The 69,084-nt window shown below is 37.4% G+C and overlaps 3 protein-coding genes and 1 pseudogene across 4 annotated transcripts; 1 reads left to right on the top strand and 3 right to left on the bottom strand.

The window, feature by feature from the left end:
- Nucleotides 1-21,513: 21,513 nt before the first annotated feature.
- LOC149193944 (UDP-glycosyltransferase 86A1-like) lies at nucleotides 21,514-24,514 on the bottom strand. Of its 2 annotated transcripts, none has more exons than XM_089407082.1 (2): nucleotides 23,990-24,514; nucleotides 21,514-22,633 (listed from the first exon to the last, which is right to left on the bottom strand). In XM_089407082.1, the coding sequence occupies exons 1-2, from the start codon at nucleotides 24,480-24,482 to the stop codon at nucleotides 21,717-21,719; spliced, it is 1,410 nt and encodes a 469-aa protein (XP_089263208.1). In that variant the 5' UTR covers nucleotides 24,483-24,514; the 3' UTR covers nucleotides 21,514-21,716. The 2 variants fall into 2 exon arrangements, with proteins under 2 accessions (XP_089263208.1, XP_089263207.1); XM_089407081.1 differs by having other exon boundaries at nucleotides 21,514-22,642.
- Nucleotides 24,515-33,822: 9,308 nt separating this feature from the next.
- LOC149193945 (uncharacterized) lies at nucleotides 33,823-38,307 on the top strand. The gene is made up of 5 exons (XM_089407486.1): nucleotides 33,823-34,128; nucleotides 34,547-35,788; nucleotides 36,251-37,253; nucleotides 37,410-37,749; nucleotides 38,283-38,307. Exons 1-5 carry the CDS (start codon nucleotides 33,823-33,825, stop codon nucleotides 38,305-38,307), a joined length of 2,916 nt encoding a protein of 971 aa, XP_089263612.1.
- A 1,911-nt stretch (nucleotides 38,308-40,218) lies between these two features.
- On the bottom strand, nucleotides 40,219-40,916 carry LOC149193946 (uncharacterized). The gene is made up of 2 exons (XM_089407083.1): nucleotides 40,574-40,916; nucleotides 40,219-40,468 (listed from the first exon to the last, which is right to left on the bottom strand). Exons 1-2 carry the CDS (start codon nucleotides 40,888-40,890, stop codon nucleotides 40,354-40,356), a joined length of 432 nt encoding a protein of 143 aa, XP_089263209.1. The 5' UTR covers nucleotides 40,891-40,916; the 3' UTR covers nucleotides 40,219-40,353.
- Nucleotides 40,917-66,096: 25,180 nt separating this feature from the next.
- Nucleotides 66,097-69,081, bottom strand: LOC149193947 (UDP-glycosyltransferase 86A1 pseudogene; annotated as a pseudogene).
- Between the last annotated feature and the right edge of the window lie 3 nt (nucleotides 69,082-69,084).

Here is a 69,084-nt window from a genome sequence, read left to right on the forward strand (position 1 = left end):
ACTTTGCTGGCAGATTAATCCTAACTAAGGCTGTGTTACAGGCTATACCACAGTACTTACTATCTATGCTACCAGCACCCAAGGGGATTCTACAGCAAATTAGAACCATACAGAGATCCTTCCTATGGAATGGTAATGGGGATAAGAAAAAATGGGCGCTGGTAGCTTGGAATAAGTTATGCAAGCCGAAATCTATGGGGGGACTAAATCTTGTGGATCCTTCAATCGTCAACATGACCTGTGGTGCAAAATTATGGTGGAGATGGATTAAAGAGCCCAATTTGCCGTGGGCTAGACATTGGAAAGAAAAATACATTCCCGACTGCAACAATCAGGATCTTGTAAGACTGCAAGAGGTCCCGGAGGGCTCACCCATTTGGAACCTCGCGAGAAAAAACCGGAGCTTAGTGCAAGAGAATAGCTTTTGGGAAATACGCAATGGAAGGCTCGCCCTGTTTTGGGAAGATGCCTGGCAGCAACTCCCAAAACTGGGTACCCCAGAACTATCCTCTCTCAAACTATTCAGCCAGAATGAAGGCAGGTACAGAGTCCACCATTACTGGAATCAGAACAGCAGGGATCCAAACTGGAGGGAATGGATAAAACTCAATTGCGGCAACAACATTGAAAGAAATGAAAGCATACAACAAGTCAATGATCAGTTACTAAAAAGAAAGATTCGGAAGACAGAAGAAGAAGATCAGCTGAGATGGGGTATGAAAGGGAGTGGTAACTTCACATTAAAAGAAGCAAGGGACATAATAGAAAAGGCTGAACAGGAGGAGGCAGTGCCCTGGTGCAACAAGGTATGGGACAACCTATTTTGGCCGAAAATTAAGACTTTCCTCTGGCTTCTGATGCGAAACAAAACCCTAACTTGGGATAACTTACGCAAAAAAGGATTCAATGGACCTTCCAGATGCCCAATGTGCTTAGTCGAAGAAGAAACAATAAACCACTTGTTTAATTCTTGTGAGTGGGCGAATCACCTATGGAATTGGATGGAGGGAATTCTCAGAGATTCCAACAGAGACAGAGGATCAATACATAATACCATCCTGAATTGGCAAAGTAACTTCTCCAATAACCAAAGAGTCAACAGCATCTGGAAAACTTTGCCAGGCTTCTTATTGTGGACAATATGGAAAGAACGCAATAGAAGAATATTCCAGGATGAATACAGAAATGCGGAGCATTCCAAAGAAACTATATTAACAAACATCAAACAGTTAATTCAGACAAAATGTAAAGTGGATCCTAAAGAAAAGCCATCAGATCGAGACTTACTTATCCTGAAGAGCTTTCAATTGGAAGCTATCCACAGCATTACGATGCCGAGACACCAGCAGCAACCAAATCCGGAGGCCAATAGATGGAATTGCCCGCCGGAGGGAGGTTTGAAGCTGAATTTTGATGGTGCGTCCAGAGGAAACCCCGGGCTGGCAGGTATAGGAGGTGTTATAAGGAACCAGGTTGGCGAAATTCTTCATATCTATTGCAGAGAGCTGGGAGAAAGCACGAACAACGAGATGGAGTTCGCGGCGCTAGAGCAGGGGCTAAGAATCCTAAAGAATCTACAGACAAGCAAGGCGATAGTGGAAGGCGATTCGTCTCTGGTTATCTCAGTCGCAAAGAAAATCTATGGAGGTACTAAGGCAAGCAGAGCCACGAAACACTGGAGGCTAGCCAAGGTGACGGAGAATATTGCAGAGTTGATTGCTGGAATGAACGGGTTAGTCTTTCAGGCGGTCAGACGTAAAGCTAATGGGCTGGCGGATTACTTGGCAAACTTTGGTATTGATAACCAAGAAGGGGAATGGGACAGCTGTTGGCAACAGGTGGACTGTCCGAGCCTTAAGGAAAAGTGCTTACAGCTGGCCCAGCAGGACCTAGGCAACACAGACCGGGCGTGACCGGTAAAGGGCAGGGATTCACGACAACGCATGATGGGACTGGCCGGAAATGTGATGAGTTTTGATCGTTGGCGCTGGACGAAAGGACAGGCGCAGCGGAAACATTTATGGCAACAAAAGGCGGAGATAGAATGGTTTTATGACAGGTTATGCCGCAGAGTCCATCGCCGCCGCATCTCAAGAAGGAGGGACACTTGGCACGAACGCACTCAGGAAGAAAACAACAACATTCATTTTAAAATCTGGAGGCATCACTTGGGATTCACGGCTCTCCTCAAAATTTATGGTGATAGTACTACCACTTCGCTTCGAAAGGACAAGCGTATCATGAGCAACCTAATGGAGAAAGGTTATTTATTAGCCAGCCAAGGCACTGGATCCATTACATTTTCTCCGGGCATCTCTCTGGGTTGCTGTATTTCTTGGTTGCGATCTGGTCATCAAGAGAAGGACAGTGGGAGCATTATGGAGACGGGAAGCTGCAGAAGTTTAACTGCAAACCGGGAGCTTCAAACAGCGAAGAAGATGTATGAGACCCGAACTGCGGCGAAGAATAAGCGAAAGATTGCTGATATGGAAGCTTCGGTTAAGGAGGAGGAATTGCCGCGCACAGAGGAAGACATTGCAGGGGAGGTCGACTGGCTGAAGGACCCGGGCACAGCCTCCAAGCGAGCAACACAGTTCGTGCGTACGCAGGCGGAAAGCTGGAGGATTAAAACCCTGCTAGCGAGAGCCTTAGACTCTAGGGAAGAAAAGAAGCAGCATTCTAAAAGGGAGGACTCCCTCTCTGAGGCTCAACTGAATAGTCTGTACGAGATCTATAAGACATTGGATCTCAAAATCTCGGCAGTGCATGAGGTGGCGGAGTCTGTAAACAAAAAGCTGACTCTGCTCATTAAACTTCTAAGGCAGACGCTAAGCCCGGATCCTCCGCTCTATGATGGTCAGCAGCAGGCAACTTCGAAGGAAGTTCATGACTATCATTCCATGCAGGCAAGAGTAGATAAGCATGTCTTGGAGCAGGGTCTGGACACTGTCAGCCGGTTTGGGATGCCACCGCAGTAATTTGCCACTGTTTAATCTACCGCATTCAGTCAAATGCAGTATTTTTCTGAAATCTTTTTTAATGTAACTATGTCGCAGTCTAAGTTTTTGTTGGTGTCTTTGTAATATGTAATCGCTATTTAGTTTGGCCACCCTGCGTGGTGTGCGGGTAGTTTTTGTTGTCTGAACGGTCAGGGCCTGCATCTTGGGTCTGTGAACTTGTCTTTCTCAAGCCTCGATCTGCAATGGCAGATTTTTTGTAACATATTTTGTATTAAAATATATACTTCTGACTTGAAAAAAAAAATTATAATATTGAAGTTCAAAAAAAATAATTTATTTAACACTCAGATGAATAAAACTGTGTTTTATTTTTATAAATTTAATAATATTTTTTGAAACATGGTTTAAGATGGTATCTTTTATAAAATTTATGTTATTTAATTTTTAAACAAGTAATGGTATACAACCTTATTTATATCAAAATTTTCCATAAAGCAAACATTTAAGTTTTACTAGCATAGATAAAAAGCGAATTCGAATTTTGAATGGTTAAACCAATTTTGAATTAAAATAAATCTAAAATATTATATACAACATTATATATTTATATCCAAATTCTCATAAAGCAAAACTTGACCGTATTTTAATATGTATATGTATAAACATTAAAATATGTGTCTACATATGGCAGTGGTGACGACACTCGACTGCGTGGAAATTTTCAGATTGCGGATAGAGTAAATTTAATACGAATATATGGGTGTAATTTAAAGGCAAATGAGTGTATGTATATAGGAGTAGTCTTTAACGCGACTTTTTGAAAGTCTTTCTGGCGATTTTTTCCGGTGAAAATCCGGCAGTAATTTATTGGAATCCAAGTTTGATAGCTAATTTCTGCACAATGAAACCGTCCCAGGGGTTTTTCAGGGTGCTGAATCCGAATATGCAATTAAAAAACCATTTTAACTGCAACAAATCATGATTTCATCTCAATTTCTTCCGCCGGATTCCGTCACCGGAATCTCAAAAAGTCGCATTATAGACAACTCCTATGTATATATATATAAAGTGGGAAAAGGTAATTAATTTTACATAAATTTTAGATTGCGCTTATAACAAATTTAATAGGGATAAAGGAAATCATTATGAGTTAGTTATATATATATTATTTTTATATGTTTTCAAAATTTTAATTTTACAAGGATGGAAACTTTGATCATTATATAAATATTAATTAATGTATTTTTAATTTATATATTTATTTTATAATAGTTTTTTTTTCAAATTATTAGATATGTGTATTTATTTGAAAATATTTTTTTTTAAATTTTAATTTAATTATCAGGTGGACAGTAGACATTTAACCTCCATAGAATATGTCAAAATATTCATAATAGTATGCACAAATCAAGTCTTAGGATTTATCTCCAAGTTAGCTGTATTATTTGAATTAATTTATCTCAAATTAATGCATTAACTAGTTAATTTGTCTAAAATTCCCTAGGAATTAATTGAAATCACATGTTTGATTCATGAACTTTGCATAATCAAAGTGCCCCACGGATTTTACAAAGTGCTAAATCCATATATGCTGTCAAAAAACTAGTTTAAATAACAGAAATCAAGATTTCACCACAAATTTTTCCACTGAATTCCTATAAAATTGGATTTATATAAATGAGAATAAGCCCATAAAACCTATATTACAAATGTGATAAGTCTCTTATATTAACATAAATTTATTGACCATTAATTTCAATTTATATAAATTAGAATAAATGGATGAAACCTATAATGCCAATGTGATGAGTCTGTTATATATTTTGAAACAATGACTATTTTTTGGAAGTGAAATGCAAATTCCATCATTGCACTATGTTTCTTGTACACCAAAAGGATGCTCTATCTTTAAACTCAAATAATGTGGAATCAAGACATTTTGAACATGTCCACTAAGGTAAAAAGAAAACTAGTGCAGCAAAGGAAAAAATCCTTGGAAATTGAATAGCCAAATCCTCCCTTCCCCACTTTGAAAGTCATATATTCATATATATATATGAAATGTGTCAATTATATATAAAAAAATATAATACAATAATTATTTCAATTAAAAAAACTAAAAAAATAATTTAATTTCGTTTATAATAACACTGATTTATGTGAAATTATGTCTTGATTTACAACTAAGCTTTTATGACATATAAACAAATAGTTTTTAAATATAACTTTTAATTAAAAACCAAATTATCTAATTGTACACCTAATAAACCATGTAAAATAATTCACAAAATATTAAATATACATTAAATTATTATAAGCTATCACATTCATAATTTTTTTTTTTTTATCAAAATCTTAAAATTAAGGAATATTATTTAAAAGAACTTAAATAAAATAAAATAAATCTTTTGAACGCATTTAAATTCAAAAAACGTTGTATCAAAATCTTAAAATTAAGTAATATTATTTTAAAAAACTTACACAAAATAAAATAAAGCTTTTGAACGCATTTAAAATTTAAAACGTTGTATAGAATTTTGACTAGCAAAACTAAAGAGAAAGCCAATTGATTCGTTGGTTGCCATGTAAGCCAAGCGAAGCCAAACGCATCCTTCCTTAAGAGATCATCAGGTCCAAAGCATCTTTGGTCAAGTTTGGTCAAATAGTATCAGACGAAAACCAAAAAGAGAAACTTAAATCTTATAGAGAAATCCTAAGGAGAATTTAACGTAAAAATGATCAAAGAAATGGGAAAGAGCGCCGCTGAACTCGGTGAAACTGTCCATTTCATTGGAAAATGTAACATAAAAATATTGATGAATCCATTAATTTGTCATTCGAGATCAAGTTATTCTTATGAATCCTTTAATGTCTCAATGAAAATTAACTTACTCTTATGATGAGAATTTTTTTTAACTATAGAAGACAATAAGTTTGGAATTATGTAGGAAAATCCAAAGACATTGAAAGCTATTAAGATAAAGTTTGAAATATTAAAATATTTATTATTATTTTTGATATTCACAATCTATTTTCTTTTTTTAAGGAATGTTTTCTTACCGTTTGGAAAATAACTTTACTGTTTTTAGTTTTAAAGATAGTGAAAGAGGTAATATTTCAAAGAATAATACCATTATGATAAGTATTTCTTTGCCAAGGTGTATCAATTACTTATGTATTAGGGGTTTAGGGGCGTGTTCAATGGTGGGGAGAGAATGTACTTAACTAAATGCTTTATAAGGAGAGGTGATATACCAATGGCTTGTACCATGAGTTGACATGTAGTTATTTTTTATCCACTTGAGAATTTATACTATGACACGCGTTCTCAATGTTGAAGAAATGGGTTATATGTTTGAGGTGATCTATACATGAACCAAATTGAGGCTATTTGCAAAATGCTCATAGCCATCATGGTGTTTAGTCCCTCGGGTATAGCATAGCAACATGCAATCTCAGAGTGTGGCTAAAAGTTCGTCTTCAAATGTGGTTACGTCGACATGGACCATCTATTCCTTATGTTTTTTCTCATCATCTGTTGGTTTATTTCTCAATGGAAAGAGATCTATGTTTACATATTTCCATCCTCTTTCTTGGTCTTTTCATTACTTTCTATGTTCCTAGTTTACTTCCTCAATCTTCTTCCCCTCCATGCCCTATGTTATCTTCTTGTTGTGTGTGTGTTTCTCGGTGGCACATGGGTTTTGCTCATGAGCTTCCAAACTGTTCTTTAGCCTTTTCAATTCGTGAATCCGCGTTTAATTTTCTTCCTCTCTCCTCATCTTTGGTTTTGTTTCCTCTATTATTTGCATAGTTCTTCTTTGTACTTTTCCAGTCTCAGGACAATGTTTTTGAGTTCTAGAGATAATTTGGTAGCAAAGTTGTTGTTTCCAAGGTAATGTTAGTTGTGGCTTATTAGTTTTTTAGTTCTAGAGATAATTTGGTAGCAAAGTTGTTGTTTCTAGGGTAATGGTGGCTGTGGCTTATTAGGGGTTGCTCAACCTAGCATGGGGTGGAGATCTCATTTGACATCTACAAAGATACAATTTCTTAGCTCGTTTCCAGGGTAATGTTGGTTGTCGCTTATTAGTTTTTTAGTGCTAGAGATAATTTGGTAGCAAAGTTGTTGTTTGTAGGGTAATGGTGGTTTTGGCTTATTAGGGGTTTCTCAACCTAGCATGGGGTGGAGATCTCATTGGACATCTACAAAGATACAATTCCTTAGCTCGTTTGGACGAAGTAGAATTAGATTTGATGAAGGAAAATTTTCAGCATGGAATCTTATTTTGAAAATTATGGAAACGTTAGAAAATATTACTAATCCTTCATATGAAAAATGTAGGATGTTTGGCTACATTTTTGTGAAAATATTTGAATTTCCAAGGATCTTATACAGTCTATATCATATTTTTGGTGCATTTTAAGGTAAAATAATAAATAATTTTATCCTGTAGAATTCGGGGAAACGAGTTCTAGGAAAATTGAAATTAGTGAATATTTTTTTGGGGAAAAGCATAGAAAATTAGTCAATGAGTGAGATTTAGCCATTAAAATTTTAATTGGATTTGATGGGTGAACATAATTTCCTATAAAACTCTGAAGTTATGGATGTTGTGGCTATGTGGGATTCAAAAGTAGGGTAACACTTGTGGCTAGTAAAATCAATGCATGTACACTATGGATCTCTAATATGGTATGAAGGCTCTCCTTTATGAAGTCCTTCCTGACAAAAATGATGTTAAAGATGAAATTCTCCTAGCTCTATATGATATCATGTTAAAATTTTGATTGGATTTTATGGGTGAACCTAATTTCCTATAAAAGTTATGGATGTTGTGGTTATGTGGGATTCAAAAGTAGGATAACACTTGTGCCTAGTAAACTCAATGCATGTACACTATCGATCTCTAATTGGATATGAAGGCTCTCATTTATGAAGTCCTTCTTGACAAGAACTATGTTAAAGACGAAATTCTCCTAGCTTTATATGATATGTTGTAGTTGAAATAAATAAGTACCAAAGTGAATTAGATTGAAGAGGTCATCACTCCAAGCCCTAGAGTAAGTGGATCTAGTGTTGAAGCTTTCCTGCTAATTGAGGTGGATGCCTCCAATTCTTGCTAGTTTTTTCATGAGTTTCCATTGGATGTCTGTAACATCCCTCGTGAAAAGTTAATGTTGGTAAATAGTAAAAGTAATTTTGAACAAAGACCTTATTTGAAATATATATAACTCTGTTGCTAGTGTTTGATAATTAAAGAATTGTGTTAACATTATTTGATTTGAAATATGATTAATCATGACCAATAACTGTGGAGGCAGTTAAAAATAAAACCCTAACTACCTTCAGGAGGTAGTTGAGTCCCCAGAGGAAAAGGGGAAGGATTTTCCAAGTCTGGTAAGGATCAGATGGCAGGAATGAGGTTATGCTATGTCTGGTTATGATCAGATGGCATAGGAAAAAGGAAGGATTTTCTTGTATGCGCTATGTCTGGTTAGGACCAGATAGCGAGATCTGGTAAAAAAAAAAGCCAGAGAATCTGCAGCCAAGAGGGCCTGCAAGTGCTTGAGGGTGGAAGATAGTGAAGAGTCTTCCTACGGACGGGTGGATTGACAAGCATTACAAGTAGGTTTGCAAAGAAGCAGGTATGGCCTACTATGTATATATTTATTTACTGAGATGTCTCTTGTATTGTCTTGTGCGAAGAAGATATATTGTTCTGTGCTAAGAAGATATATTGTTCTGTGCTAAGAAGATAGATACAATGGAAAACATTTGACTGTTATTCTTTAATAGAAAATGAGAAAAGAACATTAGCTGCTGTAGTATAGACAGAGACCGAACACACTTGCATTCTGAAGAAACGAACATTAAACCCTTGCATTCCTCATTTGGAAATAACAATAGAAAAACAGAATAATCAGGTCATTGCTACTTCAGCGATAGCAAGAAATACGAACAGAGGTAATGCTGTAAACCCTCTACTTACTGTACATGTCGAAGAAAAGAATTGGAATTCTATACGAACAGAAAGAATCGAAAAAGAAATGAACAGACATTCTTTGCAAAAAATTGTATTAGGCACCTAAAGGCATAACATATATTCATAAGGTGGGACTGGTATGTTCCGCAAACCAAATGTATATAGATAAACTGTTTCATTATTCGAATAAAGTAAAGAAACATATATATATGTTAAACCCCGGTCAGGAGGACCGTGAGAATCTCAGAGAGTGAGAACAGAACCACACTGTAACATTCGCATGCGCGGATTAAATACACAGATATACGCATTCACGATTAATAACTCAAACAAAAAGTAGGCATGCCGAGGAATGCATGGTAACCGTGGTTACATGCATTCTCAGCCAAGCTTTCTAGTAAACCCTCACACAGAATAAGTTATTCTAGCTGGGCTGAAGCTTGTGCTAGCCAGCAAGGGCGCCATAGTCGAAACATAACAATAAGAATTCATCATTAAACGGAAATACAATAACATAAAATTTTACTCAGCGGAAAAATAATATTGTAAGACAAACTTGAAACTGTAAATAAAATCCATCTGAGGAGACGGTTAATCAAATAGAAACATTATGAACAAAATCGAACTTACGGGGTTACCCGCATCTTATATATATAATATCTTAACAAGTTTAAGCCAGAATCAAACTATAGTTCAGTCCACGACCACAGTCTGCAAAGAGAATAAGCCTCATGGCTAAAGACTAGATATACATGCTAAATAACTCAAGATTAAATAATCGAAGCTCAGCACGCAGTGCTTCCCGACAGTGGTGTTCCGCCTAAGCAGGGCAAGAAACCTGACTGTTGTCCAGAAAGAGCCCTGGACTTGTGCAGGGACCGAACCTGAATAGATAATGACTGTTATCCCTGCTCAAGGGAGGAAGGGTTCAGTCATTGCTTCGAATGAAGTGAATGTAGGAATTCACGACAGTATTTAACATACCTGGTAATGGGCTGTCGGCAAAGTGTAGAAACCCCGTGCCTTCAATGTTCGGCGATGAGCCATTTACCTGAAAACACCATTCTTTAATAGATTTAGAACCTGTGAAAGATATGAAAGGTCTGTAACAAATAAAAAGGGAAAATTATTACAGCATATTACCAGATTGGAATCGCTGAAGCGATGTAAACCGTAACTGTAAGCGGGGAAAAAGACCCATCGAACACCATAGCCGCATACCTGAATCGAAGCACGGTATTGACGGCAGCTGAAAGGTTTGCGAAATACACCCAATGTTACAGAGCTGCAGCGACACAACTCATGCACAAATGAAAATTAGAATCCGACAGAAGGGGAGACCTGTCATTAAATATCCTATTTCCTTTTACCGTTTCGTGGCATTCTCCCATCCATCGATTTGCCATGAGCCCTGATCGCCGTTCGATAGCCGGTGGGCATCGAAAACCTTTGGGCGCGAAAACAACATTACCCGAGGTGTCAGGCCGTAAACACTTGGAGCACTGGGTGCACATGGCCGAATGCCATCGAGCCGATTATCCTCCCAGATGGACGACGCTGGTTTGGACAACTGGTTCCCGATGCCGAGGCCGGACAAGTATAATAAAACTCAGAAACTTCGGGATATGAAATCCGAGTGGTGTAGCTGTTGCCATTAATACGTTATCGCAATCTGTGCAATGAATATGAATCGAAACATACATGGTAGCGGAACCTTTACAATGGTTTATGTAAAATGAACGTGAATATATGGCTTTATAACCTTTATGCAAATGAAAAATATATGTACAGGTTATCATTAAATGCATACGAGTATATGTATATCCACATATGTGTAGAGATTAAACTTTAAATCATGCCGCAGTATTGTATTTACATGAATATTAACGTGGAGAGATTGCATAGTCATCACAAGGTAATTAATACCGTGAACCATTTAATTTTTTTTTTTTTTACTTAGTATGAGAGTGTGACAAATTGGTATCAAAGCCCAGGTTTACAACTCTGTGACCTTTGGGAAAATTTCGAGTTATGCAGCAATATAAATATACAGTGTCATGACAAAAGTTGAGTGTGCTAAAAACAAATTATATCTGTTTAATGAGTTATTCTTAAGCAGGTAGCAGCAGAATGAGGAGAGCAAGTAGCGCTCCCCATGGAAATTTGGATCAACCTGATAACATGAGACAACCTCAGGGAAATCCTGAGCTTTGGGTGCAACTGGGAGCAGAAGGCTGCAATGTTGATTCGACATTAATGAGGATAGTTCAGGAACTAAAGGATGAAATGGCCCGGTTGCGTGCAGATAACGCAAGATTAAATGTGGAACAGGAGAGGATTTTGAAAAGTTTATCCGATAAGCAACATCAACAACAGTCACATCCGAGGCCTGAACAGCCACGAATAACAGATGAACACAGCTATCACACTGAACAAGAGGAAGCAGAGGACAGAGCAGAGACGCGAGGAGAGAAGTCTGTCAATGCTTCTGAATATCAGACTCCAAAAAGACCACGGATGGAACTACAAGGGGAGTTTCGGAAGATTAAACCACCTCAATTCGATGGGGAATCAGAAGAAGCTACAGAGGCATGGCTAATTAATATGAATAAGTATTTTCAAGTATACGAATATGATCATCATCTTAAAGCAAGATTGGCTATATTCCAGCTACAGGCCAAAGCCACACTATGGTGGGAGGAGGTCAAGATGGTGTGGGGAGTGAATGAGCAGGATGTGACCTGGGAAATGTTTTAAAGACATTTCAAGGAGAAGTACCTGACATAACGCTTTTACGATGAAAAAGCGCGAGAATTCCATGATCTGCGGCTTGGACAGCAGACCATTGACGAGTTCGTAACTAAATTCACATCCCTGCTTCGTTACGTGCCATATATTCGTGAGGAGAAGGCTAAGGTACAAAGGTTTGTTAGTAGCCTACCTCTGGCAATGCGAGAAAGAATAGAGTTTGATAATCCGAAGACGATGGATTAAGCCATTCGGAAGGCAAGGCTATGTTATCAGCAAAACAAATCAAAAGGAGAAAATTCTGGGAAGCGTTGGACAGATAAGCGGGGCAGCAGAATGCCTATGGGAAGTAAGGGAGCTCGCAGCAGCTTTCAAAAAGGATTTTCGAAAGGAGCCAATACTAGAAATCCAACCAAAAATCAGAACAGATTCAAGCCTCCTGCAGAATCCAAATATAATGAACAACAAGTTAGATTGGACAATGAAGGCTCAGCTAGACCACCTGTTCAGTGTTGGGGTTGTGGCGGACCCCATTATATTAAAAATTGCCCTCATCGGAAGGACAGCGATCAGTTGTCCCAGATCTATGAAGCTTCAACAGTAGGAGATGTGGCTCGATCTATGCCCAGAATAAATGCAGCACTGGAGGATCGACAAGCTGATTACCAGCCAACGATGATAGAGTTTGAAGGTAAGATCTTTGATCGAACTGTTTCTATTTTAGTAGATCCAGGAGCTACTTTAAGCTATGTAAGTCCCAAAGTTGTGGAAAGCTATGGTTTGCAAACCACTAAATTTAAAAGCCCTTGGCTAGTACAGCTGGCCACTGGGGCCAAAAGACGAGTACTAACTAAAGTCAGCAACTGTCCATTAAGGTTAGCTGGCCAAACAATAACAACTGAATTAAACGTACTCCCTCTTGGTTCCTATGATGTGCTAATAGGAATGGATTGGTTGGAACGGCGATGGTCTGTAATTAATTGTAAAACGAAAACAGTCTCTTACCGAGATGAACTGGGTATGGGAAAAGAGATTCAAGGCATCCAGAAACCAGTACAGATCCGGCCGATCACGGCCTCACAGCTGGTTAAATGTATCCGAAAGAAATGCCAGATTTATGCAGTACAAGTGGGGTATGCAGATTCTGTGGATAAGATTGCAACTGTTGAGAATATACCGGTAGTGCAGGATTTTGCAGATGTATTTCCTGAAGAAATTCCAGGGCTGCCGCCCAAAAGGGATTTAGACTTCACCATTGAGCTAATACCCGGAGCAGCCCCAGTGTCCCGGGCACCCTATCGGATGAGTGTGCCGGAGTTAACTGAGTTAAAAATGCAACTGCAAGAGCTGCTGGAAAAGAAGTATATCCGTCCCAGTGTCTCTCCTTGGGGAGCTCCTGTGCTATTTGTGAGGAAAAAAGATGGGACTCTGCGGATGTGCATAGACTATAGACAGCTGAACAAACTGACAGTTAAAAACAAATATCCACTACCCCGCATTGATGAGCTGTTTGATCAGGTAAAGGGGGCGACAATCTTCTCAAAGATCGATTTAAGATCGGGTTACCATCAAATCCGAATTAAAGATGACGACATAGCCAAGACAACTTTTCGTACTCGTTATGGACACTACGAGTTTGTGGTACTGCCTTTTGGACTAACTAATGCACCCGCGACATTCATGTGTTTGATGAATAGTGTATTTCATCAATACCTAGATAAATTGTATTGATCTTCATTGATGACATACTTATATACTCCCGGAATATCAAGGAGCATGAGGAACATCTGAGGATAGTGTTACAAACATTACGGGAGCGTCAGTTATATGGTAAATTTAGCAAATGTGATTTTTACAAAGAACAGATCCAGTATTTGGGCCACATTATTACGAAGGAGGGTATAGCTGTAGACCCCGAAAAGATCAAAACTATAATGGAATGGCCAACACCCAAAGATGTAGCAGATATTCGATCCTTCATGGGGCTAGCTGGATATTATCGACGGTTTGTAGAAGGTTTTTCCAGAGTTGCCTACCCTATCACCTCCTTGCAAAATAAGGGAAAAATATTTAAATGGACAGCAGACTGTCAACGGAGTTTTGAACAGCTCAAACATTTACTCACCACTGCACCTGTGTTGTGTGTGGCAGATCCCGAAAAGGAGTATGTAGTCTGCACAGATGCTAGTAAGGAGGGCGTGGGTGGAGTGCTAATGCAGGAAGGTAAAGTAATTGCATATGAATCCAGAAAGTTAAAAGAACATGAGCAGAAATATTCTGCCTATGATCTGGAATTAACCGCGGTAATTCATGCATTAAAGATGTGGCGCCATTATTTAGTGGGGAGAAAATTTTTACTGATGACGGATCACCACAGCTTGACTAGTTACTTTAGTCAACCAACTTTAAACGCAAGACAAGCAAGATGGGTGGACTTTTTGGGAAATTTCGATTTTGAAATTAAACACTTAAAGGGAAAAGAAAACAGAGTAGCGGATGCACTGAGCCGAAAGGTGCACTGCATCTATGAAATTGGTATTAGTCAAGGATGGTCCACCCTTGACAAGGAAATTGACGAGGCTGCTGCACAAGATCAGAATTACTTGCAAAAGAAGCAGTTGGTACAGAATTCAGATACCCGCTTAATTCAACAAGGGTACACCTTGAATGCAGCCGGAATTTTGTGCTATCAGAAGAAGATTTATGTACCCAATCAGAGCGGTATTAAAGAAAAGATTCTGGATGAATATCATAAGAGTCCTTATGCAGGACATCCTGGTTACCAGAAATTAATCACCTCGCTAAGGAAGGAGTACTGCTGGCCAGGCATGAAAAAGGATGTGATAGAATACCTGGCACGCTGTTTAGAGTGTCAACAGGTGAAGGCTGAACACCAGCACCCTGCAGGATTACTACAGCCATTGCCCATACCAGAATGGAAATGGGAGACCATAACCATGGACTTTATTACCGGGTTGCCGAAATCCAAAAAGAACAATGATTCTATAATGGTGGTAGTGGATAAACTCAGCAAGTCAGCTCACTTCATACCAGTTCAATCCACTTATCGTGCAGCTCAAATCGCAAACATTTTCATGCAGAATATATTTAAACTTCATGGGCTGCCGAAAGTAATAATATCTGACCGTGATGTTAAGTTTACCTCAGTTTTTTGGAGGACCTTATTTGAAGGTCTAGGAACTCAATTGAACTTCAGCACCGCATATCATCCGCAAACTGACGGACAGACTGAGCGGGTGAATCAAGTAGTGGAAGACATGCTGAGGTCTTATGTGATGCAGCAACCTACACGATGGGAGGAGTATTTACACCTAGTGGAATTCGCTTATAACAATGGTTATCATGCATCTTTGAGGATGAGCCCATTCGAAGTGCTTTACGGCCGGAAATGCCGCACACCCTCCAGTTGGGGTGGACCGGAGGACAAATTTTTGCTGGGCCCTGAGATGTTGGAAGAAATGGAAGTCATGGTGAAAAAAGTTCGAGCTAATCTAAAGATGGCTCAGGACAGGCAGAAGAGTTTTGCAGACCGGAAGAGAACATTTAAAGAGTACCAAGTGGGTGAGCATGTGTACATCAGGATACGAGCGAGAAAAAGTACCCTTCAATGGAATGGTTGTGCCAAATTGGCACCGCGTTTTTGTGGACCATTCCAAATTCTGGCACGGGTAGGGCCGGTAGCTTACTAGCTCGCCCTGCCCAGCCATATTCGGGTTCATAATGTCTTCCATGTATCAGTTTTAAAGAGATATGTTTATGACCCTAGGCATATAATAAGTTGGCAGGACATTCAGGTAAGGGAAGACTGTTAATTATGTAAACTAAAATAGAATACTAGTAAGCAGCTAATCTGATTATTATGTGTTTCAGGTGGAACCGGAAGGAGAGTTCCTGGTCGAACCAGTGAACATATTAGATCGGAGAAGAGTCGAGCTGCGGAGAAAGGTCATCAGCCAGGTTAAAGTGCAGTGGCAGCACTTCGGGCCTGATGAGGCCACCTGGGAGAATGAACAGGTTATGAGGGATACTTATCCCAGATTGTTTTTGAATGAGCAACAACATCGGGACGATGTAGGCTTTCAGGAGGGGGAGATGTAACATCCCTCGTGAAAAGTTAATGTTGGTAAATAGTAAAAGTAATTTTGAACAAAGACCTTATTTGAAATATATATAACTCTGTTGCTAGTGTTTGATAATTAAAGAATTGTGTTAACATTATTTGATTTGAAATATGATTAATCATGACCAATAACTGTGGAGGCAGTTAAAAATAAAACCCTAACTACCTTCAGGAGGTAGTTGAGTCCCCAGAGGAAAAGGGGAAGGATTTGCCAAGTCTGGTAAGGATCAGATGGCAGGAATGAGGTTATGCTATGTCTGGTTATGATCAGATGGCATAGGAAAAAGGAAGGATTTTCCTGTATGCGCTATGTCTGGTTAGGACCAGATAGCGAGATCTGGTAAAAAAAAAAACCAGAGAATCTGCAGCCAAGAGGGCCTGCAAGTGCTTGGGGGTGGAAGATAGTGAAGAGTCTTCCTACGGACGGGTGGATTGACAAGCATTACAAGTAGGTTTGCAAAGAAGCAGGTATGGCCTACTATGTATATATTTATTTACTGAGATGTCTCTTGTATTGTCTTGTGCGAAGAAGATATATTGTTCTGTGCTAAGAAGATATATTGTTCTGTGCTAAGAAGATAGATACAGTGGAAAACATTTGACTGTTATTCTTTAATAGAAAATGAGAAAAGAACATTAGCTGCTGTAGTATAGACAGAGACCGAACACACTTGCATTCTGAAGAAACGAACATTAAACCCTTGCATTCCTCATTTGGAAATAACAATAGAAAAACAGAATAATCAGGTCATTGCTACTTCAGCGATAGCAAGAAATACGAACAGAGGTAATGCTGTAAACCCTCTACTTACTGTACATGTCGAAGAAAAGAATTGGAATTCTATACGAACAGAAAGAATCGAAAAAGAAATGAACAGACATTCTTTGCAGAAAATTGTATTAGGCACCTAAAGGCATAACATATATTCATAAGGTGGGACTGGTATGTTCCGCAAACCAAATGTATATAGATAAACTGTTTCATTATTCGAACAAAGTAAAGAAACATATATATATGTTAAACCCCGGTCAGGAGGACCATGAGAATCTCAGAGAGTGAGAACAGAACCACACTGTAACATTCGCATGCGCGGATTAAATACACAGATATACGCATTCACGATTAATAACTCAAACAAAAAGTAGGCATGCCGAGGAATGCATGGTAACCGTGGTTACATGCATTCTCAGCCGAGCTTTCTAGTAAACCCTCACACAGAATAAGTTATTCTAGCTGGGCTGAAGCTTGTGCTAGCCAGCAAGGGCGCCATAGTCGAAACATAACAATAAGAATTCATCATTAAACGGAAATACAATAACAGAAAATTTTACTAAGCGGAAAATTAATATTGTAAGACAAACTTGAAACTGTAAATAAAACCCATCTGAGGAGACGGTTAATCAAAGAGAAATATTATGAACAAAATCGAGCTTACGGGGTTACTCGCATCTTATACATGTGATATCTCAACAAGTTTAATCCAGAATCAAAACCATAGTTCAGTCAACGACCACTGTCTGCAAAGAGAACAAGCCTCATGGCTAAAAACTAGATTTACATGCTAAATAACTCAAGATTAAATAATCAAAGTTCAGCACGCAGTGCTTCCCGACAGAGGTGTTCCGCCTAAGCAGGGCAAGAAACCTGACTGTTGTCCAGAAAGAGCCCTGGACTTGTGCAGGGACCGAACCTGAATAGATAATGACTGTTATCCCTGCTCAAGGGAGGAAGGGTTCAGTCATTGCTTCGAATGAAGTGAATGTAGGAATTCACGACAGTATTTAACATACCTGGTAATGGGCTGTCGGCAAAGTGTAGAAACCCCGTGCCTTCAATGTTCGGCGATGAGCCATTTACCTGAAAACACCATTCTTTAATAGATTTAGAACCTGTGAAAGATATGAAAGGTCTGTAACAAATAAAAAGGGAAAATTATTACAGCATATTACCAGATTGGAATCGCTGAAGCGATGTAAACCGTAACTGTAAGCGGGGAAAAAGACCCATCGAACACCATAGCCGCATACCTGAATCGAAGCACGGTATTGACGGCAGCTGAAAGGTTTGCGAAATACACCCAATGTTACAGAGCTGCAGCGACACAACTCATGCACAAATGAAAATTAGAATCCGACAGAAGGGGAGACCTGTCATTAAATATCCTATTTCCTTTTACCGTTTCGTGGCATTCTCCCATCCATCGATTTGCCATGAGCCCTGATCGCCGTTCGATAGCCGGTGGGCATCGAAAGCCTTTGGGCGCGAAAACAACATTACCCGAGGTGTCAGGCCGTAAACACTTGGAGCACCGGGCGCACATGGCCGAATGCCATCGAGCCGATTATCCTCCCAGATGGACGACGCTGGTTTGGACAACTGGTTCCCGATGCCGAGGCCGGACAAGTATAATAAAACTCAGAAACTTCGGGATATGAAATCCGAGTGGTGTAGCTGTTGCCATTAATACGTTATCGCAATCTGTGCAATGAATATGAATCGAAACATACATGGTAGCGGAACCTTTACAATGGTTTATGTAAAATGAACGTGAATATATGGCTTTATAACCTTTATGCAAATGAGAAATATATGTACAGGTTATTATTAAATGCATACGAGTATATGTATATCCACATATGTGTAGAGATTAAACTTTAAATCATGCCGCAGTATTGTATTTACATGAATATTAACGTGGAGAGATTGCATAGTCTTCACAAGGTAATTAATACCGTGAACCATTTAAAAAAAAAAAATTTTACTTAGTATGAGAGTGTGACAATGTCAATTTGGGTGTATGTAAATATTTTTAATAAGCATTTTTGGGTTTTTTGTTTTGTCTCAGGGCTCTTACTACTACCATAGGCATTTACAGTTTATTATATCTAGTTTCCCATGTGGAAGCCGATTAAAAGACAACCAGTAATGACTTAAGTAATTTTTTTGTTACTAATAGAATTTCTTAACTTATAAGAAAATTTGTATAAAAATTAATATTGGAAAAGAATATTAACTTATGAATTGAAAATCACGAAAAAGAAGTAAAAAACTAACTTCAAACTTTTCTTTTCACTTGAGGCAACTTAATTACTTCTATGATTATAGATAAAAATTATAATATCAAAAAGATAAATTTCCTTTTTGTTTTACCATATAAAAGATTTGTACGCCATTCAAAATAACTTATCAAAAAAATAGGAAATATTAAATTTTTTAGATTAAATGCTAAAGTAATAAAGATTTATAATAAAATAATTTCGATATTTAAAAATAATAAATATTATTAAAAAAAAACTAATTCTAATAATTGTTGTCCTATATCATCAATTTTTAGTATTTCTATGGCCATGGTAGAAAATTTCTTGAAGAAAGTAGGTTAGGCAAACGTGATATTGGCGAGTGATCACCCTATTTTTTTTTTTTATCTAAATGATATTACCCATTTATGTAGATATCCTCTAACCTAGAAATCAAATACCTGGTATCTTTTTGATATGACAATAGCGATATGGAAGAAATTCATTGTTATAAATATATGGGAATTAATACTAACCCAAATTAAAAACAAGGTCTTTTTTGGATTCCTATTACCTTAAAGATCGTGATAGTTAGCGTGTAATATCTTTATTAAAAGCTCAAATTATATACTATTTTATGGAAATTAAATTTAAATAAAAAATTAAGAATCGCTTCTTTCAACGGTCTACATTTGAAAAAATCTACTTAAAATGTTTATGTCCTACATTTTTATTATTGAAAAGAATGAAAATTGAATTTGCTAACTCTCATAACATTTGAAACACATTCTCAAGAAAAAGTATTTTTAATTCTGCTGGTCACAATTACGTCATATATTATTTTCTCACGCGATGTTTTAGGGTTTGTTCAATTCCCAAATCTACTATATAATTAGTAAAAATTATTTTCATTTTAATAATATAAACGGTTGGAGTTTAATTTAATTTTTTATTTTTTATTTTTAATATAGAAATTTTGGCTATATTTTGAAAAAATGTGGCATGGATTTTTGTAGATGCAAATAAAAGTTGTCAAACTTCATAATTTTAGGTGTCTTGGAAGTTTTTTATGGCGTTGAATCTATTTCCACTATAAAAAACGTGATTTTTTGAATTATTTGATATTTTGAAAATTTTTTGCCTGGATTCCAGCCACTTTTGGCTGTCCAGACAATTCCTTTACCTCGGTAAATGACTCGATATAAATTTGATTATATTTTTAAAATATTTATAATTCTAAAATATTTTTTATTAAAAATAAATATTTTTTTTGTAGAAATGAATTAAGATAATTAGAAAAAATGTTTATAAACATTTTCATATATAAATGATTCATCATGTATTATATATTATTAAATAATATTGTTATATTTTTTCATTTTTTTAAAAGGAAAAGCATATTTTTGATATTCTATATAAAATAAAAAATATAGTAAAATTTAAATATATTATAGATGTTAAATGTATCTTAAAACTTAACTAAATCATATTTGAATAAGATCAAACAAATTCAAGGATAAAATTCACAATACAATACCATTAGACACTTGTAAGATGGAAAGTAACCCAACATGTAATAGCAAAGGTTCTTTGTCTACATATCTCTATGGCATTATTTTCCTTATATGTATAAAGAACTTGTACATCATCATATTGCCTTTGTCGCTGAGAGATTTTCCTTTCCCTGAATTCTATATAAAAAATCTTTAAGTCAACTCTTCCATTAAACCCATCCATAAAGACATCTGAATCCTTGTACAATTTAAATACTTGTACCAATTTCCAAAAAAAATCCTCATATCATACCACACGCCAAGAAATTTAGGTATAAAATTTATGCTTTAAAAATGAGTTTTAGGTTACTTAAATTTAACCATATATAAAAATGGGGGAGGTTACTTAAATTTAACCATATATAAAAATGGTGGTGGTTTTCTTTTTATGTAATTAACCTTATTTTTAAACTTCGAAAATTATAGAATAGAGTAAATAATTTATTAAATTGTGAAGATCATAGATAAGAATCTATATATATTTAGTTATATAATGATTGTTTTATTTATCCCCGATTAACCTTCAACGCTTCAAGATACATTTATAGTTAAGGTATTTTATAATTTAATTTTAATTATTTAAAATAATAGTTTTTATAGTTTAATATATATATATATATATAAATTTTTTAATATGGATTTTTAAATTATATAATATATATATATATATTTTTAATTTATTTGATAAATTTATTTTTTTGATATTATCACAAAAGTATACATATATAATTATTTATTCAAAATTATATATAATAAATTAATGTATAACATTTAAAAATTTAGAAAAGTACAATTAAAATATTTTAATATTTAATATTTATTTTAAAGAGAAAAACTAAAAATAAAATTTATAGAGTATGATGTATTCATTTGATTCCGCTTTTCCATTTAGTTTATATATAAACATATATAAATATTCAATATGCGATTTCATACAGCTCTACATTTAATATATATGTACAGAATATATAAGTAATCTAAAAAAAGAGAAATTTGCCCAATAGAGAAAGAAAAAATTAACAAATGATGCGTGCTAATGACACGATCTCAGAAACTTTAGGGGCCAAATTTATATCAAAACATTATTCAGACAAAGGTTAGATCAAAAGTAATGATATGGCAAAATCTTAATATCCAAATTTACATAAAAACTTTATCGCAAGAAAGGTTACATTTTCTGAAACACGGTCAACCACATACCACATTTTACATAAAAACTTTATCGCAAGAAAGGTTACATTTTCTGAAACACAGTCAACCACATACCACATTTTAGCATCAGCCCCTGAATACATCTATAGCCTATTTCACACTAGGCGAGCATAATTTTGTCAACCAATTCCTCCACAAAATTGTCCAAGTTTCCAGCAGAGGATCCGCCTTCAATGGTTGCCTTCGTAGCTACACGCTTGAATCGCTTCATATTCTTCCTAACCTTCTTACCTTCTCCTCCCCGCATCAAGGCTTCCACGTTCCTCGCAATTTCTTTGCGCCCAATTGTTTCTCCTTGGATTCCGGAATGCCGTACCTTCATGGCGATTCCCATCTCGTCCGATACGAGCTTGCAGTTGGTGTACTGATCGGCATGAAGCGGAAAGCCCAACAGCGGAACGCCATTGCAGAGACCTTGCAAGATCGAATTCCAGTCACAGGGCGTGAAGAACCCCCCGACGGAACGATGCGATAGCAATGCCAGATGATGATGACGAGACCAGTTAGAAGCGACGACACCCTTATCTTTGATCTGATCAAGAAAACCAGCTGGCAAAATCTCTGATAACGACGCATCAGAATTGAGAGTCTCAGGAGGCAGTACCCAGAAGAAGGGAATTCTACTTTCAAGCAAGCCGACGGCTATTTCTTCGATTTGGCTTTCGGAAACACGGGCACGTTCACCTAACGAAACGTAGATGACTGAGTGTCGCGGTTTCGAATCCAACCACCTTTCCATATCGGAGTCCAGAGCTTCATGGCTATCAAAATACCCAGATGGCAACAGCGGACCCACAGAGCAGAGAGGCGTAGTAGTCTGCATCGAATATTGTATTTCTTCTCTTTCCAGTTCATAGACTGAATTTGTGAGGACCCAGTCTGCTTCGCGAACGCATTGGAAAGACAAAAATATAATATGGAGCATCAAGTCTGACATCTCTGTTGCCTGGAGAAAAGATGGGAGATCAGTTGGACTCATCGCTGGGACTCCCGGAATGTAATCGATGCAGTTATCATCTGCTTCAACTGTACAGAAAAAGAATTCACCATAAACGGAAAAAAGCTGAAAAGAAAAGTGACTAAACCCTTGGCTCCATCAATATTTTAACAGTGGCAAAAAATCTGACCGCTTACTATTCCAAAATAGATTGTTTCAGTCTGTCTCACAGTATTTATTGCATCTAGACTTGTAAATGAAATGAAAAAGGGTGCAGCTGATAAACTGAAAAATTGAATTTAAATAAAAGGAAAAGCTTTCACTGTATAGAAAAAGAAATCACAATAAACTGAATAAAGCTTGGAAAAAGAAAAAAGTGAGTGAACCCTTGGATCAATATCATGAAAAGTGCCCTCAAAAACCTGATTGATTAGTTTTATAATAACTTGTAAGAATAGATTTGTTTCAGAGTTTATCTCACCGTCCTTATTGATAAATAGAAAAATTAAATTGATAAAACGAAAAATTGAAGTTCAATTTTACAAAAGAGAAAATCAACCATAGCAATAAATTAATATAGGTTTCCACAGAGTTTAAAATGAATATAGATTCATAGGTTCCCACGGATTTTGAAATTAATATAGATTCGAAGATAAATCTAGTTAAAATTGGAAACTTCAAATTTTCTAACAAAATAAACACTGAAATTTTCCGAAAACTTAGATATTCTAAACATAACTAACAACAAAATGATATGATTAATCGAAAACTTACAATCTATTAACCCTTATCATAAAAATCTTAAATCTATTAATATAAATCTATTTAAACTTGGAATTTGGTTCCCAGTTTTATGTCTATAACCAATCAAAGCTTTGTTTCTTTTGATGCCACTAAGGACTTATTAGATTTAGGATTCAAAACAATTTATATTTACCGTAAATTGATCTCAGTTTCTTTTCAAACAATACAATATAAAATCATTTTTCTACTCACATTTATCAGTTTCTGAATTTTTAAAATTTTATAATAAGAAACCATGATCACTTTTCCTGGAGTATTGAAAAAACCTCTCCCACGAACCTAAAATTTTGATTGATAAGTGAACAGAGCAAGAAACTCCTACCAACGTTTAAAAAAAATAAATTGATTTATATGTGAACAGAGAATGAAACTAAAATATAGAAACAGAATTTAATGGACTGTAAGTTGTATGGTTGGGATGGTTTGTCTATAAGGCGATTATCTATCTTAATTTCTTGAAATAACATGTAAATAACCGATTATGTATCTTGATTCTATCTTGATTCCCTGAAATAACGGGTAAATATTGTTATACTATACCATCAATCTAAACCATATTTAAAAAGTAATTATAAACAAAAGAAATGGGGTTTAATGGCAGTCTAATGAAAGTATTTAGGATTGAGTCTTACCGTGGGTTTTAGAGGGGAAATGGCCTTTGGAAATGAGCATATCTGAGTGATAATATATTATATACGATGCAGCGGACTGAGTCCACAATGAGATGAGAGGAACGTTGAATTTCTTGGCAATGAGCACCGTCCATGGCAGAAACGAATCTGCAATGATGCAGGAAATTTGATTGTCCTCCTGTGTGTTCAGCCTCTCGATTACTTCGTCCACTGGCTGCATCATTGTGTTGAAAGTAAACTGTAAAAATCTTTCGTTGTACAAAGACCTATCAAAATCCATGGCCAAGTTATCTGAAATCTCTGCACAGCGAACGTCTAAACCAGTTGTTTGAACAACATTGTTGATGTATGCTTGTGAATCAGATGATCCCTCAGTGGAAACAAAGGTGATAACCAAACCCCTGGAGGCCAACTTGATACAGAGATCGGCCATAGAAAAGCTATGGGACTCCAAGGGGTAAGGAATAGCTAGAGCATGGATCCGGAGAGACATCTTGATTGTGGTGTATACGCTACGCTGCTCCTTCCTCTATATAAATATCTCCACCGATATGAGATCCATCGAACTGATATAATCAATGCATGTTATCCCACCTAATCAAAGGTTACCGAGAACCAAATCTTAAGGTTAAACCCTAATCTGGACTGTAGCGTGATAATGTCGTTTTCTTTTCTTTTTCTCTGATATCGAAATGTGCAAGTACAAATAATAGGTGTTATCCCACCTAATCAAAGGTGCCGAGAACCAAAGTTTAAGGTTAAACCCTTATCTGGACTGTCGAAATGTGCAAGTACAAGTAATACGTGTTATCCCACCTAATCAAAGGTACCGAGAACCAAATCTTATCCCACCTAATCAAAGGTTACCGAGAACCAAATTTTAAGGTTAAATCCTAATCTGGACTGTAGCGTGATGATCTCGTTTTCTTTTATTTTTTTGTGATATCGAAATGTGCAAGTACAAATAATAGGTGATCCAGATGGAGTTACCTAAGACTTGTGGTATATAAAGCTGTTATAGAATCTTAATTCATTAGGTCTTTCTTTCTAATTTCTCACTCTTACTTCACCTAACTATGAAACAAAATATTAGTATAGAATAAAATCTGGCATAGCATAATAGTTAATTACAGTAAAAATTTACTCTCTCAATTTTCGATTAGAGTTAAAAGTTTGAACTTTTTAGAGCTTTCTTTATTGTCCACATATAACTAGTCCTATATGAATGATTAAAGGAGGTTAACATGGTATACATTTAGACCATAGTGGTCAGCATGGTACTTCAATATGTGTGAAACATAATTTTTGCATGCATACATCAATTATTCTTGAAGTGTTGGAAATATTTATTCCTATAGAAGAAAAGTAGGGGATAGGCATATGCGAGAGTTTTTGAACTTGGAAAATTGTCATTTAATGTCTAAAACTGACTTTGAATAGTTTCAAACCCCAGTTTTCTAAAATGGCATCCACTGGTAAAAATGATTGTGTAATATGATTCCTCCATTTTTTCCACTCTAAAAGCATAAAGATAGATGATAAATAATATCATGATCCAATCTGGATCAACTCATATTTTGAATCAAACTTGTTTCCATTGAGTAGCAAACCCTGAAGAATTGTGTGGTATCAAAAAATTGCCCCCTTTTGTTTATTGTGTTGAAAGGTTATTTTTAAAATGTACCATAAGGGAGACATGTCTCCTTTTTATAATCAATGTGTAGTTGGTATACCACATTTAAATAAAATATTATGAAACTTGCACCATACAAATGATAACAAACAAATATTTACAGTAGGCCTCAAGGGGAAGCCCTCCTTTTACAATGAATACAATGTACAAGATAAAGTTTGATGATCTTATATATATATATATATATATATATATCTATATATATATGTATATACATATGTATATACATATATATATATAGATATATATATATACATATATATATATATATATATATATATATATATATATATATATATATTTCTAACATTGACGGGGCATCCAAATGAAACCTAGGTAAGGTAGGTGCTAGAGGGAATTGAAGCCTCTACCAATTAATCCAACGAATACGGAGACACAGGGAGGGGCTGAAAATAGTGGAGTTCACCTTAGTTCGTTGCTTGGCTAACGCGTCAGCGGACAGCGTGGAAGATGTAGGGTAGAGAGTTCCAGATCGATTGTGGCGTGGGAGAACCTGTTAGAGGGTCAACTAAAGGAAGATTGTTGAACAATCACGAAGCGAGATTACTCCATGTTACGAAGGTGGGGAGATAGACATGGGCTGGGCCCGGATCATTTTAGAGACTCGCCTGGAGATATGAATCAATAATGTTTATTGTGGTAAGACAGATAGCGACTCTTAGGAAGACGAGACGGGGTACGTGTTTACAACTTACAAAAGAACTGATGACTAATGATGGGAGGGAAATGAATTTGGTTTCAAATGATCAACCGTCAAAATGCTGTATTAATTAGGAAGGGTGGCATTAGAAGTGGAGAAGTACAAAGCCTAGAGGGTGGGCGTATTGGAATAGGACCATGGTAATAATGATTTTGCATAGACCAAATGAAGGGAAAATGAGAAGGAACATGCCCCTAGACTCATATTATTATATTGTAACATCATTGGAATGTTGAAGTTACTGAAAATAAATGAGGAAGGCATTCAAAGGATGGGGCAACATGACATTTTCTGGGTGTTTCCTTTATAAGAAGAGGTTGGACGACACGTAGGTTGTATAAAGATAAGGCTGAATGCTAGAATGGGATGTTACTACGAGTGGGAGTCTATTATTTTGACAATTAAGGCTTCCAACATTGCAATGGCTAAGGGATGCAATGTTGGTGGTAGGCCAAGGGGAAGGCTTCTCATGGAGGCTCAAGGATCAACGACTGTTAAGAGAACAAGGATGGAGGATGTGGCAAGGGAGGCTGCAATAAGTTATCAAGCAACTATCCCGAAAAAAGGGAAAGAAATCGTGGAAATCTAGGAGAATGAGGTTAGGCATCTGTGAAGGGTTCTCTTGGATGGCCGAATTAAAGAATAGATATACTATATTATAGATACCAAAAAAATCCCCAACACGGATGATGGTGTATCATAAAACATTGGACACGATGTGGCATGTGAAAACCTTAGTGGCGAAGCTGCAGGAAGAGGCAGTTGAGGATAGAACTAGGGGGAAAATAGAGAACCAACTCCAATTGAAGGTGATTGAACAAAGATTAAGATCTATAGAAGAGACCCTAAAAATGGTGGTGAATATAGAGTGATTGCAAGATGATACGATTATAGACATGAATAAGATGTTTTCCATCTACGTGAAATATATCCACAACTTAGATATCTCGTTGGGGAAGAAGAAGGAGATCCGGCCTGTCTAAGGAAACATCGTGCAAGGGAGACTACAAAAGTAGGCGGTTGTCAACAGGAAACTCAAAGAGCAAGGGTGGCAACGACAACACCTCCAACAGATGGAGCAACACCTGCAATTGAAACAGGTGTGGCAGAAGAAACACCAATGCCTGGTGTTAGATGATTATGACTCTATCCATTTTTTTCTTTGTTTAGTCGTATGGCTACTTAAGCCATATAATAGCTATAATGTGCTAGTTGGGTTTATAGCTTCAGAATATGTTGACAAAATGATAGACAAATGAAGATTAAGCTGTAAATTCATAGTTAGAAGTGGTACCAAAGTTAAATTTGTAGATCTCTATAAGCGATACTAAAGATAGAAAAACCTCATGGCTTGCCTAGTTAAATGTGTGGTCAATGAAATCATCTTTTACTATAACTGGTCTAGTTTCCAATCTAGCGGGCCAACTATCTTTTTTGATACTTATAACATTAGTGTTACTTTAGTTGCATCCACCATTATTAATCCCTACCAAAAGAAGGACAATAGAAATTAATTTTCTTATTAATATCTCTTAGTTTAGTATTAACCAACACCAATTAGAATGTATAATTTTGAAAGAAAAAAATATATATATTTTCCAATATTATTAAAAAAAACTAATTTTTGAACGTTTCATTAGAATAAAATTTGAAAATATAAATACAAATTTTACACAATACAATGTCATGCCTAAAACTACTCCCTAAAATTTATCACATAATTTCTAAATATAATTAGAATATTGATACGATGATTTATATTATATTGATACCATGATTCAATTCTCCAATTTATATTATATTCATACCATGATTCAATTCTTCAATTTGATATTTTTAGATATTAATATAATATAAATTATCATAATCGTCCATTAATATTAAGGAACGTAAAGAGAAACGATAAATTAAGGAATGTAAAGTCGTTAATCGCCTTCTGCTGCTTCATTCAAAGTGGACATTGCAGTACAGGCTGTGGACAGCTAAAAATGGTCAAAGTAGGTGACAAGACATTGCTTCAATGCCCAAGAAAGTATTCTTCACCAAGAAATGGACTGTGGAGCAGCGTTCTTGGTTTGCGCTTTTTGAAATTTTTTTTTACTTATAATGTGGGGACTTTTTTACTTCTTTTAGGGGTGTCTACGGAGGCCTTAATTTGGTTAGAAGTTAGTATGGCCAAACATAGATTCAATTTAGGCATTTTTTTTTTTCAAAAAGATTTAGAATAAGGAGTATTTAAATTTTATTTTTATAATAAAAATAAATTTAAAAAAAAAACTCAGGGTTATTTAAAATCTTGAAACTTCTTAGATTTCCAAAAAAAAATTCAAAATTTTTCTACTGACATTTTCTACTGAGGCCATTGCAGAATTGCTTTTCATGAAATTTCCATTGCTTTCCTCTTTAGAATGCAGTTGTCTATAACGCGACTTTTTGAAAGCCTTTCCGGCGGATTTTTCCGGTCGAAATCCGGCAGGAATTATTGGAATCGCAAGTTTGATAGCTAGTTTTTGCACAATGAAAGCCTCCCAGGGGTTTTTCAGGGTGCTGAATCCAAATATGCAGTTAAAAAACCATTTTAACTGCAAGAAATCAAGATTTGACCTCAATTCTTCCGCCGGATTCCGTCACCGGAATCTTCAAAAAATCGCAGACAACTCCCTTTAGAATACTCTCATCTTTTCTATTATTCGATATTGATGTGAAGGTTCAGAAGGACGCCTGTACTTTCATAGTTTCGGTGAACAGTTGGGCAGCTAAAAGGCCGTCCGTCTTTGGGTAAAATCTTTTCAACTATTATTCTTCAAATCTTTAATAGTCTTGATTCCTGAGAACCATGGAAAAGCTGCCCGATTTCTTTCTATTGAATTTATATGGTATTGTATTTAAAGGCAAAACAGGGACAGGTTTGAATAATCGTTTTTTTCATATTTTAACGCCAAATTTAATTATATACTTCCGGAGCTTTCGTACCTGTTCCGATCTACTTTCAAATCATTAGTTTTCCTTTGAACAACTGGTATGAAGGTCTTATAATATTAGTATTAGTTTTTTTGAATATTGAAAACAAATATTAATTTTTCAAATATTTTTAAATTTATCTTATTGAATAGTTTTCAAATGATTTTTTTTTTTAATGAATTTTTTTTTTAATTGATTTTTTTTGTTGGGGTTATTTTGAAACTATAAACAATAAAAAGCTACTATTTTGGGAATGTATTTTACCATTTTATAATCTTTTCTCGTATATCTCTTATGTCTTGTGTTTTTCTGAAATATATTTTATGGAAGAAATATGGGGAATGTTGATTTGCATTAGGAAAGGGATCAATAAATATTTGGTCATAAGAAAATTTTAAATTGAGAGTTTTTTATATATTTTTTGATACATAATTTTTCATCTATTTATAAATTGTATTTGTGATATCTTACGGGTCAAACACTGACCAGTGAGTATCTAACAGTCTTATTTTCCTGGAGTTTTTTTGTTTTTTGAGAATTTAGTTCAACAAAGTTATGCTTCATATTGTTCTAAAACATCCAATTAACATTGTTTTTATTTATTCATCACAATATCTAATCTAGTTGATGGATTTTCTATGTTATTGTTTCTTTTTCTATGCTATTGTTTCTTGTGCTACTACCTTATAAAGTTTCTTTGTAACATATGGTACACTTGCTAGCTTAACCCTTAATATACTCACTATTTTTATCCTGATATGTAATTTGTTTTCTTTTCTATATTATGTCTTGACTGTTTTTATAATTAATATTAAACTAACCCTAATAAATTTAAAATAACATAGATTTTAGAATATTGCTAATATTATGTGGTTGCCCTTTAGATATCAATCACTCTTAAAATTAAAATGTAATTGTTTCACCTAAATTAAATTAATAAATCATAAAACTTAAATTATAATATTGAAGTAACTGTGGCAACGATCGGCTAACTACAGGATGGTAAGAGGAGAGCAGGAGCGAAACGAGGGTTTCTGAAACACTGAAATTGCTTCAGACCTGGAAGTGCACAGATCTCGGATAGCAGCACTGTTCAGAAAGGGTCAAGAGCTGACCGTCCGGATGGGTGCAGAGGGGTCCATTGGGACCCCTACGTATAAACAAATAATAATGCAGAAACAGAGGAAGAACGTGAAGGAAGGAGTCAGGATCTCGGGGTATGACGATTTCAAGCAGAGTGGCGGGACAAACAAGAAGAAAAAACAAGTGGAAGACAATGAACTAGACAGCAATACAGAGGTCAAAGGAACAGAGGATGAGGGACTGGAAAATAGTGAAAATAAAAACACATCAGGACAAAAACTGACAGAAAACAAGGAAAGACAATCAGAAGAAGGTAGGGGGAACGAAGAAAACAGGCGGGAGAATAAAGAAAAGAAAGGGGACACAAGCTCGAGACCGAATAGACAACCAACAACGAACGGGATCTGCAAACCAATAAAAACTGACAATCTCAGGGTTGTAATCACGGATCCGGAGATTCAAGCTTACCGAGAGCACATGACAGAACATGCAGTCATATGCAAGTTTATGGGTATGTGGCCAACTGAAAGGGCCTTATGTCAATGGATTATACAGCATTGGAAGCCCAGAGGGGATGTCAAACTGCACTTGGGAGCCAAAGGTTTTGTAATAACCCTGGTAACTTGTAATTTCCGGTAATTGTTGTGGTAAAAACAATATGGGTGACAGCTTGTTATTAAGACATTATTATTTGTTAAAAGAAAATATAATGAACTATTATACACATGTGTTGAAAGAATGATGGCAGCCTCCACAAAGGGGCCTTTTCTATTAAAAGAAAAGAATCAGTTAAGAAACTGAACAGGAGACAACTGCCTCTCACCCAGAAAGGGGTGGAAAGGAAAAACCTCTGGGCTGTTAGGGAACAGGCAGAGGCGGACTCCAGAGGAGAGAGCAGAGTGTGAATACTGGGTTAAGTCTGGTTATGACCAGATAACCCTGCACCGTGGTGCTTGAATCTTGAAAAAGGCTGTGGCCTACAAGATAGCTCGGAGGGGAGATCCAGTGTAGTGGATTCTCGAGGTTGGGAGGATAAGAGCTAGATTACTGCAGGTGAACATTACAGCAAAGCGACAGTAGCAGATTACCAGGTACGCTTATTAGATAGCTTTACTTAAAATCAGGTAATGATTGCATATGGAATATAATGGTCTAGATTCTTGATTTAGAAAAAGAAATGTTAGCAAATACAAGTGCCTGTGTTTATCTTTATGGAGGTGATTACAGGTATATTTAAAGTGTGGTATTTATATATACAGTCGACAGTGAGACTTCTCGTTGACAAGATGGAAACCATGATTAAATATACAAATGCACTAACTGACATTTTCTTTACCGAAATAAACAGACACAGATATACGAGTTAATATTCCTGAGTCTGAGAGTGTAAATAAATATACAGCTAACAGAATAAAATCTTGTTCTTAACGACCGCGTACAGACTCATAGATGAAATATAAGTTATAACAGAGGTGTGGCATACTGCGGCCAGAATCAAATAAAGAAAGTTCATTATTAGAAACCAGCGAGATACAGAGCATATGCAAGTATAGATATGACGCAATGCATGTAAAGTCACTATGTCTATGAACCTGTGGTATGAGACCATAAATTACTTTTGAAGCTTAACCGATAATAAATAAAAGCCGAATAATTACACTGACAAAGAACATTTAGGTACAGTAGTGCAGGGTAAACCCTCAGATAAACCTCAAACCAACATTAAAACATGAATGTCCCGGTATGCCAAACAAATGAGATGGATGTGCTGTGCGCCAACTATAAACATAAACAATTTACTAAGATGCATTTCTGAATATCGAACTTGAGTAGAAACCCTCATACAAAACCCAGAAAATATAGGCGGTAAGGGTTGGACCTGCTCCCTTTGTTCCGGAAGCAGGCCGTGATGCCTGAGACCGCAACAAATGAATCTTGTCATGATTCCCAAGAAATGAAACCAATACATACGGTAAACATGCCTGTGAAATTATATATAAATATATTAACTTCGTTCAGAGACGATGAACGTCTGTACAAAACTAAGGATAAACTTAAGATGCACGAAAAGATGCAAACATTCCATATTACATTCATTGCCATAAGGCCGTAGAGTAAGGAAAAAATAAATATGTTAACAGGCGTTACAGGTCGGGTAACCCCGGCTCATAGTAATAGCAAGTTTCAAAGAAATATGGACTGTGCATTGTGTAAAGCAAATCCTTTATATAAACGACTGTAAAACAACATGACCAAATATCAAAACCCTCGGTTGGCCTGTGGCCATAAACCGACAACTTCTAAATCCCAAGGGTTTGTAAAGTACAGAATCGGCCAAGAATGCCGCCTGTGAATAACATCAAGTCTCGAAACCAGAGTAACAGACCTGGGCACATAAATACCGTGCATCAGCTCCGTCGGTCATTAACAACCGCCAAACATTCATTCCAAGCTGACTAAATGTCTAGACATACTACTGAGAAGGGATTACCCGAAAGGAATGCAGGTCGATCAGAAGATCCCTCGGATGGTCGACGCCATGGAAGCCAAACCCTTCTGCACGGCATCGCACTGTGTAAATCATCAACGTATGGAGGTAAACGTTAGAACCTGAGAGAGAGTAGATGCCATGAATTAACCGTAAGCTGTAACATTTTACCATAGATGAGAAGATACCTGTGCGAGCAGCAGAGTGGTATGGTGGTGGAGTCTGTCGGAAAACCTGTGTATGCATAATGTGCAAATGAGCCAGAACCGAAGAACTCGGTAAACTTATATGTCAACCAAACCCTAAGGTCATTTTTCACCGTCCGATCTGGAGACACAATCTTCATCGTTCGTTTGGGCGGGAGCATGGCACGTTTATCGAATGCACAAACCGTAGAATGGTCACATGGCTCCACATGGCCTGCAGCCACCTGGCCATGACCGTTCACCATGTGGCGCTGGAGTTTAATGACCATCCGGACGAGGGAAAACCAATGCACCAGCATGCGTTGAGTTATTACAAAGTTAATGTACAGTAAGACCACATACGAGGTGTAACATATGTTAAAGAATATCGATTAAGGTGTGTGAGCCATAAATCATAATCCACGTTTATACAAAGTCATATACTCGTGCGAAACAAATGTATCCTTACCATGGTAAAATGGAAGGTAGGACATAACAAAGTTTTTTTTTATGGTAAAAGTAGCAGGGTCGTGACAATGTGGTATCAGAGCCAGGTTTCAAAAACTGAGACCTCTGGAACAGCAACAAGAACAGGAAGAACAATTATCTTATATATGTATACAATACAATGTCATTAATCATGTCTTTTGTGTATACCAGGAACATATTGAGACATTCAACAGCTGACAGTTATACAGTAAGATGGAGGAAATGCCGGGAGCTGGCGGCATTCCACCAGACAACACAGGACTGTGGGTTCAGCTTGGTGCTGAGACACGCAGTGCTAATCAGGCAATACTTCAAACAGTTCAAGAACTGAAGGGTGAAATGGCACGCTTGCGAGAAGACAATGCACGATTAACTATGGAACAGGAAAGAATATTGAAGAGCTTGTCGGAAAAACAAAATCCACCCTTACCCAGTCCCAGTGCAGAACAGCAAAGGGGTACCGAGGAGCGGAATTATGCTCCTGAAATTTCAGGAGAGCGTGAAGACCATTCTGATAACGTGCAAGAGCAGCAGGCTACCAAGAGACAGAGAACAAAACTACAAGGGGAATTTCGAAAAAATCAAACCCCCACTCTTCGATGGAGAACAGGAGGAAGCAGCAGAAGCATGGCTGATTAATATTAATAAATATTTTCAGCTGTACGAATATGATCAAAATCTGAAGGCACGGTTGGCTATATTCCAGTTGCAAGGCAAAGCCACCTTGTGGTGGGAAGAAATTAAAATTGTGAAGGGGGTAAGTGAGCAAAGCATAACCTGGGAAAAGTTTCAGAAATATTTTAAGGAGAGGTATTTAACCGAGCGCTTCTATGATGAGAAGGCGCGAGAATTTCACGATTTACGACTAGGACAACAATCCATGGATGAATTCATAAATCGCTTTACCTCTCTATTGCATTATGTACCCTACATAAAGGAAGAGAAAGCCAAGGTGCAGAGATTTGTGAGTAGTTTGCCAGCCTATATCAGGGAACGAATTGAGTTTGACAACCCCCGAACTATGGATGAGGCAATTAGGAAGGCTAGAATTTGTTTCCAACAGCACAAACAAAAGGGAGAAATTCCAAGCAGGAAATGGAATGAGAAAAAAAAAGGTAGCAGAAATGCTGGAAACAACAAAGGCAGTCACGGAAATGGTGGCAAGGGGGCTGGAAAAGGACAGTTTAACAGAAGCACGAGTAAGGGAACTTTCCGGCCGAAGCCAAACGAAAGCAGGATTAGTGAACCCCCTGCTAAATCAGAGGGTGAAGGAACCAGACCACCAGTTCAATGCTGGGTATGTGAGGGACCGCACTATGCTAGGAACTACCCGCAGCGTAAAAGAACTGATCAGATATCTCAAATCCATGAAGCTTCCACTGTAGGTGACGTGGCACGCAGTGTACCAAGGATCAACGCAGCATTAGAAGATCGGCAAGCGGAGTATCAACCTTCCATGGTGGAATTCGAAGGTAAGATCTCAAACCTTTCTGTAGATGTACTTATTGATCCAGGGGCTACGTTAAGTTACGTTAGTCCAAAAGTAGTGGAACATTGTAAGCTACCGTCAGAAAAGTTTAAAAACCCATGGTTGGTCCAGCTGGCCACGGGGGCCAAAAGGCGGGTTTTGGCTAAAGTTAGTAACTGTTCTTTTAGTATAGCTGGACAGCCCGTAAAGGCAGATTTGAATATACTTCCGCTAGGTTCCTATGACATTCTTATCGGTATGGATTGGCTGGAGAAGCATTGGTCGCTGGTGAATTGTAAAACCAAGACCATATACTACAAGGATGATTTGGAACAGCAGCAGGAGTTGCAGGGAATTAAACGTCCTGTTCAGATTCGACCTATAACTGCAACACAGCTAGCTAAGTGTATTAGAAAGAAATGTCAAATCTATGCCATACAGGTTGGCTATGCGAATCAAAAAGATAAGATGTCTGCATTAAGTGACATACCAGTAGTGCAGGAATTTACAGACGTCTTTCCTGAAGAGATTCCGGGTCTGCCTCCAAGAAGGGACATAGATTTCACTATAGAGTTGGTACCAGGGGCAGCTCCAATATCGAGGGCACCATACCGGATGAGCATACCAGAGTTGACGGAATTGAAAATGCAGCTCCAGGAACTGCTGGATAAGCAGTACATTCGACCTAGTGTATCACCCTGGGGAGCTCCAGTATTGTTCGTGAAGAAGAAGGATGGGACCTTTCGTATGTGCATAGATTACCGACAGCTGAATAAGCTCACGGTCAAAAACAAGTACCCTCTACCCAGAATAGATGAACTTTTTGATCAAGTGAAAGGAGCAAAGGTGTTTTCCAAAATTGATCTGCGATCTGGTTATCATCAAATCAGGATCAAGGATGAGGACATTGCCAAAACTGCTTTCCGAACACGCTACGGGCACTACGAATTTGTAGTGCTACCTTTTGGTCTAACCAATGCGCCAGCCACCTTTATGTGCATGATGAATAGCGTGTTTCACCAGTTTTTGGACAAGTTTGTACTGATATTCATTGATGACATTTTGATATATTCTCGTTCCCAGCAGGAACATGAGGAGCACCTTAGATTGGTGTTGCAAACTCTTCGGGAGCATCAGCTTTATGCTAAATTTAGCAAATGTGATTTCTTTAAGGAAGAAATTCAATATTTGGGTCATGTGATTACAAATGAGGGAATTGCGGTTGACCCCGAGAAGATAAAATCTATTATGGAGTGGCCTACACCCAAGGATGTTTCGGACATCAGGTCCTTCATGGGATTAGCTGGTTATTACAGGAGATTTGTGGAAGGCTTTTCGAGAATAGCCTATCCTATTACCTCATTACAAAAGAAAGGAAGGGCGTTTAAGTGGACAGCAGAATGTCAGCAGAGTTTTGATCGTTTGAAACACCTACTCACCACCGCACCCATCTTAAGAATCGCAGATCCTAATAAGGATTACGTGGTGTGCACTGATGCAAGCAAAGAGGGCGTGGGGGGAGTATTGATGCAGGAAGGGCGGGTAATAGCCTATGAATCTAGGAAATTAAAAGAACATGAACAGAAATACTCTGCATACGATTTAGAATTAACTGCTGTAATTCATGCCCTTAAAATGTGGCGACATTATCTTCTCGGAAAGAAATTTCTGCTGTTAACCGACCATCATAGCCTAACGCATTATTTCAATCAGCCCACTTTGAACGCGAGACAAGGTCGTTGGGCAGATTTTCTAAGTGGGTTTGACTTCGAAATAAAACATTTAAAGGGCAAAGAAAATCGGGTAGCAGATGCCTTAAGTCGAAAAGTTCATAATTTATGTGAACTTTCAGCCAGCCAGTGGCAGAGTTCGCTGGTTGAACAAATAAGAACAGCAGCGCACAACGACTCAGAATATCAGCATTTGAAAGTGCAGGTACAGCAAGCTGATCATGACAAGTTACAGCAAGGGTATACATTGGATAACACTGGGATGCTGTATCTCAATGGAAAAATGTATGTACCCAACTCTGGTGACCTTAAGAAGCTGATCTTAGATGAATTCCACATCAGCCATTATGCCGGTCATCCAGGATATCAAAAGTTGGTTATGGCACTCAAAAAAGAGTATTACTGGCCTGGAATGAAAAGGCAAGTGGTGGAATATTTGGCAAAATGTTTGGAGTGCCAGCAAATTAAGGCTGAACACCAACACCCAGCGGGACTGTTACAGCCCCTACCTATTCCGGAATGGAAATGGGAAACCATTTCCATGGATTTTATAACTGGTTTACCACGAACAAAGAAGGGTAATGATTCTATTATGGTTGTAGTTGATAAACTAAGTAAAGCAGCACACTTTATACCCGTACAGTCTACTTACAAGGCGGTACAAATTGCGCATCTCTTTATGCAGAATGTGTTCCGCCTGCATGGAATGCCAAAGGTAATCATATCGGACCGTGATGTGAAGTTCACCTCCACTTTCTGGAAAACATTGTTTGCTGAGTTGGGCACCCAGCTGAATTTTAGTACAGCATATCATCCACAAACCGATGGACAAACGGAACGTGTCAATCAGGTATTGGAAGATATGCTGAGGGCAAATGTGATGCTCAAGCCTACTCAGTGGGAAGAATATTTGCATTTGATTGAATTTGCCTACAATAATGGGTATCACACCTCCACTCAGCTAAGTCCCTTTGAGGTTTTGTATGGGCGAAAGTGCCGCACACCCTCGGGTTGGAGTGGGGTAGAGGATAAATTGAATTTGGGTCCAGAAATGTTAAAGGACATGGAAGATATGGTAAAGAAAGTACGAGCAAATCTAAAGGCTGCACAAGACAGACAGAAAAGTTTCGCAGACAAGAAAAGAAGATTTGCAGAATATAAAGTGGGTGATCATGTATTTGTAAGGATTCAAACTAGAAGAAGCGCACTGCAGTGGAGCGGGTGCGCTAAACTAGCTCCCCGATATTTCGGACCATTTCAGATTCTCGCTAGAGTAGGGCCGGTGGCCTACCAACTTGCTTTACCCAGCCACATTAGGATTCACAATGTGTTTCATGTTTCTGTCCTAAAGAAATATGTGTATGACCCTAGACATGTTATTCAATGGCAAGATGTACGGGTAAGAATTAATCCGATTGGGTTTAATTATACAACTATACTTAATGAGAAATTGATTAAGTGCTGGTTGTTTGCAGGTCGAACCGAAAGGCGGGGTCCTAGTCGAACCACAGAGCATTCTCGACCGGAGAGAAGTGCAGCTGCGGAAACGGGCTATTACCCAAATTAAGGTGCTGTGGCAGCATTATGGCCCTGAGGAGGCTACGTGGGAAGACGAGGAACTTTTCAGAAAAGCCTATCCAAATTTATTTGATAAGAATGGACATCGGGACGATGTCCAATCCTAGGGGGGGAAGATGTAATAACCCTGGTAACTTGTAATTTCCGGTAATTGTTGTGGTAAAAACAATATGGGTGACAGCTTGTTATTAAGACATTATTATTTGTTAAAAGAAAATATAATGAACTATTATACACATGTGTTGAAAGAATGATGGCAGCCTCCACAAAGGGGCCTTTTCTATTAAAAGAAAAGAATCAGTTAAGAAACTGAACAGGAGACAACTGCCTCTCACCCAGAAAGGGGTGGAAAGGAAAAACCTCTGGGCTGTTAGGGAACAGGCAGAGGCGGACTCCAGAGGAGAGAGCAGAGTGTGAATACTGGGTTAAGTCTGGTTATGACCAGATAACCCTGCACCGTGGTGCTTGAATCTTGAAAAAGGCTGTGGCCTACAAGATAGCTCGGAGGGGAGATCCAGTGTAGTGGATTCTCGAGGTTGGGAGGATAAGAGCTAGATTACTGCAGGTGAACATTACAGCAAAGCGACAGTAGCAGATTACCAGGTACGCTTATTAGATAGCTTTACTTAAAATCAGGTAATGATTGCATATGGAATATAATGGTCTAGATTCTTGATTTAGAAAAAGAAATGTTAGCAAATACAAGTGCCTGTGTTTATCTTTATGGAGGTGATTACAGGTATATTTAAAGTGTGGTATTTATATATACAGTCGACAGTGAGACTTCTCGTTGACAAGATGGAAACCATGATTAAATATACAAATGCACTAACTGACATTTTCTTTACCGAAATAAACAGACACAGATATACGAGTTAATATTCCTGAGTCTGAGAGTGTAAATAAATATACAGCTAACAGAATAAAATCTTGTTCTTAACGACCGCGTACAGACTCATAGATGAAATATAAGTTATAACAGAGGTGTGGCATACTGCGGCCAGAATCAAATAAAGAAAGTTCATTATTAGAAACCAGCGAGATACAGAGCATATGCAAGTATAGATATGACGCAATGCATGTAAAGTCACTATGTCTATGAACCTGTGGTATGAGACCATAAATTACTTTTGAAGCTTAACCGATAATAAATAAAAGCCGAATAATTACACTGACAAAGAACATTTAGGTACAGTAGTGCAGGGTAAACCCTCAGATAAACCTCAAACCAACATTAAAACATGAATGTCCCGGTATGCCAAACAAATGAGATGGATGTGCTGTGCGCCAACTATAAACATAAACAATTTACTAAGATGCATTTCTGAATATCGAACTTGAGTAGAAACCCTCATACAAAACCCAGAAAATATAGGCGGTAAGGGTTGGACCTGCTCCCTTTGTTCCGGAAGCAGGCCGTGATGCCTGAGACCGCAACAAATGAATCTTGTCATGATTCCCAAGAAATGAAACCAATACATACGGTAAACATGCCTGTGAAATTATATATAAATATATTAACTTCGTTCAGAGACGATGAACGTCTGTACAAAACTAAGGATAAACTTAAGATGCACGAAAAGATGCAAACATTCCATATTACATTCATTGCCATAAGGCCGTAGAGTAAGGAAAAAATAAATATGTTAACAGGCGTTACAGGTCGGGTAACCCCGGCTCATAGTAATAGCAAGTTTCAAAGAAATATGGACTGTGCATTGTGTAAAGCAAATCCTTTATATAAACGACTGTAAAACAACATGACCAAATATCAAAACCCTCGGTTGGCCTGTGGCCATAAACCGACAACTTCTAAATCCCAAGGGTTTGTAAAGTACAGAATCGGCCAAGAATGCCGCCTGTGAATAACATCAAGTCTCGAAACCAGAGTAACAGACCTGGGCACATAAATACCGTGCATCAGCTCCGTCGGTCATTAACAACCGCCAAACATTCATTCCAAGCTGACTAAATGTCTAGACATACTACTGAGAAGGGATTACCCGAAAGGAATGCAGGTCGATCAGAAGATCCCTCGGATGGTCGACGCCATGGAAGCCAAACCCTTCTGCACGGCACCGCACTGTGTAAATCATCAAAGTATGGAGGTAAACGTTAGAACCTGAGAGAGAGTAGATGCCATGAATTAACCGTAAGCTGTAACATTTTACCATAGATGAGAAGATACCTGTGCGAGCAGCAGAGTGGTATGGTGGTGGAGTCTGTCGGAAAACCTGTGTATGCATAATGTGCAAATGAGCCAGAACCGAAGAACTCGGTAAACTTATATGTCAACCAAACCCTAAGGTCATTTTTCACCGTCCGATCTGGAGACACAATCTTCATCGTTCGTTTGGGCGGGAGCATGGCACGTTTATCGAATGCACAAACCGTAGAATGGTCACATGGCTCCACATGGCCTGCAGCCACCTGGCCATGACCGTTCACCATGTGGCGCTGGAGTTTAATGACCATCCGGACGAGGGAAAACCAATGCACCAGCATGCGTTGAGTTATTACAAAGTTAATGTATAGTAAGACCACATACGAGGTGTAACATATGTTAAAGAATATCGATTAAGGTGTGTGAGCCATAAATCATAATCCACGTTTATACAAAGTCATATACTCGTGCGAAACAAATGTATCCTTACCATGGTAAAATGGAAGGTAGGACATAACAAAGTTTTTTTTTATGGTAAAAGTAGCAGGGTCGTGACAGGTTTCTTCACAGTTGTGTTTACCAACCTGGAAGATAAGGATAGGATTTTTTATGGAGGCCCATATTTCATGGCTTCTGCTGGTCTATACATGCGACCATGGAAATCAAACTTCGCTCCAGAAAAAGAATCCTTTACTCAAGTTCCATTGTGGATTCGTTTATTCTCTCTCCCAATAGATTATTGGGGTCTGAATGCTCTAAAACAAATTGGAGATCAGCTGGGAACTTTTATCAAAGCCTCGGAGGCAACTTTGCAAAAGAAATACACCTCATGCGCAAGAATATGTGTAGAAATGGATGTATCGGGGGCACTGCATGAGGGGCTATGGCTCGAATACAGGGATGAAGACTACTTTCAGGCAATAGACTATGAGCAGATCCCATTTCGATGCCGTAAATGTCATGAACATGGACATTTAATAAGGGAATGTCCAATGAACAGGAAGGAAGAAGACACTAAAACAGAGCAGGTAAACAAAGGCAAAGATAACTTCATAACACCAAAGTCAAGGCAGAGAGCCAATAGAAGAAGAATAAACAAAGCAGGAACAGACAGAAACAACTACAGTAATACCTTTGAAATCTTGGATCTAGAAACAGACTCAGAGGATGGGCACAGAACCCTAACATCAAATAAGGGGCGTAAGGAAGAGGAAGAACGAACCAGGAAAGAAGCGGAAGAGGACAAGAACACCAACGAAGTCCAAATGCAGGAGCGACCAGAAGAGCCAGAGGAGGACGCAGACATGCTAACCAGCGATGGAGGAAGCGAGGATTTCGAGCTGGAGGAGGTACTAGCCAAGGAAGGGATGAATCTACCAGTTATAGCTGAGAACTGGAAAACTCAAGGCATAGAAAATGTACCGGAGGAAGAAATCAAGAAGGTCAATGATTTGTTCATAGCACGGCAGAAAGCAGATTTAGAAAGGCAGAACAGGAAGCTAGGTATAGCAAGAGGTAATGGCATCCATTCAAAGAGTCTTCTATGGAACTCATCCAGCTCCAAACAAAAGAAAAGAAGAGGCCGAAGGACAAGTGGTGAAGCTTTGCAGGAGCTAGGTATGATAATGATAAACTCAGGGAAGATGAAGGCGCTCAGCGCCTTCCCGACCTATCAATAAAACCAAAAGTTAGTCATGAAGATCACATCATGGAATGCAAGAGGGCTTAACAGCCAAGCAAAGCACAGAATATTGAAGCGCAAATTTCAGAAATACAAACCGGAAATCATGTTCTTACAAGAAACCAAATGCAGTAGCTCCAGCATGGCCATGATAAGCAAGAAGATCGGAAGGAACATAAACTATCTAGAAGTTGAAAGTCAGGGCCGAGAAGGCGGCCTAGCAATGTTGTGGGACACAAGAGATATTCAGGTGATCTCTGCAGAAGCGAACAAACACTTCATCGCTGTGGAAGTTCAACCCACAGGTAATTCTGAATCATTCTTATGTGTTAATGTATATGGACCACAAAGAACAGAAGATAAAATAAGTTTCTTAAATTCCTTATATAGACTTATTGCTAGATATCCAATGTCCAAATGTATTATGGGGGGATTTCAACATGATAACAACCCTTCTGGAGAAGAGAGGGGGTCTAAGGAAACTTAATAGGGATGCGGAGGCTTTCACAAGTTTCATTGATAATGTCAAAATGGTAGACATTCTCCCCAAGAGTGGCAACTTCACTTGGAATAACAGGAGAGGGGGAGAAAGGATGATTGCCTCTCGCTTGGATAGATTTTTGATTTCTGGAAATATCATAATGGATGGCATCACCGTAGAGTCAGACATCCTTCCAAGTGGAGGATCGCACCATTGGCCAATTTCGATCACAGTTGCGGTTCAGGGTACACCAAGGAATAAACCATTCAGATTTGAAAAATTTTGGCTGGATCACCCTAACTTCCTCAAGCTGGTGGAGAAATGGTGGTCAGAACCCCTGGAAGGCAAAGGTTCCAAAATGTTTAATCTGTAGAAGAAGTTAAGAATTATCAAAGATAAGATAAAGGAGTGGAACCGAACGGTATTTGGGGACATCTTTAAGGAGAAAACCATAATAGAAGAGAAATTGGAACAGATTCACAAAGACTGGGCAGCTGGGAACAGTAATGAGGAATCTGCGGAGCAGGAGAAATTTCTAACTCAACAGTGGCACAATAGATGTAGGCAAGAAGAAACTCTCTGGAAACAAAAATCAAGAATTCAATGGCTAAAAGAAGGAGAGCAGAATACCAAATTTTTTCACAGATCTGCTCTAGACTACAGAAGTGCAAACAAAATTCTTGAGATAAAAAATAAAGATGGGGAGCCACTGAAGAACCACCACGATATATCAGCGCTGCTCCAAGAACATTTCAACTCCATAGCACAGGAACCGCAGATAAATAGAGAGGAAGCCATCAAGGAACTTCTAAAAGCCATACCCAAATCTATCAACTCTGATCAGAACTGGGCCCTCTGCAGGGAAATCACATTGGAAGAGGTGGAGGAAGCTGTGAAAAGCATGCCAAACGACAAAGCCCCAGGACCGGATGGGTTCACCATCAACTTTTACAAGGCTTGTTGGCACATTGTGAAGCAGGAAGTATGGGATGTTGTTGAGGACTCTAGACGCTCTGGAACAATTCTAAAATCCATTAATTCAACCTTTATAGCGCTCATACCTAAGGTTGAGGAAGCCAATACCCCTGAAAAGTTCAGACCTATTGCCCTCTGCAATGTCATTTATAAAATAATATCAAAAGTCATAGCCAATAGATTGAAGCCGATTCTTCCGGGCATCATTTCAGCAGAGCAATCGGGCTATGTCGAGGGAAGGCAGATATTAGACAATATCCTCCTTGCTCAGGAGATGATCCATACCCTCCACTCAAGGAAAGAAGCAGGGATGTTAATGCAGCTCGATCTTTCAAAAGCATATGACAAGGTGAGCTGGAGGTACCTAGAAGCTATATTGGATGCTTTCGGTTTCTGCAGGCAATGGATCAGCTGGATTCTAGCCCTCATCAAATCCACAAGGTTCTCGATCCTTGTTAATGGAGCTCCCTCTGAACCTTTCTCACCCTCGCGTGGAATAAGACAGGGTGATCCTTTGTCCCCTTTCCTTTTCATCATCCTCATGGAGGGTCTCAACAGAATCATAGCCAAGAAGAAAGCTGAAGGAACTATTAAGGGTCTTTAACCAATACGTTCCTTACCTGCCACCACTCATCAACAATTTGTGGACAACACCATGTTACACGGAATCCCCACAGTAAAAGAGGCCTTGGCATTCAGGAATATCTTAGATCTTTTTAGCAAAGCATCAGGAATGGAAATAAATTTCTCCAAATTGACGATCTTCTTCTTCCATACTCATCCGAATATTCAGGCTCATCTGTCTCGACTTCTTGGATTCAGGATAGGCAATCTACCATCGAAGTATCTAGGGGCTCCCCTAACTCTCAAACCTAGGCAGAAAGTGCACTGGGAGAAGATTATAGCCAACATGGAGAAAAAATGTAAACACTGGACGCACAGGGCACTTAACTTTGCTGGCAGATTAATCCTAACTAAGGCTATGTTACAGGCTATACCACAGTACTTACTATCTATGCTACCAGCACCCAAGGGGATTCTACAGCAAATTAGAACCATACAGAGATCCTTCCTATGGAATGGTAATGGGGATAAGAAAAAATGGGCGCTGGTAGCTTGGAATAAGTTATGCAAGCCGAAATCTATGGGGGGACTAAATCTTGTGGATCCTTCAATCGTCAACATGACCTGTGGTGCAAAATTATGGTGGAGATGGATTAAAGAGCCCAATTTGCCGTGGGCTAGACATTGGAAAGAAAAATACATTCCCGACTGCAACAATCAGGATCTTGTAAGACTGCAAGAGGTCCCGGAGGGCTCACCCATTTGGAACCTCGCGAGAAAAAACCGGAGCTTAGTGCAAGAGAATAGCTTTTGGGAAATACGCAATGGAAGGCTCGCCCTGTTTTGGGAAGATGCCTGGCAGCAACTCCCAAAACTGGGTACCCCAGAACTATCCTCTCTCAAACTATTCAGCCAGAATGAAGGCAGGTACAGAGTCCACCATTACTGGAATCAGAACAGCAGGGATCCAAACTGGAGGGAATGGATAAAACTCAATTGCGGCAACAACATTGAAAGAAATGAAAGCATACAACAAGTCAATGATCAGTTACTAAAAAGAAAGATTCGGAAGACAGAAGAAGAAGATCAGCTGAGATGGGGTATGAAAGGGAGTGGTAACTTCACATTAAAAGAAGCAAGGGACATAATAGAAAAGGCTGAACAGGAGGAGGCAGTGCCCTGGTGCAACAAGGTATGGGACAACCTATTTTGGCCGAAAATTAAGACTTTCCTCTGGCTTCTGATGCGAAACAAAACCCTAACTTGGGATAACTTACGCAAAAAAGGATTCAATGGACCTTCCAGATGCCCAATGTGCTTAGTCGAAGAAGAAACAATAAACCACTTGTTTAATTCTTGTGAGTGGGCGAATCACCTATGGAATTGGATGGAGGGAATTCTCAGAGATTCCAACAGAGACAGAGGATCAATACATAATACCATCCTGAATTGGCAAAGTAACTTCTCCAATAACCAAAGAGTCAACAGCATCTGGAAAACTTTGCCAGGCTTCTTATTGTGGACAATATGGAAAGAATGCAATAGAAGAATATTCCAGGATGAATACAGAAATGCGGAGCATTCCAAAGAAACTATATTAACAAACATCAAACAGTTAATTCAGACAAAATGTAAAGTGGATCCTAAAGAAAAGCCCTCAGATCGAGACTTACTTATCCTGAAGAGCTTTCAATTGGAAGCTATCCACAGCATTACGATGCCGAGACACCAGCAGCAACCAAATCCGGAGGACAATAGATGGAATTGCCCGCCGGAGGGAGGTTTGAAGCTGAATTTTGATGGTGCGTCCAGAGGAAACCCCGGGCTGGCAGGTATAGGAGGTGTTATAAGGAACCAGGTTGGCGAAATTCTTCATATCTATTGCAGAGAGCTGGGAGAAAGCACGAACAATGAGATGGAGTTCGCGGCGCTAGAGCAGGGGCTAAGAATCCTAAAGAATCTACAGACAAGCAAGGCGATAGTGGAAGGCGATTCGTCTCTAGTTATCTCAGTCACAAAGAAAATCTATGGAGGTACTAAGGCAAGCAGAGCCACGAAACACTGGAGGCTAGCCAAGGTGACGGAGAATATTGCAGAGTTGATTGCTGGAATGAACGGGTTAGTCTTTCAGGCGGTCAGACGTAAAGCTAATGGGCTGGCGGATTACTTGGCAAACTTTGGTATTGATAACCAAGAAGGGGAATGGGACAGCTGTTGGCAACAGGTGGACTGTCCGAGCCTTAAGGAAAAGTGCTTACAGCTGGCCCAGCAGGACCTAGGCAACACAGACCGGGCGTGACCGGTAAAGGGCAGGGATTCACGGCAACGCATGATGGGACTGGCCGGAAATGTGATGAGTTTTGATCGTTGGCGCCGGACGAAAGGACAGGCGCAGCGGAAACATTTATGGCAACAAAAGGCGGAGATAGAATGGTTTTATGACAGGTTATGCCGCAGAGTCCATCGCCGCCGCATCTCAAGAAGGAGGGACACTTGGCACGAACGCACTCAGGAAGAAAACAACAACATTCATTTTAAAATCTGGAGGCATCACTTGGGATTCACGGCTCTCCTCAAAATTTATGGTGATAGTACTACCACTTCGCTTCGAAAGGACAAGCGTATCATGAGCAACCTAATGGAGAAAGGTTATTTATTAGCCAGCCAAGGCACTGGATCCATTACATTTTCTCCGGGCATCTCTCTGGGTTGCTGTATTTCTTGGTTGCGATCTGGTCATCAAGAGAAGGACAGTGGGAGCATTATGGAGACGGGAAGCTGCAGAAGTTTAACTGCAAACCGGGAGCTTCAAACAGCGAAGAAGATGTATGAGACCCGAACTGCGGCGAAGAATAAGCGAAAGATTGCTGATATGGAAGCTTCGGTTAAGGAGGAGGAATTGCCGCGCACAGAGGAAGACATTGCAGGGGAGGTCGACTGGCTGAAGGACCCGGGCACAGCCTCCAAGCGAGCAACACAGTTCGTGCGTACGCAGGCGGAAAGCTGGAGGATTAAAACCCTGCTAGCGAGAGCCTTAGACTCTAGGGAAGAAAAGAAGCAGCATTCTAAAAGGGAGGACTCCCTCTCTGAGGCTCAACTGAATAGTCTGTACGAGATCTATAAGACATTGGATCTCAAAATCTCGGCAGTGCATGAGGTGGCGGAGTCTGTAAACAAAAAGCTGACTCTGCTCATTAAACTTCTAAGGCAGACGCTAAGCCCGGATCCTCCGCTCTATGATGATCAACAGCAGGCAACTTCGAAGGAAGTTCATGACTATCATTCCATGCAGGCAAGAGTAGATAAGCATGTCTTGGAGCAGGGTCTGGACACTGTCAGCCGGTTTGGGATGCCACCACAGTAATTTGCCACTGTTTATTCTACCGCATTCAGTCAAATGCAGTATTTTTCTGAATTTTTTTTTAATGTAACTATGTCGCAGTCTAAGTTTTTGTTGGTGTCTTTGTAATATGTAATCGCTTTTTAGTTTGGCCACCTTGCGTGGTGTGCGGGTAGTTTTTGTTGTCTGAACGGTCAGGGCCTGCATCTTGGGTCTGTGAACTTGTCTTTCTCAAGCCTCGATCTGCAATGGCAGATTTTTTGTAACATATTTTGTATTAAAATATATACTTCTGACTTGAAAAAAAAAATTATAATATTGAAGTTCAAAAAAAATAATTTATTTAACACTCAGATGAATAAAACTGTGTTTTATTTTTATAAATTTAATAATATTTTTTGAAACATGGTTTAAGATGGTATCTTTTATAAAATTTATGTTATTTAATTTTTAAACCAATTTTAAATTAAAGTAATGGTATACAACCTTATTTATATCAAAATTTTCCATAAAGCAAACATTTAAGTTTTACTAGCATAGATAAAAAGCGAATTCGAATTTTGAATGGTTAAACCAATTTTGAATTAAAATAAATCTAAAATATTATATACAACATTATATATTTATATCCAAATTCTCATAAAGCAAAACTTGACCGTATTTTAATATGTATATGTATAAACATTAAAATATGTGTCTACATATGGCAGTGGTGACGACACTCGACTGCGTGGAAATTTTCAGATTGCGGATAGAGTAAATTTAATACGAATATATGGGTGTAATTTAAAGGCAAATGAGTGTATGTATATAGGAGTAGTCTTTAACGCGACTTTTTGAAAGTCTTTCTGGCGATTTTTTCCGGTGAAAATCCGGCAGTAATTTATTGGAATCCAAGTTTGATAGCTAATTTCTGCACAATGAAACCGTCCCAGGGGTTTTTCAGGGTGCTGAATCCGAATATGCAATTAAAAAACCATTTTAACTGCAACAAATCATGATTTCATCTCAATTTCTTCCGCCGGATTCCGTCACCGGAATCTCAAAAAGTCGCATTATAGACAACTCCTATGTATATATATATAAAGTGGGAAAAGGTAATTAATTTTACATAAATTTTAGATTGCGCTTATAACAAATTTAATAGGGATAAAGGAAATCATTATGAGTTAGTTATATATATATTATTTTTATATGTTTTCAAAATTTTAATTTTACAAGGATGGAAACTTTGATCATTATATAAATATTAATTAATGTATTTTTAATTTATATATTTATTTTATAATAGTTTTTTTTTCAAATTATTAGATATGTGTATTTATTTGAAAATATTTTTTTTTAAATTTTAATTTAATTATCAGGTGGACAGTAGACATTTAACCTCCATAGAATATGTCAAAATATTCATAATAGTATGCACAAATCAAGTCTTAGGATTTATCTCCAAGTTAGCTGTATTATTTGAATTAATTTATCTCAAATTAATGCATTAACTAGTTAATTTGTCTAAAATTCCCTAGGAATTAATTGAAATCACATGTTTGATTCATGAACTTTGCATAATCAAAGTGCCCCACGGATTTTACAAAGTGCTAAATCCATATATGCTGTCAAAAAACTAGTTTAAATAACAGAAATCAAGATTTCACCACAAATTTTTCCACTGAATTCCTATAAAATTGGATTTATATAAATGAGAATAAGCCCATAAAACCTATATTACAAATGTGATAAGTCTCTTATATTAACATAAATTTATTGACCATTAATTTCAATTTATATAAATTAGAATAAATGGATGAAACCTATAATGCCAATGTGATGAGTCTGTTATATATTTTGAAACAATGACTATTTTTTGGAAGTGAAATGCAAATTCCATCATTGCACTATGTTTCTTGTACACCAAAAGGATGCTCTATCTTTAAACTCAAATAATGTGGAATCAAGACATTTTGAACATGTCCACTAAGGTAAAAAGAAAACTAGTGCAGCAAAGGAAAAAATCCTTGGAAATTGAATAGCCAAATCCTCCCTTCCCCACTTTGAAAGTCATATATTCATATATATATATGAAATGTGTCAATTATATATAAAAAAATATAATACAATAATTATTTCAATTAAAAAAACTAAAAAAATAATTTAATTTCGTTTATAATAACACTGATTTATGTGAAATTATGTCTTGATTTACAACTAAGCTTTTATGACATATAAACAAATAGTTTTTAAATATAACTTTTAATTAAAAACCAAATTATCTAATTGTACACCTAATAAACCATGTAAAATAATTCACAAAATATTAAATATACATTAAATTATTATAAGCTATCACATTCATAATTTTTTTTTTTTTATCAAAATCTTAAAATTAAGGAATATTATTTAAAAGAACTTAAATAAAATAAAATAAATCTTTTGAACGCATTTAAATTCAAAAAACGTTGTATCAAAATCTTAAAATTAAGTAATATTATTTTAAAAAACTTACACAAAATAAAATAAAGCTTTTGAACGCATTTAAAATTTAAAACGTTGTATAGAATTTTGACTAGCAAAACTAAAGAGAAAGCCAATTGATTCGTTGGTTGCCATGTAAGCCAAGCGAAGCCAAACGCATCCTTCCTTAAGAGATCATCAGGTCCAAAGCATCTTTGGTCAAGTTTGGTCAAATAGTATCAGACGAAAACCAAAAAGAGAAACTTAAATCTTATAGAGAAATCCTAAGGAGAATTTAACGTAAAAATGATCAAAGAAATGGGAAAGAGCGCCGCTGAACTCGGTGAAACTGTCCATTTCATTGGAAAATGTAACATAAAAATATTGATGAATCCATTAATTTGTCATTCGAGATCAAGTTATTCTTATGAATCCTTTAATGTCTCAATGAAAATTAACTTACTCTTATGATGAGAATTTTTTTTAACTATAGAAGACAATAAGTTTGGAATTATGTAGGAAAATCCAAAGACATTGAAAGCTATTAAGATAAAGTTTGAAATATTAAAATATTTATTATTATTTTTGATATTCACAATCTATTTTCTTTTTTTAAGGAATGTTTTCTTACCGTTTGGAAAATAACTTTACTGTTTTTAGTTTTAAAGATAGTGAAAGAGGTAATATTTCAAAGAATAATACCATTATGATAAGTATTTCTTTGCCAAGGTGTATCAATTACTTATGTATTAGGGGTTTAGGGGCGTGTTCAATGGTGGGGAGAGAATGTACTTAACTAAATGCTTTATAAGGAGAGGTGATATACCAATGGCTTGTACCATGAGTTGACATGTAGTTATTTTTTATCCACTTGAGAATTTATACTATGACACGCGTTCTCAATGTTGAAGAAATGGGTTATATGTTTGAGGTGATCTATACATGAACCAAATTGAGGCTATTTGCAAAATGCTCATAGCCATCATGGTGTTTAGTCCCTCGGGTATAGCATAGCAACATGCAATCTCAGAGTGTGGCTAAAAGTTCGTCTTCAAATGTGGTTACGTCGACATGGACCATCTATTCCTTATGTTTTTTCTCATCATCTGTTGGTTTATTTCTCAATGGAAAGAGATCTATGTTTACATATTTCCATCCTCTTTCTTGGTCTTTTCATTACTTTCTATGTTCCTAGTTTACTTCCTCAATCTTCTTCCCCTCCATGCCCTATGTTATCTTCTTGTTGTGTGTGTGTTTCTCGGTGGCACATGGGTTTTGCTCATGAGCTTCCAAACTGTTCTTTAGCCTTTTCAATTCGTGAATCCGCGTTTAATTTTCTTCCTCTCTCCTCATCTTTGGTTTTGTTTCCTCTATTATTTGCATAGTTCTTCTTTGTACTTTTCCAGTCTCAGGACAATGTTTTTGAGTTCTAGAGATAATTTGGTAGCAAAGTTGTTGTTTCCAAGGTAATGTTAGTTGTGGCTTATTAGTTTTTTAGTTCTAGAGATAATTTGGTAGCAAAGTTGTTGTTTCTAGGGTAATGGTGGCTGTGGCTTATTAGGGGTTGCTCAACCTAGCATGGGGTGGAGATCTCATTTGACATCTACAAAGATACAATTTCTTAGCTCGTTTCCAGGGTAATGTTGGTTGTCGCTTATTAGTTTTTTAGTGCTAGAGATAATTTGGTAGCAAAGTTGTTGTTTGTAGGGTAATGGTGGTTTTGGCTTATTAGGGGTTTCTCAACCTAGCATGGGGTGGAGATCTCATTGGACATCTACAAAGATACAATTCCTTAGCTCGTTTGGACGAAGTAGAATTAGATTTGATGAAGGAAAATTTTCAGCATGGAATCTTATTTTGAAAATTATGGAAACGTTAGAAAATATTACTAATCCTTCATATGAAAAATGTAGGATGTTTGGCTACATTTTTGTGAAAATATTTGAATTTCCAAGGATCTTATACAGTCTATATCATATTTTTGGTGCATTTTAAGGTAAAATAATAAATAATTTTATCCTGTAGAATTCGGGGAAACGAGTTCTAGGAAAATTGAAATTAGTGAATATTTTTTTGGGGAAAAGCATAGAAAATTAGTCAATGAGTGAGATTTAGCCATTAAAATTTTAATTGGATTTGATGGGTGAACATAATTTCCTATAAAACTCTGAAGTTATGGATGTTGTGGCTATGTGGGATTCAAAAGTAGGGTAACACTTGTGGCTAGTAAAATCAATGCATGTACACTATGGATCTCTAATATGGTATGAAGGCTCTCCTTTATGAAGTCCTTCCTGACAAAAATGATGTTAAAGATGAAATTCTCCTAGCTCTATATGATATCATGTTAAAATTTTGATTGGATTTTATGGGTGAACCTAATTTCCTATAAAAGTTATGGATGTTGTGGTTATGTGGGATTCAAAAGTAGGATAACACTTGTGCCTAGTAAACTCAATGCATGTACACTATCGATCTCTAATTGGATATGAAGGCTCTCATTTATGAAGTCCTTCTTGACAAGAACTATGTTAAAGACGAAATTCTCCTAGCTTTATATGATATGTTGTAGTTGAAATAAATAAGTACCAAAGTGAATTAGATTGAAGAGGTCATCACTCCAAGCCCTAGAGTAAGTGGATCTAGTGTTGAAGCTTTCCTGCTAATTGAGGTGGATGCCTCCAATTCTTGCTAGTTTTTTCATGAGTTTCCATTGGATGTCTGTAACATCCCTCGTGAAAAGTTAATGTTGGTAAATAGTAAAAGTAATTTTGAACAAAGACCTTATTTGAAATATATATAACTCTGTTGCTAGTGTTTGATAATTAAAGAATTGTGTTAACATTATTTGATTTGAAATATGATTAATCATGACCAATAACTGTGGAGGCAGTTAAAAATAAAACCCTAACTACCTTCAGGAGGTAGTTGAGTCCCCAGAGGAAAAGGGGAAGGATTTTCCAAGTCTGGTAAGGATCAGATGGCAGGAATGAGGTTATGCTATGTCTGGTTATGATCAGATGGCATAGGAAAAAGGAAGGATTTTCTTGTATGCGCTATGTCTGGTTAGGACCAGATAGCGAGATCTGGTAAAAAAAAAAGCCAGAGAATCTGCAGCCAAGAGGGCCTGCAAGTGCTTGAGGGTGGAAGATAGTGAAGAGTCTTCCTACGGACGGGTGGATTGACAAGCATTACAAGTAGGTTTGCAAAGAAGCAGGTATGGCCTACTATGTATATATTTATTTACTGAGATGTCTCTTGTATTGTCTTGTGCGAAGAAGATATATTGTTCTGTGCTAAGAAGATATATTGTTCTGTGCTAAGAAGATAGATACAATGGAAAACATTTGACTGTTATTCTTTAATAGAAAATGAGAAAAGAACATTAGCTGCTGTAGTATAGACAGAGACCGAACACACTTGCATTCTGAAGAAACGAACATTAAACCCTTGCATTCCTCATTTGGAAATAACAATAGAAAAACAGAATAATCAGGTCATTGCTACTTCAGCGATAGCAAGAAATACGAACAGAGGTAATGCTGTAAACCCTCTACTTACTGTACATGTCGAAGAAAAGAATTGGAATTCTATACGAACAGAAAGAATCGAAAAAGAAATGAACAGACATTCTTTGCAAAAAATTGTATTAGGCACCTAAAGGCATAACATATATTCATAAGGTGGGACTGGTATGTTCCGCAAACCAAATGTATATAGATAAACTGTTTCATTATTCGAATAAAGTAAAGAAACATATATATATGTTAAACCCCGGTCAGGAGGACCGTGAGAATCTCAGAGAGTGAGAACAGAACCACACTGTAACATTCGCATGCGCGGATTAAATACACAGATATACGCATTCACGATTAATAACTCAAACAAAAAGTAGGCATGCCGAGGAATGCATGGTAACCGTGGTTACATGCATTCTCAGCCAAGCTTTCTAGTAAACCCTCACACAGAATAAGTTATTCTAGCTGGGCTGAAGCTTGTGCTAGCCAGCAAGGGCGCCATAGTCGAAACATAACAATAAGAATTCATCATTAAACGGAAATACAATAACATAAAATTTTACTCAGCGGAAAAATAATATTGTAAGACAAACTTGAAACTGTAAATAAAATCCATCTGAGGAGACGGTTAATCAAATAGAAACATTATGAACAAAATCGAACTTACGGGGTTACCCGCATCTTATATATATAATATCTTAACAAGTTTAAGCCAGAATCAAACTATAGTTCAGTCCACGACCACAGTCTGCAAAGAGAATAAGCCTCATGGCTAAAGACTAGATATACATGCTAAATAACTCAAGATTAAATAATCGAAGCTCAGCACGCAGTGCTTCCCGACAGTGGTGTTCCGCCTAAGCAGGGCAAGAAACCTGACTGTTGTCCAGAAAGAGCCCTGGACTTGTGCAGGGACCGAACCTGAATAGATAATGACTGTTATCCCTGCTCAAGGGAGGAAGGGTTCAGTCATTGCTTCGAATGAAGTGAATGTAGGAATTCACGACAGTATTTAACATACCTGGTAATGGGCTGTCGGCAAAGTGTAGAAACCCCGTGCCTTCAATGTTCGGCGATGAGCCATTTACCTGAAAACACCATTCTTTAATAGATTTAGAACCTGTGAAAGATATGAAAGGTCTGTAACAAATAAAAAGGGAAAATTATTACAGCATATTACCAGATTGGAATCGCTGAAGCGATGTAAACCGTAACTGTAAGCGGGGAAAAAGACCCATCGAACACCATAGCCGCATACCTGAATCGAAGCACGGTATTGACGGCAGCTGAAAGGTTTGCGAAATACACCCAATGTTACAGAGCTGCAGCGACACAACTCATGCACAAATGAAAATTAGAATCCGACAGAAGGGGAGACCTGTCATTAAATATCCTATTTCCTTTTACCGTTTCGTGGCATTCTCCCATCCATCGATTTGCCATGAGCCCTGATCGCCGTTCGATAGCCGGTGGGCATCGAAAGCCTTTGTGCGCGAAAACAACATTACCCGAGGTGTCAGACCGTAAACACTTGGAGCACTGGGTGCACATGGCCGAATGCCATCGAGCCGATTATCCTCCCAGATGGACGACGCTGGTTTGGACAACTGGTTCCCGATGCCGAGGCCGGACAAGTATAATAAAACTCAGAAACTTCGAGATATGAAATCCGAGTGGTGTAGCTGTTGCCATTAATACGTTATCGCAATCTGTGCAATGAATATGAATCGAAACATACATGGTAGCGGAACCTTTACAATGGTTTATGTAAAATGAATGTGAATATATGGCTTTATAACCTTTATGCAAATGAGAAATATATGTACAGGTTATTATTAAATGCATACGAGTATATGTATATCCACATATGTGTAGAGATTAAACTTTAAATCATGCCGCAGTATTGTATTTACATGAATATTAACGTGGAGAGATTGCATAGTCTTCACAAGGTAATTAATACTGTGAACCATTTAATTTTTTTTTTTTTTTACTTAGTATGAGAGTGTGACAAATTGGTATCAAAGCCCAGGTTTACAACTCTGTGACCTTTGGGAAAATTTCGAGTTATGCAGCAATATAAATATACAGTGTCATGACAAAAGTTGAGTGTGCTAAAAACAAATTATATCTGTTTAATGAGTTATTCTTAAGCAGGTAGCAGCAGAATGAGGAGAGCAAGTAGCGCTCCCCATGGAAATTTGGATCAACCTGATAACATGAGACAACCTCAGGGAAATCCTGAGCTTTGGGTGCAACTGGGAGCAGAAGGCTGCAATGTTGATTCGACATTAATGAGGATAGTTCAGGAACTAAAGGATGAAATGGCCCGGTTGCGTGCAGATAACGCAAGATTAAATGTGGAACAGGAGAGGATTTTGAAAAGTTTATCCGATAAGCAACATCAACAACAGTCACATCCGAGGCCTGAACAGCCACGAATAACAGATGAACACAGCTATCACACTGAACAAGAGGAAGCAGAGGACAGAGCAGAGACGCGAGGAGAGAAGTCTGTCAATGCTTCTGAATATCAGACTCCAAAAAGACCACGGATGGAACTACAAGGGGAGTTTCGGAAGATTAAACCACCTCAATTCGATGGGGAATCAGAAGAAGCTACAGAGGCATGGCTAATTAATATGAATAAGTATTTTCAAGTATACGAATATGATCATCATCTTAAAGCAAGATTGGCTATATTCCAGCTACAGGCCAAAGCCACACTATGGTGGGAGGAGGTCAAGATGGTGTGGGGAGTGAATGAGCAGGATGTGACCTGGGAAATGTTTTAAAGACATTTCAAGGAGAAGTACCTGACATAACGCTTTTACGATGAAAAAGCGCGAGAATTCCATGATCTGCGGCTTGGACAGCAGACCATTGACGAGTTCGTAACTAAATTCACATCCCTGCTTCGTTACGTGCCATATATTCGTGAGGAGAAGGCTAAGGTACAAAGGTTTGTTAGTAGCCTACCTCTGGCAATGCGAGAAAGAATAGAGTTTGATAATCCGAAGACGATGGATTAAGCCATTCGGAAGGCAAGGCTATGTTATCAGCAAAACAAATCAAAAGGAGAAAATTCTGGGAAGCGTTGGACAGATAAGCGGGGCAGCAGAATGCCTATGGGAAGTAAGGGAGCTCGCAGCAGCTTTCAAAAAGGATTTTCGAAAGGAGCCAATACTAGAAATCCAACCAAAAATCAGAACAGATTCAAGCCTCCTGCAGAATCCAAATATAATGAACAACAAGTTAGATTGGACAATGAAGGCTCAGCTAGACCACCTGTTCAGTGTTGGGGTTGTGGCGGACCCCATTATATTAAAAATTGCCCTCATCGGAAGGACAGCGATCAGTTGTCCCAGATCTATGAAGCTTCAACAGTAGGAGATGTGGCTCGATCTATGCCCAGAATAAATGCAGCACTGGAGGATCGACAAGCTGATTACCAGCCAACGATGATAGAGTTTGAAGGTAAGATCTTTGATCGAACTGTTTCTATTTTAGTAGATCCAGGAGCTACTTTAAGCTATGTAAGTCCCAAAGTTGTGGAAAGCTATGGTTTGCAAACCACTAAATTTAAAAGCCCTTGGCTAGTACAGCTGGCCACTGGGGCCAAAAGACGAGTACTAACTAAAGTCAGCAACTGTCCATTAAGGTTAGCTGGCCAAACAATAACAACTGAATTAAACGTACTCCCTCTTGGTTCCTATGATGTGCTAATAGGAATGGATTGGTTGGAACGACGATGGTCTGTAATTAATTGTAAAACGAAAACAGTCTCTTACCGAGATGAACTGGGTATGGGAAAAGAGATTCAAGGCATCCAGAAACCAGTACAGATCCAGCCGATCACGGCCTCACAGCTGGTTAAATGTATCCGAAAGAAATGCCAGATTTATGCAGTACAAGTGGGGTATGCAGATTCTGTGGATAAGATTGCAACTGTTGAGAATATACCGGTAGTGCAGGATTTTGCAGATGTATTTCCTGAAGAAATTCCAGGGCTGCCGCCCAAAAGGGATTTAGACTTCACCATTGAGCTGATACCCGGAGCAGCCCCAGTGTCCCGGGCACCCTATCGGATGAGTGTGCCGGAGTTAACTGAGTTAAAAATGCAACTGCAAGAGCTGCTGGAAAAGAAGTATATCCGTCCCAGTGTCTCTCCTTGGGGAGCTCCTGTGCTATTTGTGAGGAAAAAAGATGGGACTCTGCGGATGTGCATAGACTATAGACAGCTGAACAAACTGACAGTTAAAAACAAATATCCACTACCCCGCATTGATGAGCTGTTTGATCAGGTAAAGGGGGCGACAATCTTCTCAAAGATCGATTTAAGATCGGGTTACCATCAAATCCGAATTAAAGATGAGGACATAGCCAAGACAACTTTTCGTACTCGTTATGGACACTACGAGTTTGTGGTACTGCCTTTTGGACTAACTAATGCACCCGCGACATTCATGTGTTTGATGAATAGTGTATTTCATCAATACCTAGATAAATTTGTATTGATCTTCATTGATGACATACTTATATACTCCCGGAATATCAAGGAGCATGAGGAACATCTGAGGATAGTGTTACAAACATTACGGGAGCATCAGTTATATGGTAAATTTAGCAAATGTGATTTTTACAAAGAACAGATCCAGTATTTGGGCCACATTATTACGAAGGAGGGTATAGCTGTAGACCCCGAAAAGATCAAAACTATAATGGAATGGCCAACACCCAAAGATGTAGCAGATATTCGATCCTTCATGGGGCTGGCTGGATATTATCGACGGTTTGTAGAAGGTTTTTCCAGAGTTGCCTACCCTATCACCTCCTTGCAAAAGAAGGGAAAAATATTTAAATGGACAGCAGACTGTCAACGGAGTTTTGAACAGCTCAAACATTTACTCACCACTGCACCTGTGTTGTGTGTGGCAGATCCCGAAAAGGAGTATGTAGTCTGCACAGATGCTAGTAAGGAGGGCGTGGGTGGAGTGCTAATGCAGGAAGGTAAAGTAATTGCATATGAATCCAGAAAGTTAAAAGAACATGAGCAGAAATATTCTGCCTATGATCTGGAATTAACCGCGGTAATTCATGCATTAAAGATGTGGCGCCATTATTTAGTGGGGAGAAAATTTTTGCTGATGACGGATCACCACAGCTTGACTAGTTACTTTAGTCAACCAACTTTAAACGCAAGACAAGCAAGATGGGTGGACTTTTTGGGAAATTTCGATTTTGAAATTAAACACTTAAAGGGAAAAGAAAACAGAGTAGCGGATGCACTGAGCCGAAAGGTGCACTGCATCTATGAAATTGGTATTAGTCAAGGATGGTCCACCCTTGACAAGGAAATTGACGAGGCTGCTGCACAAGATCAGAATTACTTGCAAAAGAAGCAGTTGGTACAGAATTCAGATACCCGCTTAATTCAACAAGGGTACACCTTGAATGCAGCCGGAATTTTGTGCTATCAGAAGAAGATTTATGTACCCAATCAGAGCGGTATTAAAGAAAAGATTCTGGATGAATATCATAAGAGTCCTTATGCAGGACATCCTGGTTACCAGAAATTAATCACCTCGCTAAGGAAGGAGTACTGCTGGCCAGGCATGAAAAAGGATGTGATAGAATACCTGGCACGCTGTTTAGAGTGTCAACAGGTGAAGGCTGAACACCAGCACCCTGCAGGATTACTACAGCCATTGCCCATACCAGAATGGAAATGGGAGACCATAACCATGGACTTTATTACCGGGTTGCCGAAATCCAAAAAGAACAATGATTCTATAATGGTGGTAGTGGATAAACTCAGCAAGTCAGCTCACTTCATACCAGTTCAATCCACTTATCGTGCAGCTCAAATCGCAAACATTTTCATGCAGAATATATTTAAACTTCATGGGCTGCCGAAAGTAATAATATCTGACCGTGATGTTAAGTTTACCTCAGTTTTTTGGAGGACCTTATTTGAAGGTCTAGGAACTCAATTGAACTTCAGCACCGCATATCATCCGCAAACTGACGGACAGACTGAGCGGGTGAATCAAGTAGTGGAAGACATGCTGAGGTCTTATGTGATGCAGCAACCTACACGATGGGAGGAGTATTTACACCTAGTGGAATTCGCTTATAACAATGGTTATCATGCATCTTTGAGGATGAGCCCATTCGAAGTGCTTTACGGCCGGAAATGCCGCACACCCTCCAGTTGGGGTGGACCGGAGGACAAATTTTTGCTGGGCCCTGAGATGTTGGAAGAAATGGAAGTCATGGTGAAAAAAGTTCGAGCTAATCTAAAGATGGCTCAGGACAGGCAGAAGAGTTTTGCAGACCGGAAGAGAACATTTAAAGAGTACCAAGTGGGTGAGCATGTGTACATCAGGATACGAGCGAGAAAAAGTACCCTTCAATGGAATGCTTGTGCCAAATTGGCACCGCGTTTTTGTGGACCATTCCAAATTCTGGCACGGGTAGGGCCGGTAGCTTACCAGCTCGCCCTGCCCAGCCATATTCGGGTTCATAATGTCTTCCATGTATCAGTTTTAAAGAGATATGTTTATGACCCTAGGCATATAATAAGTTGGCAGGACATTCAGGTAAGGGAAGACTGTTAATTATGTAAACTGAAATAGAATACTAGTAAGCAGCTAATCTGATTATTATGTGTTTCAGGTGGAACCGGAAGGAGAGTTCCTGGTCGAACCAGTGAACATATTAGATCGGAGAAGAGTCGAGCTGCGGAGAAAGGTCATCAGCCAGGTTAAAGTGCAGTGGCAGCACTTCGGGCCTGATGAGGCCACCTGGGAGAATGAACAGGTTATGAGGGATACTTATCCCAGATTGTTTTTGAATGAGCAACAACATCGGGACGATGTAGGCTTTCAGGAGGGGGAGATGTAACATCCCTCGTGAAAAGTTAATGTTGGTAAATAGTAAAAGTAATTTTGAACAAAGACCTTATTTGAAATATATATAACTCTGTTGCTAGTGTTTGATAATTAAAGAATTGTGTTAACATTATTTGATTTGAAATATGATTAATCATGACCAATAACTGTGAGTTAAAAATAAAACCCTAACTACCTTCAGGAGGTAGTTGAGTCCCCAGAGGAAAAGGGGAAGGATTTGCCAAGTCTGGTAAGGATCAGATGGCAGGAATGAGGTTATGCTATGTCTGGTTATGATCAGATGGCATAGGAAAAAGGAAGGATTTTCCTGTATGCGCTATGTCTGGTTAGGACCAGATAGCGAGATCTGGTAAAAAAAAAAACCAGAGAAACTGCAGCCAAGAGGGCCTGCAAGTGCTTGGGGGTGGAAGATAGTGAAGAGTCTTCCTACGGACGGGTGGATTGACAAGCATTACAAGTAGGTTTGCAAAGAAGCAGGTATGGCCTACTATGTATATATTTATTTACTGAGATGTCTCTTGTATTGTCTTGTGCGAAGAAGATATATTGTTCTGTGCTAAGAAGATATATTGTTCTGTGCTAAGAAGATAGATACAGTGGAAAACATTTGACTGTTATTCTTTAATAGAAAATGAGAAAAGAACATTAGCTGCTGTAGTATAGACAGAGACCGAACACACTTGCATTCTGAAGAAACGAACATTAAACCCTTGCATTCCTCATTTGGAAATAACAATAGAAAAACAGAATAATCAGGTCATTGCTACTTCAGCGATAGCAAGAAATACGAACAGAGGTAATGCTGTAAACCCTCTACTTACTGTACATGTCGAAGAAAAGAATTGGAATTCTATACGAACAGAAAGAATCGAAAAAGAAATGAACAGACATTCTTTGCAGAAAATTGTATTATGCACCTAAAGGCATAACATATATTCATAAGGTGGGACTGGTATGTTCCGCAAACCAAATGTATATAGATAAACTGTTTCATTATTCGAATAAAGTAAAGAAACATATATATATGTTAAACCCCGGTCAGGAGGACCGCGAGAATCTCAGAGAGTGAGAGCAGAACCACACTGTAACATTCGCATGCGCGGATTAAATACACAGATATACGCATTCACGATTAATAACTCAAACAAAAAGTAGGTATGCCGAGGAATGCATGGTAACCGTGGTTACATGCATTCTCAGCCAAGCTTTCTAGTAAACCCTCACACAGAATAAGTTACTCTAGCTGGGCTGAAGCTTGTGCTAGCCAGCAAGGGCGCCATAGTCGAAACATAACAATAAGAATTCATCATTAAACGGAAATACAATAACAGAAAATTTTACTAAGCGGAAAATTAATATTGTAAGACAAACTTGAAACTGTAAATAAAATCCATCTGAGGAGACGGTTAATCAAATAGAAACATTATGAACAAAATCGAACTTACGGGGTTACTCGCATCTTATATATATAATATCTTAACAAGTTTAAGCCAGAATCAAACTATAGTTCAGTCCACGACCACAGTCTGCAAAGAGAATAAGCCTCATGGCTAAAGACTAGATATACATGCTAAATAACTCCAGATTAAATAATCGAAGCTCAGCACGCAGTGCTTCCCGACAGTGGTGTTCCGCCTAAGCAGGGCAAGAAACCTGACTGTTGTCCAGAAAGAGCCCTGGACTTGTGCAGGGACCGAACCTGAATAGATAATGACTGTTATCCCTGCTCAAGGGAGGAAGGGTTCAGTCATTGCTTCGAATGAAGTGAATGTAGGAATTCACGACAGTATTTAACATACCTGGTAATGGGCTGTCGGCAAAGTGTAGAAACCCCGTGCCTTCAATGTTCGGCGATGAGCCATTTACCTGAAAACACCATTCTTTAATAGATTTAGAACCTGTGAAAGATATGAAAGGTCTGTAACAAATAAAAAGGGAAAATTATTACAGCATATTACCAGATTGGAATCGCTGAAGCGATGTAAACCGTAACTGTAAGCGGGGAAAAAGACCCATCGAACAGCATAGCTGCATACCTGAATCGAAGCACGGTATTGACGGCAGCTGAAAGGTTTGCGAAATACACCCAATGTTACAGAGCTGCAGCGACACAACTCATGCACAAATGAAAATTAGAATCCGACAGAAGGGGAGACCTGTCATTAAATATCCTATTTCCTTTTACCGTTTCGTGGCATTCTCCCATCCATCGATTTGCCATGAGCCCTGATCGCCGTTCGATAGCCGGTGGGCATCGAAAGCCTTTGGGCGCGAAAACAACATTACCCGAGGTGTCAGACCGTAAACACTTGGAGCACCAGGCGCACATGGCCGAATGCCATCGAGCCGATTATCCTCCCAGATGGACAACGCTGGTTTGGACAACTGGTTCCCGATGCCGAGGCCGGACAAGTATAATAAAACTCAGAAACTTCGGGATATGAAATCCGAGTGGTGTAGCTGTTGCCATTAATACGTTATCGCAATCTGTGCAATGAATATGAATCGAAACATACATGGTAGCGGAACCTTTACAATGGTTTATGTAAAATGAACGTGAATATATGGCTTTATAACCTTTATGCAAATGAGAAATATATGTACAGGTTATTATTAAATGCATACGAGTATATGTATATCCACATATGTGTAGAGATTAAACTTTAAATCATGCCGCAATATTGTATTTACATGAATATTAACGTGGAGAGATTGCATAGTCTTCACAAGGTAATTAATACCGTGAACCATTTAAAAAAAAAAAAAATTTACTTAGTATGAGAGTGTGACAATGTCAATTTGGGTGTATGTAAATATTTTTAATAAGCATTTTTGGGTTTTTTGTTTTGTCTCAGGGCTCTTACTACTACCATAGGCATTTACAGTTTATTATATCTAGTTTCCCATGTGGAAGCCGATTAAAAGACAACCAGTAATGACTTAAGTAATTTTTTTGTTACTAATAGAATTTCTTAACTTATAAGAAAATTTGTATAAAAATTAATATTGGAAAAGAATATTAACTTATGAATTGAAAATCACGAAAAAGAAGTAAAAAACTAACTTCAAACTTTTCTTTTCACTTGAGGCAACTTAATTACTTCTATGATTATAGATAAAAATTATAATATCAAAAAGATAAATTTCCTTTTTGTTTTACCATATAAAAGATTTGTACGCCATTCAAAATAACTTATCAAAAAAATAGGAAATATTAAATTTTTTAGATTAAATGCTAAAGTAATAAAGATTTATAATAAAATAATTTCGATATTTAAAAATAATAATATATTAAAAAAAAAAACTAATTCTAATAATTGTTGTCCTATATCATCAATTTTTAGTATTTCTATGGCCATGGTAGAAAATTTCTTGAAGAAAGTAGGTTAGGCAAACGTGATATTGGCGAGTGATCACCCTATTTTTTTTTTTTATCTAAATGATATTACCCATTTATGTAGATATCCTCTAACCTAGAAATCAAATACCTGGTATCTTTTTGATATGACAATAGCGATATGGAAGAAATTCATTGTTATAAATATATGGGAATTAATACTAACCCAAATTAAAAACAAGGTCTTTTTTGGATTCCTATTACCTTAAAGATCGTGATAGTTTAGCGTTATTAAAAGCTCAAATTATATACTATTTTATGGAAATTAAATTAAATTTAAATAAAAAATTAAGAATCGCTTCTTTCAACGGTCTACATTTGAAAAAATCTACTTAAAATGTTTATGTCCTACATTTTTATTATTGAAAAGAATGAAAATTGAATTTGCTAACTCTCATAACATTTGAAACACATTCTCAAGAAAAAGTATTTTTAATTCTGCTGGTCACAATTACGTCATATATTATTTTCTCACGCGATGTTTTAGGGTTTGTTCAATTCCCAAATCTACTATATAATTAGTAAAAATTATTTTCATTTTAATAATATAAACGGTTGGAGTTTAATTTAATTTTTTATTTTTTATTTTTAATATAGAAATTTTGGCTATATTTTGAAAAAATGTGGCATGGATTTTTGTAGATGCAAATAAAAGTTGTCAAACTTCATAATTTTAGGTGTCTTGGAAGTTTTTTATGGCGTTGAATCTATTTCCACTATAAAAAACGTGATTTTTTGAATTATTTGATATTTTGAAAATTTTTTGCCTGGATTCCAGCCACTTTTGGCTGTCCAGACAATTCCTTTACCTCGGTAAATGACTCGATATAAATTTGATTATATTTTTAAAATATTTATAATTCTAAAATATTTTTTATTAAAAATAAATATTTTTTTTGTAGAAATGAATTAAGATAATTAGAAAAAATGTTTATAAACATTTTCATATATAAATGATTCATCATGTATTATATATTATTAAATAATATTGTTATATTTTTTCATTTTTTTAAAAGGAAAAGCATATTTTTGATATTCTATATAAAATAAAAAATATAGTAAAATTTAAATATATTATAGATGTTAAATGTATCTTAAAACTTAACTAAATCATATTTGAATAAGATCAAACAAATTCAAGGATAAAATTCACAATACAATACCATTAGACACTTGTAAGATGGAAAGTAACCCAACATGTAATAGCAAAGGTTCTTTGTCTACATATCTCTATGGCATTATTTTCCTTATATGTATAAAGAACTTGTACATCATCATATTGCCTTTGTCGCTGAGAGATTTTCCTTTCCCTGAATTCTATATAAAAAATCTTTAAGTCAACTCTTCCATTAAACCCATCCATAAAGACATCTGAATCCTTGTACAATTTAAATACTTGTACCAATTTCCAAAAAAAATCCTCATATCATACCACACGCCAAGAAATTTAGGTATAAAATTTATGCTTTAAAAATGAGTTTTAGGTTACTTAAATTTAACCATATATAAAAATGGGGGAGGTTACTTAAATTTAACCATATATAAAAATGGTGGTGGTTTTCTTTTTATGTAATTAACCTTATTTTTAAACTTCGAAAATTATAGAATAGAGTAAATAATTTATTAAATTGTGAAGATCATAGATAAGAATCTATATATATTTAGTTATATAATGATTGTTTTATTTATCCCCGATTAACCTTCAACGCTTCAAGATACATTTATAGTTAAGGTATTTTATAATTTAATTTTAATTATTTAAAATAATAGTTTTTATAGTTTAATATATATATATATATATAAATTTTTTAATATGGATTTTTAAATTTATAATATATATATATATATTTTTATTTATTTGATAAATTTATTTTTTTGATATTATCACAAAAGTATACATATATAATTATTTATTCAAAATTATATATAATAAATTAATGTATAACATTTAAAAATTTAGAAAAGTACAATTAAAATATTTTAATATTTAATATTTATTTTAAAGAGAAAAACTAAAAATAAAATTTATAGAGTATGATGTATTCATTTGATTCCGCTTTTCCATTTAGTTTATATATAAACATATATAAATATTCAATATGCGATTTCATACAGCTCTACATTTAATATATATGTCTACAGAATATATAAGTAATCTAAAGAAAGAGAAATTTGCCCAATAGAGAAAGAAAAAATTAACAAATGATGCGTGCTAATGACACGATCTCAGAAACTTTAGGGGCCAATGTTATATCAAAACATTATTCAGACAAAGGTTAGATCAAAAGTAACGATATCGCAAGAAAGCTTACATTTTCTGAAACACGGTCAACTACATACCACATTTTACATAAAAACTTTATCGCAAGAAAGGTTACATTTTCTGAAACACAGTCAACCACATACCACATTTTAGCATCAGCCCCTGCATACATCTCTAGCCTATTTCACTCTATATCCTATTTCACACTAGGCGAGCATAATTTTGTCAACCAATTCCTCCACAAAATTGTCCAAGTTTCCAGCAGAGGATCCGCCTTCAATGGCTGCCTTCGTAGCTACACGCTTGAATCGCTTCATATTCTTCCTAACCTTCTTACCTTCTCCTCCCCGCATCAAGGCTTCCACGTTCCTCGCAATTTCTTTGCGCCCAATTGTTTCTCCTTGGATTCCGGAATGCCGTACCTTCATGGCGATTCCCATCTCGTCCGATACGAGCTTGCAGTTGGTGTACTGATCGGCATGAAGCGGAAAGCCCAACAGCGGAACGCCATTGCAGAGACCTTGCAAGATCGAATTCCAGTCACAGGGCGTGAAGAACCCCCCGACGGAACGATGCGATAGCAATGCCAGATGATGATGACGAGACCAGTTAGAAGCGACGACACCCTTATCTTTGATCTGATCAAGAAAACCAGCTGGCAAAATCTCTGATAACGACGCATCAGAATTGAGAGTCTCAGGAGGCAGTACCCAGAAGAAGGGAATTCTACTTTCAAGCAAGCCGACGGCTATTTCTTCGATTTGGCTTTCGGAAACACGGGCACGTTCACCTAACGAAACGTAGATGACTGAGTGTCGCGGTTTCGAATCCAACCACCTTTCCATATCGGAGTCCAGAGCTTCATGGCTATCAAAATACCCAGATGGCAACAGCGGACCCACAGAGCAGAGAGGCGTAGTAGTCTGCATCGAATATTGTATTTCTTCTCTTTCCAGTTCATAGACTGAATTTGTGAGGACCCAGTCTGCTTCGCGAACGCATTGGAAAGACAAAATATAATATGGAGCATCAAGTCTGACATCTCTGTTGCCTGGAGAAAAGATGGGAGATCAGTTGGACTCATCGCTGGGACTCCCGGAATGTAATCGATGCAGTTATCATCTGCTTCAACTGTACAGAAAAAGAATTCACCATAAACGGAAAAAAGCTGAAAAGAAAAGTGACTAAACCCTTGGCTCCATCAATATTTTAACAGTGGCAAAAAATCTGACCGCTTACTATTCCAAAATAGATTGTTTCAGTCTGTCTCACAGTATTTATTGCATCTAGACTTGTAAATGAAATGAAAAAGGGTGCAGCTGATAAACTGAAAAATTGAATTTAAATAAAAGGAAAAGCTTTCACTGTATAGAAAAAGAAATCACAATAAACTGAATAAAGCTTGGAAAAAGAAAAAAGTGAGTGAACCCTTGGATCAATATCATGAAAAGTGCCCTCAAAAACCTGATTGATTAGTTTTATAATAACTTGTAAGAATAGATTTGTTTCAGAGTTTATCTCACCGTCCTTATTGATAAATAGAAAAATTAAATTGATAAAACGAAAAATTGAAGTTCAATTTTACAAAAGAGAAAATCAACCATAGCAATAAATTAATATAGGTTTCCACAGAGTTTAAAATGAATATAGATTCATAGGTTCCCACGGATTTTGAAATTAATATAGATTCGAAGATAAATCTAGTTAAAATTGGAAACTTCAAATTTTCTAACAAAATAAACACTGAAATTTTCCGAAAACTTAGATATTCTAAACATAACTAACAACAAAATGATATGATTAATCGAAAACTTACAATCTATTAACCCTTATCATAAAAATCTTAAATCTATTAATATAAATCTATTTAAACTTGGAATTTGGTTCCCAGTTTTATGTCTATAACCAATCAAAGCTTTGTTTCTTTTGATGCCACTAAGGACTTATTAGATTTAGGATTCAAAACAATTTATATTTACCGTAAATTGATCTCAGTTTCTTTTCAAACAATACAATATAAAATCATTTTTCTACTCACATTTATCAGTTTCTGAATTTTTAAAATTTTATAATAAGAAACCATGATCACTTTTCCTGGAGTATTGAAAAAACCTCTCCCACGAACCTAAAATTTTGATTGATAAGTGAACAGAGCAAGAAACTCCTACCAACGTTTAAAAAAATAAATTGATTTATATGTGAACAGAGAATGAAAAAAATATAGAAACAGAATTTAATGGACTGTAAGTTGTATGGTTGGGATGGTTTGTCTATAAGGCGATTATCTATCTTAATTTCTTGAAATAACATGTAAATAACCGATTATGTATCTTGATTCTATCTTGATTCCTGAAATAACGGGTAAATATTGTTATACTATACCATCAATCTAAACCATATTTAAAAAGTAATTATAAACAAAAGAAATGGGGTTTAATGGCAGTCTAATGAAAGTATTTAGGATTGAGTCTTACCGTGGGTTTTAGAGGGGAAATGGCCTTTGGAAATGAGCATATCTGAGTGATAATATATTATATACGATGCAGCGGACTGAGTCCACAACGAGATGAGAGGAACGTTGAATTTCTTGGCAATGAGCACCGTCCATGGCAGAAACGAATCTGCAATGATGCAGGAAATTTGATTGTCCTCCTGTGTGTTCAGCCTCTCGATTACTTCGTCCACTGGCTGCATCATTGTGTTGAAAGTAAACTGTAAAAATCTTTCGTTGTACAAAGACCTATCAAAATCCATGGCCAAGTTATCTGAAATCTCTGCACAGCGAACGTCTAAACCAGTTGTTTGAACAACATTGTTGATGTATGCTTGTGAATCAGATGATCCCTCAGTGGAAACAAAGGTGATAACCAAACCCTGGAGGCCAACTTGATACAGAGATCGGCCATAGAAAAGCTATGGGACTCCAAGGGGTAAGGAATAGCTAGAGCATGGAT

The sequence above is a fragment of the Pinus tabuliformis genome, chromosome 2_2 (genome assembly GCF_031772625.1).
Source record: "Pinus tabuliformis cultivar Carrire ecotype Pingquan chromosome 2_2, CPIR1, whole genome shotgun sequence".
In the NCBI taxonomy this organism is placed as follows: domain Eukaryota; kingdom Viridiplantae; phylum Streptophyta; class Pinopsida; order Pinales; family Pinaceae; genus Pinus; species Pinus tabuliformis.

Coding starts and splice junctions, on each gene's coding strand:
- LOC149193946 (XM_089407083.1), bottom strand. CDS start 40,890: ATGCTGGTGCATTGGTTTTCCCTCGTCCGGATGGTCATTAAACTCCAG. Junction 40,469..40,573: donor CCACTCTGCTGCTCGCACAG/GTATCTTCTCAT, acceptor TGATTTACACAG/TGCGGTGCCGTGCAGAAGGG.
- LOC149193945 (XM_089407486.1), top strand. CDS start 33,823: ATGGAGGAAATGCCGGGAGCTGGCGGCATTCCACCAGACAACACAGGA. Junction 34,129..34,546: donor GTGAAGACCATTCTGATAAC/GTGCAAGAGCAG, acceptor CCCTACATAAAG/GAAGAGAAAGCCAAGGTGCA. Junction 37,254..37,409: donor GGTGGAATATTTGGCAAAAT/GTTTGGAGTGCC, acceptor TTATGGTTGTAG/TTGATAAACTAAGTAAAGCA.
- LOC149193944 (XM_089407081.1), bottom strand. CDS start 24,482: ATGTCTCTCCGGATCCATGCTCTAGCTATTCCTTACCCCTTGGAGTCC. Junction 22,643..23,989: donor TTTCCCCTCTAAAACCCACG/GTAAGACTCAAT, acceptor TTTTCTGTACAG/TTGAAGCAGATGATAACTGC.